This window comes from Castor canadensis, chromosome 14 (genome assembly GCF_047511655.1).
Source record: "Castor canadensis chromosome 14, mCasCan1.hap1v2, whole genome shotgun sequence".
NCBI classification, from domain to species: Eukaryota; Metazoa; Chordata; class Mammalia; order Rodentia; family Castoridae; genus Castor; species Castor canadensis.
Window position 1 is genome coordinate 109,329,653 of NC_133399.1, and position 72,089 is coordinate 109,401,741.

Consider the following 72,089-nt stretch of genomic DNA (forward strand, 5'->3'; position numbering starts at 1 on the left):
TTGTGTTGATTGTGTTTTCTTACTTTTTCCATTTAAGTGAAGATGAAGAGATAAGCACATAGGCAGAAATTTAAAATTTAGGGTCAATTTTTTTCTTTTATTTATATGTGCATACAATGTTTGGGTCATTTCTCCCCCCTTTCCCTCACCTCTTTCCTTACATCCCCCTGTCCCCTCCCTCTCCCTCCTTACCCCCTCGCTACCAGGCAGAAACTATTTTGCCCTTATCTCAAATTTTGTTGAAGAGAGAGTATAAGCAATAATAAGAAGGAACAAGGGTTTTTGCTGGTTGAGATAAGGATAGCTATACAGGGAGTTGACTTGCATTGCTTTCCTGTGCATGTGTGTTACCTTCTAGGTTAATTCTTTTTGATCTAACCTTTTCTCTAGTTCCTGGTTCCCTTCTCCTATTGGCCTCTGTTAGGGTCAGTTTTATAAGAACAAAGTGATTCCAGAATGGAGAAAGAAGGAGAATTCAACCATGGTCTACTGGACTTCATCATTGACACTGTCATGTTTTAAAGATCCATGGTTTCTACTTCAGAAAGACAATTTAAAAATTGACACATAATAAGTTTACATGTTTATGGGGTGCAGTGTGATATTTCAACACACGCACACAATGTGTAGAGATAAAATCAGGGTGATTGGCATATCCATCACCTCCAGCTTTTACTATGTTTGTACTGGCAAGATACAAAATCCTCTCTTCTAACTTTCTGAATATACATTAAATTATGGTAAACTGTAGTGACCTCACATTGCAATGGGACAGGACCCAATCCTCCTCTCTGTTTTTTTGTACCTGCACATTTTTCTATTCCCATCACTGCCTTCTCTGTTCATCACTAATATTCTCTGTACATAAGATGTTCTTAATGGAATCTATTTATGATAACATGTCAGCAGGATCTGTAATGACTGTGACCTGAAGAGGGAGTTTCTGATGTTGGAACATGAAATGCGAGGGCTGGATTAGGATGCTGTGGAAATTTCTAAATGAATTCCCATTCTGGATTTGAGTTATAGTCAGCAGAACTTCATATTCCTGGTAGGACTTTATTTCCCTGTGTGGTAAGCAGGCTTGTATTAAGAAGGGAGCATATGGAAAAAATGAATCAGACAAAAAGGCTACCTATCCTCAGCTTAGATCAATGTGCATTTTTCATTAATATTTGCTATTTTATCTCGGTTTGAACAATAAGAGGAAAATGTGTTAGATAGACTTCTATTACTGTGACAAAATACCTGAAAGAATAAACTTTGAAGGAGGAAAGGATTATTTTTGCTCATATTACCAGAGGCCTTTGTCCTTGTCATATGTTTGTAATTATTATAAGAGTAATACCTGGTTATTTAAAAATTCACCCACACAAGTGTGTGAATTTTGTATAGCTATCCTTATCTCAACCAGCAAAAACCCTTGTTCCTTCCTATTATTGCTTATACTCTCTCTACAACAAAATTAGAAATAAGGGAAAAATAGTTTCTGCTGGGTATTGAGGGGGGTGGGGGGGAGAGGGAGGGGGAGGAGTGGGTGGTAAGGGAGGGGGTGGGGGCAGGGGGGAGAAATGAACCAAGCCTTGTATGCACATATGAATAATAAAAGAAAAAAAAAGAGAGAATTTTTTTTCTCGTACTTTCTTTCTTGCCTCGGTCTCAGTGTATTGGTAGAAACCCTGTCAGAAAAGGAGGCAAGATTGACCTGAAATATGAAAACCGCTGTGAAATGTTTCATCATGTGCTCTTGGGGAAAAATGCCTGAAAGATTTGTTGACCCCAAAGTCCTTAGGGACCGTGACTGAGCGTTCCCATCAGGAATTCCTGTGACTAAAGCTGCTGCTTCTGTCTTGGTGTCATCAAAGGTGACTCCTTTATGGCTGTAGTCATCCTGGTCACAAAGCTCATTTGATTGAGACATGTCCCCACCACATTGGGACAGTATTGTCCCTCAAAGGCAGAGTTAATATCTTGCCTTGTATGGAAGCCTACATCCCAGCACACCTGGTCTGTTTAACCAACACCCAGAAATTGTGTCCTTATAGGATTTGAGGAAGTGTTGAGGTGAATTCCAAAAGAACTGGTTTTCATAAACTCTAAGCCATGCAAGGGTGTGTGTCAAATGGCAACCATTAAGACTGGGGAAGGGATTCAGGTACTGCTCCTAAAAGGAAACATGGAACCTGCATCCCCAAACTTCTCACTTGAACCTGGAAAAGAGTGGAGGCTGTGTGCCTGTGACAGGACACTCAGCTTCCCAGGCAAGAGTGTAAGACATTGTTTTCCCATTAATAGACTTTCAAAGAGCAAAGTCCTTCATAACTATGATTTGGAAAACATGGATTTTCAGCAGGATGTGCTCAATGTTAATTTGAAAAAGGCAGTTTTTTGAATTTTCCATTTCTTTTGGCCAGGGCAAGCTTCAGTGCTGGACAGCAGTGGAGTCACATAGGAACTCGTCCTCAGGAGGGAACTGGCACTGGATGTCATGCTCTGATGTCACCATTTTGACTTTCTTAAAAATATTTTCTCATTACTTGTATTTTGTATGTGAAGTACACTGGGACAATGGAGCACGCACGTAGAGAAAGTGGACATGCTGGGAGACAGACTCAAGCCCAAAGACCCAGAAAGCCAGTGCTGGCTTGGCTGCCCAGAGCATCTCCAGAGCAGCCAGGACACCTCAGCTTTGGCTTGGTGGTAGTGACAGAAGAAGCCACAACAGTGGCAATGACTCAATCCTGGGGAGAAAGGAAAGTCTTCACGTAGGGCAGCCCAGAACCTCTGTGTCTGTTCATCCCAATTCCCTTTAATAGGTACATAAATGTAACTCTGGCCTTAGCTACAGGACCAAAATCTCAGATGTTCAGACAGCAAAAGGTCAGGAGATGATTGCAAAACAGTCAACCACATGGCCCTGGCAATAAAGCACCCAGGAAGTTACAAAAAATTTTCAGAGAGTTGAAAGTTCAAGCAGCTGTCTCAGGCTCAGAATTTATAAATTTTTTAAACTTATGAAGAGAGCCACATTCAATAGAAGATGCTGTTTTCATATGAAGTTGTTGATTACTTTTTTCCTTATTGTTGAATGTACAGCAGTTGAATACACCAACAGAAGTTAGGGATTTACTACAAATCATGAAGTAGCATTTTCTGTCTTGTTTGCTTCCACAGCTTTCAGGAAAGGTTAGCAGAAATGTCAAAATCTCACTGTGTAAATGTATATTTAAAATTATTGAAGAATCAAATCTTTTTATAGTTTTTTTTATAAAAATCACCAGCTCTAGACATATGAAGATTTGTGTTTCAAGACAATTTATCCTAGTGTTTTTACAGTTTTAAAAATTCTCTTCTCTTGCACAGTTGTATCTACTGGTTCTTCTCAAAGTAAAGTAGGACCTAAGATTTGAAACTGAGGTGATTCCCACAGGACCAAGACTGAGATTGAGAGGTGGTGGGCAGTCACCACAGTGGTCCTACCTGGTAGGACAGGAGTATGAGAAGTGGAGCATTCTCACTGTTAACTGATAGCTTACAAGTCTGTGTACCTGGATATGCTCCAGGTGTTCCCAGAAAACAGCAGGTGAATCCACGCAGTGGTGGATGAAGGGAGTCTCTCACCTGGCCAAGGCTTTTGTGGTGCACAGTAGAAGTAGGGAGAAACCTGGATGAAGTGACAAATTCACCAAAATTTGAAAGCTGCTGTTTGGTGGAAATCCAGCAGTAGAGGATGGTCTCTGGTGGAGCCATCAGAGAAACCAAAGAAAGGAAAGGGTGGGAGAGTGGTGTAAAAGGAGAGAGATAGTGGGAACGAGGGACGAAGACTCCAGCCTGCGTTAAGGGCCTGAGAGTGAACCTGGGAAGAGCTGCTGCTGCCAACCACTTTTCAGGTTGTTACAGTGGAGAACTGGGTTTTTTTGATGACTCAAAACTCATATTTTGAGGTCATTATTTTCTTTTCCTTGTCTACAATCAGAAAAGCCAAAATTACCACAAATGATTGAAACAATTTACTTGTTTTTTTAAATGAATTCCAGCCTAGACACCACACATTAAACAATGCTTTAATGTTTTATCATCTTAACAAGAAAGTTCTTTCTTAAATTAAATTTCTGAAATTTAATTTAAGATTTAACTTAAATCTACTGAAGTCTCTGCTTATGATCAAATGATGACTTTATATACACATGTATATGTATCCTTAACTCCATTGCTTTGATTATAATGTATATTTTGAAAGTATAATGTATTAATATGTATTTAGAGAATAATGAATTGACAGTGTGAATTTAAGCAAAAAAAAAAAAAACCCATCAATAATCTTAACATTAGAATGCTTATTGATACTGGACACATTTTTCCCAATTAATTTTGCATTGAACAAATGAATATTTGTATCCTATAGTTTCTAGGACAGAGAACTACCTTAAAATTTTAATTCAACCATTTCTATGGTTTTTCATTTCTTTCATATTTACTGTATCTAAGGCATACATGATACCTCCCTAATTAGAAGGATTATAGATTGTTAAGGTGGTGCTTCATTTGAATACTTAGAAAAAATTTTAAATAGCTTTTCAAAAATATTTTCATATGCAAATTTCTCAGAAGCAGAATAACAGAGACAATGAGGACAGTATTTCATATATTACATGTTAACAAATTGCTTACAAAGATGATATGTAAATTACCCATGCTTCTGGATTTGTACAAAATATTAGTTTCATCATACATTCAGTATGCCCAAGTATCAGCCTACTATAAGTGTACCTGTGTGTGAGTTAATTGCATTATATCTTTATTGACAAAGGCAAATGGAAAGGAAGCATTCTGTAAAGGGAGCTATGTTCCTTGCTTTGTTCCTTCTAAGCTTTGGAGTCTGGATCGCATCCCATGTGTATATCCAGAGCAATATCTGAAACTATTCTATACTCATGAAAATAATTTTCAAAGATTTAAAAATAATGACAGGCTCAAAATTTTGCAACATGAGTTGAGGTATTAATAATTGACTTTAACTTAAAATAATCACCACTTACTAGATATACACTAGAGAAAGATTCGTTCTTGGAATGCCTACATTATTTAACATTCCTCATTCCTACACACCTGGCTCACCAATAAGAAATCTAGAACAAGCCTGATTTGGAAAGTAGAATTTTCAATTTGCATAAAACTCCTAATGCTCAAGTGAAATAAGCACTTTGAAAAGTGGAAGAGACTGAAGTGATCTGGATTGGCAGAGAATTTGTTAAAAATGTTGTTCATTCCCTTTTAATGAGAACATGTGCAGGTTTTGCCAATACAATGGGAGCTAGACTCCATCATAAAGGAACATTTTGAGAGAGGAAAAAAAGACTATTTGCAGAACTGAGAATGTATAAAAATGAATAAAAATCTAGTTTATGAACTTGGAAATTCAAAAATAGGAAAAGTTTGAAGAATAATAAAGAATGTGAAAATGGTGATCTAAAAAGAAATAGCTGAGAAGTAGGGAACAAAATAGATAGGTTTGGAAATTATAGTAAAAAGACAAAAGATAAAGAAGGGTAGTTCCAGGATAGCAAATGTTTAACTGTGGACATTCCAGAAAAAGAGAAGGAAATGATGGAAGAAGGAAAATGTAAAGATAGCTATATATATTTATATGAGAGCAAACTAATAACCAAGTTATTAAAAGTTACAGAAGAGAAAATATGGTTATTAAACATGTTAAAAACAACTCGACAAAGCACTAGTCAAGTATGTATGGGGTTGACATCAGCAAGATAGCAGAATCAGAGGCTCCTGACTTCCATGCTCCTATAAACTTATAAAACAAACATCTACACACAGATCCATTCCTCTGAGAGAAATCCAGAAACTAGTTGAGAGACTCCTATAGACTGAGCAGCTGAAACAATAATCACCTCAAAATAAATAGGAAAAATTGAGATACATTCTTGCCACAGGCACAACTGAAGTACAGTGTCTTACAATTGAGAAGGGAGTCCTTGCACCTCTTTGAAGAATGAGGCATCGAACTACACACAGATCCCACCCGAATCACATAGCTGTGGGAGTAGATAGACTTAGCATTCACTGGTGTCCCTAGAGCACAAAGGCAGGAGAAGAGATCTTAAACATATGTGCGAGATCTTTCAGCAGCTATCCTACCCTGGGCTCAGGACAGATCGAACAGGCAAAACACACAGTTCCCAATTTCTGCCTAGGGGATGTTTTCCTACACATTTGGCTTCTAACTAGCCTGAACATGGGGACCCAAAGGTGCAAGGAAACAGTACACCTCTGGGAGACTGAGCAGGTTTTGTAGGCAGCTCACATGCTCTCTCCCCTCTGGCTTGGTCCTGAGATAAAATCTGTTCTCCAACTCCTCCCAGGAAGAAGTTTGTTCATGAATCAAAAACCCAACTTGTACAGCCCCGGCTGATTGATTGATTCTTAAGACATTGATCTTGGGAGTGCATTCTCAGGTCTCCTGACACCATAAGACAGGTGATTTTAAAGGAGTCACATCCCACTTCCAGAGGGTACTCCTCTGGGCTCAGTCCAGAGAGAACAGGCAGTTACTCCTATCTCTCAGTTTCTCCCAGGAAAGAATTTGTCTCTTCCCTCTCCCACTTACTGCTTAAGGACTGGGCCTCTAATTATTCTGCATCTAGGAGTGAATGGGGAAGGTGACAAACAGCCTCTGGGCCTGAAAGGGAGAGAACAATTCTTCTGTCTTCTACCTGCTTTGCTTCCCCAACAAAACCATGTCTCCAGCTTTTCCCTGGAAAGAATCTTTCCAAACATTGAGCATTCCAAGCTTTGCAGCTTTCACTTGAGAGACTAACTCCTTTATGATCTATTTGTGGGATGAGATGGGGCTTTGCATTTACAAGTGTTCAGGATAGTGGTTGGGGGATAGCTATAAACAAACATACGAGTACTTCTGTGCCCCACCCTAGAGTAAGTGATGAGTGTTCAGGCAGAAATTCCCAATGCTCAGTTTTCCCTAGAAGAGTTTTAACTGTACACCTAGAACCCCTACTTTCCCAGCCACTGTCAGTAGACCAGGGCTCTAATTGTCTGGCATTTGGAAACTGACAAAGCATGCAATCACATGTTCTTTTGAGAGCCTTCTCACAACTCCTCCTGCTTTCTCACTTCAGAGATAACTAATTAGCTGTCTGTGAGAGCAAATGAAGTTGGGATCTAAGGATGACAAGGAACAAAGTAACAGGATAAAAGGATGCGCAGTGCAAAAGAGAATCTAGACTCACCAGAAACACATTATAACCAAGTGGTCAGAAGTTAAATGCAAAAGAAAGAATTTTGAAGGCATCAGGGTCACAAAAATTCTTATTCACAGAGAAATTTCCATAAGACTATGGGCAGATTTTGTTTAGCACCAATCTTACAAGAGTGAAGGAAGTGAAGCAATATCAAATACTGCCCACCAAGAACCATAATCAGTGGTGAAAATCAGAGGCTTTTTTATTGAGATCCAATGAACAATAAGGATGACCCCTGCTATATATTCATCAATTATTAGCAAGAACAGACAAGGAAAAAATAACACATAAAAAAAGATGAGTGCAACAGGGAACATTATAGAGAACACGGAAAGAATCTCAAGCACATGCAATTATCAGATTTTCAACAAACATTCTAAGAAGGCACATAGGAAAATGATTGCGTTTTTAATAAAACTTTTTCAAAATCTGGATATGCACATGCAAAAGAATTAAATTGAATCAGTATACACAAAATGTCCTCTAAATGAAGCCTTAAGAGGGACAAAAGTTAAAAGTTCCTTGAAATTGATGTTAGCGATGATTTTGGAATATTCAGAAAGCATAAAATAAGATGATGGATCTGGCTGGTGAAAAATGAGACCCTATCTCCACAATAGTCAGGGGAAAAATGGCTGTAGCCATGATTCAAGTGGTAGAGCTATTAGAGCAGGTGAGACAAGGAAGCAAAGGAAGTTGAGTCAACCTAAGGTTATGGTAGTGCTCAGAAAATCTTCAAAGAAGACATATTTTTGAAATACAATCATTTGGCAGGGCTTAATAATTTTTAGATAAAATAAATAAAATGATAATTGTATTTAGACATGCCTAAAAACATTGGAAGTATAAACAACAAGAAGAAAAATGTACAAAAATCAGGTGGCTTAGAAAATAAAAAAAAAAAGCTGATCTGCCTTGTGCTCCTTGTACACTGAATTGAAGGCTAGATGAGAAATCATGTTTGAGTGTTAAAGAAAAAAATTGTATGGCTCGATTTTGGTTTGATGCCTGATTATCTTTCATGGGTGAAAGAGAAAATCACTCTCAAATATGTAAGGTATCGGAACGTATTTCATCTAAAGGATATTTTTGAAAATTTTATAAAATTTACCTTAAAATACTACCTTTCCTTTCTTTCTTTTTTTTTTTAACAAAAATGATAGTAATTTCTTCATTAAAGTTTGCCAGGTGCAATCCCATTTTCTTACATCCCCATCATGAAAGTTATTCATCACCCTGAAGGTAAAAGTACGACTAATGTCCTTTAATGTTCAATCCATGTGGGACTGACATTCTGCTACATCCTGAAGTCACATCTGGTTTGTTACATGAATCTATACCTCCTCAAAATCTATTTTCTACTTATATTTCATCAGGCTGAGTGGCACTTAATGTTTCTTGACATATTTCTTAGCTCTCTATTCTTCTTCTTGAAGTAATAAACAGACTTCAATAGCCTGTGAAATTATCTCAGATCCTCCTGGTACCTACAGAGGGCTACCTGACTGTCTGTAATAAGACCATTTTCTCTTTCCATCAGAGGTTTTTGTTAAATGCTTTATTCTTAGCTGTTTCATGAAATCGGCACAGCCTTTGGGTTTAGACCAACTAATATAAAAAACTGGCTCCCCAACAGCTCTTTTGGCTTAGGGCAGTTTTAGGGTTTTTTTTTTTTTTGTGGTAAGTTTCTTACTGTAATCTACTTCTGAATGATCATTCCACTGACTTCCTTTAATCCCATTATCCATGTGCATTAATTCTCTCTTGTCTTTCTTCTTTCTTCTGTTTTTAATTCTGATATCTTTATGCACACACACACACACACACACACACACACATAGGAAAAAAGCCTAGACCCCATAACCAGTCTCATTTCCTTTAGTCCTGGAAACTCTCTAGGGGCTTTCTTTCTACCACCCAAACTCGATTAATCCATGAATTCTTCCCGTCCTCCACATTATGATCCCTCTGTAGCTAACAATCACTCAGCAGACCCGTGGATAAGACAGGGAGAAGGTTAGGGTACTATTTGACATTTTCCAGTAGTTCAATACAAAATTTCTGTCCTGTTGACTCACAGATTTCCTTCTTTTCCACATACAACGCGACTCATGACAAGAGAATATGCAGAGCTCCCTTGCCATGTTCCCTTTGCCCAGCAGCTGCTTGGGCACCTGGATCTTATGGACACACCTCTATTTGTCTTTCCCACCTGTGACCATGCTGCTTGCTCACCAAGACACATTGCTCATTCTTACAAACACATTCATTGATTGTCACAAACAGCTCAGGGGTAAAAGGACACTTTTATCTATTGTGTTCATAAGGAGTTAAACAAAGCATCAAAATGAGTATTTCTAGAATTCTTAACTCTCTGCCCTTAATTTGTCTTTTACTAAAGTAGAAATAATAACTGGCAGTTTGAATTGGACTGTAGGAAGCAATGGCTAAATTTTGCTAAGGGAGTTCCAGAGCTCAGAAAGCAGGAAGATGGAGACCAAGCAGCAAAGTCCTCAAGAAAGCAGAAAGAGGAGAGAGCAGCTTCCACCCCCCACACATGACTTTCTGGTTTTCCTAAAAGCCTAGAAGCACTGGCCAACATGCCTCATTACAGCACTCACCAAAGCATCTAAACCCAACAGACACATTTATGAGACTGCTTTAAAGAGCTCACTCTCTGCCTCATCATGGAGCTATCCATGGTTTCCCAGTATCTGAGGCCAATTCCCATTCCTCTGTATTTTGTAGGTAACACCAAAGTTATTCATGTTATTCTAGAGAGTTATTTTGTTCACAAAGAAGGAAGTAGACCCCATGTTAGTGAACTCATCTCCCTTCACTGGAATATGCTAAATTTATTCTTAGTACTGAAGGAGATTCCCTGGGAAGATGCCCTTCTTTCCTTCCTTCCTTCCTTCCCGCCTTCACTCCCTCCCTCCCTAGTTACTAGAATTTGAACTCAGGACTTGAACTTGCTAGATTGGCACTTTATCACTTGAACCATGTCTCCAGTCCCTTTTTGCTTTAGCTATTTTTCCAATGGGGTCTGGGTTTTTTATCAGTGCTGGACTCATATCACAAACCTCCTACCTATACTTCCCACACAGCTGAGATTACAACTGAGAACCACCATACTCAGCTTGTTTTCTTGAGTTTGAGTCTCACAAACTTTTTGACTGATCAGGCCTCAGGAAGTTCATTTCTCATGATCCAAGAAATGAAGACAAGCCATGTCTGAGTAGCCCAGGCTACATGACTATAGTGACCACTACCTACAAGAACAAGGAACAAAACATAGATGTGGTCATTATTGAAGTCCTAGGACGCTAAAGGGGTACAGGATTGAATAGACCTGTCTAGAGGACATCAGGAGAAAATGGATTTCCTGTTGTAGATCAAGTTCTGAACATCTGATGAGGTAGAGGGATCAAAGCCAAGGGAGAGCAGGAAGGGCACAGTCAGTGGAGGACATCATGAGGTAACATGGGTGTGGACATCAGAACATAAGGCTCCAAGCTGTGTTACCACTGCCCCTGTAATGGCCTAAGGTGACTTGCTTACTAGAGGATCTTCCCGCCAGGTTACAACAGATGTTCATAAACCCTCTTCATTGCCAGGGTTCTGTGGTAAACAGCTTCTGTGAAAAGATCAAAAACCCTATGACTAATAGAGTTGATGATTCAAAACTCATCTTGAGAGGTCAGTACGTTCTTTTCTTTGTCTCTAAGCACCAAAACAAAAATTACTACAAATGATTGAAAGCAATCAGCTTTTGCCTGTCATTTAAATGAATTCCATCATAGACTCCAAAGCATTAAATCATGTGTTAATGTTTTATCATCTTAATGACAAGAAAGTTCTTTCTTAAGTTAAATTTATGACTTGATGGCACTTAAGTCTACAAGAGATTTTATCTATAATCAAATTATGAGTTTATATACACATATGTATATATATATAACATATATATAAAACATATACATAACGTATATATATAAAACATATATATATATATATATACTTAGCTCTGTTGCTTTGGTTGTTTATAATGTTTATTTTGAAAGAATAATGTGTAAAGCTATATTTAGAGAGTAAAATGTATATTTGAGAGTAATGAATTAATTTGACAATGTGTTTTAAAGAAAACATTAAAACCACCAATAATCTTAACATTAGGACACTTACCGATTCTTGCCATTGCCATCAAAAACATGATCTTTTGTATCCTATATTTTCTAGGATGGAAAACTACCCTGAAATTTTTATTTAAGGATCTATGGCTTTTTATTGCCTTTATATTTATTATACCGGAGGCATATATGACATCTAATTAGAGGTACTACAGTTTTGTAAGTCATTGCTCTATTTTGAATACTAAAGATTTTTTCCAAACAGGTTTTCAAAAATATTTTCAAGATTTCCTTATGATAATTTCTGAAGAGCCAAATAACAGAGACAATGAGAACAAGTATTTTATCTTACATATTAACAGATTGCTTTACAAAGAGATTGTGTGAATTATGTCTGCTTCAGTTTTTGGTTTTATCATGCCTTCACTATCCTCAAAAATCAGCCTCCTGTAAGTGTGCCTGTGTGTGAATGAAGTGTGGAATATCCTTATTGATGAAGACACTTGGAAAGGCAGCATTCTGCAAAGGGGTCTACGTACCATGTTTTGTTATTTCAGAAACCTGGGGTATTGATCACACCCCAGAGAGCTATCCATATCAAAGTCTGAAAGAATCCTACAGTCATGAGAATAATTTTTAAAGATTTAAAAATAATGACAGTCTCAGAATTTTACAACCAATATTGTCATTTATTAACAGTTGAATTAAGCCAGTATAATCAGCACTTACTGCAAACAACAGACAAATTGGTTTAAGGATTTCCTTTATTATTTCCCACTTCTCATTCCTCTGTACCTGGTTCACCAATAAGACCTCTAGAACTGTCCTGATTGGGAAAGTAAGGTTTGCAGTCTATATAAATGTACTAATGCTTAAATGGAGTAAGCACTTTGAAAAGTGTAAGGGACTAAAGTGATCTGGAATAGGCATAGAGTTTTGTGCATTCACTCCTAATTAGAACATTGGTGGTGATTGTCAATACAATGAGAGTTAGACCCCCACAATAAAGGAGCAGTTTGAGAAAGGAAAAAAACTATTTGCAGAACTGACAATACTTAAAAAATAAAAATTTGAAAATTCAAAACTAGCAAAAGTTTGAAGAATACCACAGAATGTGAAATTGTTAATTTAAAAAGAAAAATATCTGAGAAGTAGGGAACAAAATATACGGTTTCAAAATTATGGTAGAAAGACAATAGATAAGAAAGGGTAGTTCCAGGATAATATGGGTTTAACAGTGGATAGATAATTCAGAAAGAAAGAAGGAATGGATGGAAGAAAAAAATGTAAAGGTAGCTACATATGCTTAGATGAAAACAAACTGGCAAGCCAGTAAATGTATCACAACTTACAGAAGAGAAAATATGGTCAATAAACAAGTGGTAAATAAATTTTATGGTAAATAAAATTGCTCAACTATGCAGTAGTCAAAGATGTATGGGGTGATATCAGCAAGATGTCCAAATCAGAGGCTTGTGACTTCCATAATCCCATGGACTTGCAAAACAAACATCTACGCAGAAACCCATCCCTCTGAGAGAAAGCCAGAAACTATTTGAGTGACTGTTATAGAATGAGCAACTTAGAAAATAGCCACATTAAAACAAATAGGAAAAGCTGAGACACAATCTTGCCACAATCACACCTCAGGTACTATATCTTATAATTGAGAATGGAGTTCCACCATCTCTGTGAAGAGTGATGCATTGAACTACACAGAGATTCCACTCAAGAGTTTGGTTTTTGAATCACATAGCTCTGGGAATGGATGGACTGAGAATTCACTGGTGTACATACAGCACAGAGACAAGAGAAGAGATTTTAATCAGATGTATGAGTTCTTTCAGCTGCTATCCTCCTCTGAGGTCAGCACAGAGAGAACAGGCAAAATACCCAGCTCTCAGTTTCTACCTGGCAGAAGTTTTTCTCCACAGTTTGCTTCTAACTTGCTTGAACATGAGACCCAATGGGGCAAGGAAACAGTACACCTCTGGGAAGCTGGGCAGGAGTGTTGGCCCTTCACAGCCTGCTTCCCCCTGCCTTGCTTCAGAGGTAAAGCCAGGTCTTCAACTCCTCCTGGTAATAAGTTTGTCCATGCATCAAAAACCCAGTTTCTACAGCTGTGGCTGAGTGATTGGCTCATATGTCACTTAGCTGTGTGAGTGGATGGGCTCTGCCTTCTCAGATCTCATGACACCACAGAATAGGTGGTTTTAAAGGGGATAACATGACAGTTTCAAGGGTGTTCCTCTGTGTTCAGTACAACAAGAACAGGTAATAACTTCCAGCTCTTTCTTTTCCAGGAAACAATTTGTGTCTGCCATCTTCCACCTGCTGCTTTAGGGCTGGACCTCTAACTAGTTTTCATCTAGGAGCCGATGGGGCAGGTGACATGTAGTCTTTAGGCCCGAATGGGAGGGGACACATCCCCTGTCTTCTGTCTCATTCCAGCAATGAAACCAGGTCTCCAGTTGTTCCCAGGAAGGAATTTGCATAAAAGTTGAGCATCCCAACTTTTGCAGCTTCCACTTGAGGGATTGGCTCCTATGTTACCTAGCACTGAGACTGAATTGGGCTTTGCATTTACAAAGTATCAGGGTGGGAGGCATGACTCTGAACAAACATACGAGAACCAGATTCAGTGCAGAGTGACCACGCAAAAATTCCCAACTCCCAGAATTTCACTGGAAGAAGTTTAACTGCACGTCTAGAACCTCTACTTTGCCAGCCCCTGCCAGTAGGCAAAAGCTTTAATCATCTAGCATACGGAAATTGACAAAGCAGGCAATCACACTTCCTTGGGAGCCTTCTCACAACTCCTTCTACTGTATCACACTTTAAAGATAAATGACTGGCTGTCTGTGAAAGCAAATGAAGTAGGCTGATATAATGGGACCATATAGGTGAAAAGAACAAAGCAACAGAATGAATGGATGTGTAGTCCACAAGAGAATCTAGTGTCTCAGGGGTCTGAAGTTAAATGCAAAAGAAAGAATTTTGAATGCAGCAGGGACACAAAAGTGACTTATTATACACTGAGAAATTTCCATAAGACTATCAGGAGGTTTTGGTTAGCACCAGTCTTACAGGATAGAAGGGAGTGGGGCAATGCAAACAAACTGTTGAAGGAAAAACAACTCCCCACCAAGAATCACAATCAATAGTGAAAACAGAAGGCTTTTTAAAATAATTAAGATACAGTGAACAATAGGGGTTCCCCATGTTACCTATTCACCCATTACTAGCAAGAACACACAATGAAAAGAATTAACACTTAAAAAGAAGACTCATTCACCAAGGGAACAGAATAGAGAACCCAGAAATAAGCTCAAGCACATGTAATTATCAGGTTTTCAACAAGGACACTAAGAAGGCACATGAGAAAAATGATTGTCTTTTCAACAAGTGTTTTTAAAAACTGAAGATGCACATGGAAAAATATCTATTGAATTCTTTACACAAAAATCTCTAAATGTAATACGTGAAGACTTAAGACCGACAAAAATCAAAACTTCCTTGAAATTGGCATTAGGAATGATTTAGGGATATGCAGGAAGCATAAAATAGAATCATGGTTCAGGCTGGGTGAAAATAAGAGCCTATCCCAGCTCAATACCCAAGGGTATCGCTGAGTCAGTATCTAAGAATGAGTGGTCGGAAAATTGGAGTACCACGTACCAAACAATTTTTTGGATGGAGTTCATCCAAAAAGAGGTCTGGGGTCTGCATCATTCCAGGGTGAGATAATAGTGTGGTATCCCTAAAGCCCACAGGGAGAAAAATAGGCTATAATTCTCCTATTGAGTGAGCAGGTTTTACTACACACTTTGAGAAGAGATGAAGGTAAAGATGGAAGGCAGCACTAAGGCATGGTGATCTCTGCTTGGGAGAGAGTTTAGTCAAAAATGGAACTGGATGCAAAAAAATCTCAAGCATCTCTTGACCACCAGGTCTCTCACAGATTCAGTGTAGCAGTTGGGGTTTTGATAACCCTGGAGATACCTCACTCTGCTCTTCATGTGTGGACAGAGTTGTGGGAAGTGCAAAATTTGAGTTTGAACTATACATACAAAAACTCACACAATGAGCAATATTTGCTACCATATCAGCAAGAAACTGCAGTCTGGTGAGAGGTGGAGCACCAAGAAAGGCAGATCCCTTGGGCTGGGACTAAGCCTTTTGAGACTTGTGATTAGGGTACTAAGGATCCTATGATATTTCTGCCCAGTGGACATGACTCTCCATCTTTGTTTCCTTAGTACCAAGTTGTCCGGCAAGTCTTCACCTCCTGATAATCATGTCACACACTTTGAAGTAAAATGTTATGGAAATTAGACCACTAATTTTGAATCAGAAACATTTCTTGGGGTTGGAGTGATGCAAGTGGTACAGTGCCTGCCTAGTAAGCATGAGGCACTGAGTTCAAACCCCAGCACCAACTAGACAGAGAGACAGAGTAAGAGAAATTTCCTTATGATCAAATATAGTGCAGTTCTGTCAAAAATCCATTGTGAAAAAAAAGACATTGTGAGAGTGTTAACAGTAGTAAAGCCCATTCCACTGCTGCCTTGGACAGACATCTGTGGGTATGGCTTGGATTAGATACCTCTGCAAGTCCAGCATTAAAACCCACATTTATGTTGGGAAATAGAAGGTTGATCTTTCACCTGTATGTATGAAATGTGGGCTCCAATGCCAAACACCAAGGAAGTTGGTTTCCAGTTCTACTATCCACTTGTGTGTTCATACTCCAAGAATGCTATTTTGGAAGTCAAGGAGACCAGAATCTACAAGTTCAAAAATGAGGGAGAACTAACCAAAGCACAGTAGTTTGGAGCAGAGACACACTTCAGAGTTCTAGTCTCTCCACCATGGCACGTCTAAATATTTCCACGGCACATTACCCTGCACAAGGTAATAGGATGGTGTATAAATGGCAGGTTGCTGTGGTCTACAACACCACTTCACCGTCCAGGAGTATCTTACAAGGGATAAGCGTGTGTAGGTATTCCTGAGCAGAGGCATTCTCAGTATTTGAAGTTGGACCCTTCCAAAATGGTCAGGAATTCCTATTTTGTGACAGAACATTTTCTCAAGGTTTCGCAAAACAAAGTGTATTGCTTTAGAGAAACCCAATTATACATACATGATTTTCTGTATTCAAAATATTATGTTCAATTGTATACAAACTGATGTGCATGCTGCATTCTCCACTCTTGTGAGTAGAAGGCTCTACTTCCTTATGATCTTACGTCAGGCCACCACTCATTCTAATAACTTCATGTATATTCTCGGGGGAAAGGTACTATTGACCGGGGACAGTAGCTAGGATGTGAAAGTATAAGAAATGGTTGTAAAAGTAGCATTGATACCTGAGAATGCAGCAACCATCATCTACAGCAGATATTGAAGACTACCTTCTCATGCACACCACACAAGGACCAATCTCACGCACCAGATACTATGGCAATGTCTATCTCCCTTCTGCACCTGCTCGAAAGAAGGCACAGATCAAATCCTGCACAGTGGAAATTCTCAAGCACACCCAAGCCACTCTGTTTAAGGAACTGCATAAGCAGCCTGGCTTTCTTCACTCTGTCTGTGCCTTTGACCACTAAAACCGTGAGGCAACACAATTGCTTACTAATACAAAGAGCAGCATTTGTAACAGGTACTTCTCTTTTCTCTCCATATAAAAAGAAAAATATTAAACTAATTAGGATTATTTGAAATTTTAAATCACGCAGGTGTACTCATCAGATGCTTTACCATGACTGGGGGAAGTCTTCTGTCCTCACAGACATCTTTTTACCCTGATAAGCATCAGGGTAAAGTTTTGCAACCAGCTGTGATACAAAAAAACCAGAGACTCATGAAAAAGTCTGACAAATACACATTTCTGATGATTTTAAGACCATCTATGAGACCGGTAAGAATTTTCAGAACTCTAATGGAAACCTGATAGATTCTTAAAGCTGTTAACCCAGTATCAAGAAAACTTAATTACATGGGAATGAACTGATGGGAACTATTATTTTTATGACTTTTCATTTGAAAAATTGGTCATTCTTTAAGTCTTATTTTCAGATTTAAGGATTCTTGTATTTCTTGTAGCTCTCTACTACTTACAGCAATTTATAAAATATGCTTTACAAGTAAAAATAAAGCATTTTTCTTTTTATCACTTCCTAACTGTTCCAGAATTTGGAAACTCTTATTGAATATTCTTATTGTCATGGCAATGTGGATGTTTGTGTAAGTTCAGTAAGAATCTATTCTCCAGATAACAGGACAGAATTGGGAAATTCCTAGGCTTGGTTTCTTAGTCTTGAAATCTTGTTAAATGTCTAATATGATATTTATAATATCATATAGTTTTTTAAAACAATGTTGATTTTTAAATAAGATTAACTTACCCAAACCTCTTGGGTATTGCCAAAGCTTTGACTAAAATGTGGCATTTTAAACTAAGCACAGACACTATTCTTGTTATGTTACAGGAATAATCTGCTCACATTTAGTGACACAAGCTTTATTTTTACAAAAAAAAATGTCTTACTGCGATTATTTTTCATAAAACTGGGGCTTATTATTAAAGAGTGATTTTCTATAGAAAATTAGAGTGTATCCATTTTTAAATTCTATTGTTCATGTTTTTTGCGGTTTCATTATCTAACTGTAAACTGGATTGAACCCTCAAATTTTCTAGTTTCACTAAAAACATAAATCCTCAAGCCCTGCAAACTTGAATTGAGCAATCTGACAAAGGCTTCAGATAAATCACAACAGATCATGTATGCACAACCTTCATCCTGATGCTGTGTGACTCACTCAGAGTTTATCAGAGCCCCAGTGACAGAATAGGAGACAGTCAACTGCAAACCAGGAGAATCTATTAGATTACACCTGCCATTCTCATCCCAGCATCTAAAGAAGCTTCAAATTCAAATCTAGAAACCTCAAGCAGCTGCCCTGCACTATCAATACTAGAATCACAATCTTTGACCAGGTTTAACCTTTATTTTTCTTTTGTTTCTATAGAACGCGACCTTGAATTCTCTTTAAGATACACGCTCTGAAGTGAACAGCTGGCTTCGGTTAGTATTCCAAAATGCAAGAGTTCTTAAATGCCTAACAAGGAGGAACTTGTACTCCTTCCTTTGATTAAAGAAATTTCTTGGTTAGTGAATTGGGAATTATTGCTCCAAGTTTAAGAGATCTTAAGAAAGGAATAGTCTTTCATCAGATATGTGCTACCGCCTCCATTATTCATTTACTTGGTTAAATTTGACTCCAGAGAATTTCTGCTCCAGAGAAACCCATATCTAAGACACTCTCACACCTTTTGTGATAAACTCTGATCCATCTAGCAGATGGTACAGACCATGGTTACAGGAGCAAAGTATGAACAACCACTAGAAAGTATAGTGGCATAGACCTTCATGTTTCCCAAAGACCACTGATACAGCTGCCTTGATGGTCAATTTGCACATTGCAGTTTTCAGGTTTGTACCATGAAAATGATACTTTGAACCAACACCTCACTTCAATGTGGTGTGCAAAGGAAAAGGCAAACAGATGTCAGCTCTGAGAGATCTCAGATGTTGGAATTATTGATATGAATGTTAAAGCAACTATCATAAAAATGCTTTAGTGAGAAATTATGAACAAACAGGAACAAATGAAAAACAGAAAAACCTCAGAAAAGAATAAAATAGTCAAAAGACATTGTAGGGCTGAGTACTAGCTGTAATAATTAATAATAATCCTCATGGATAATGCAGGCATTGATTGCTATAAAATCCTGAGTTGATTTTGCTGTATCCCATAACTGCATATATTTTATGTTCATGTTTGCTTGTCTCAAAGATGTTGTCTAGTTTCTCTTTATTTCATTTTTCCTTCTGTTATTGATCTCTACTTCAGTGACACTGGCTGTGATTTCAGTCTTCTTAACCTGTTAAGATTTGTTTTGTGCCCCCAAATATCACCTGCCCTATAAAAGGTCCTATGTATGTTCAAAAGAATGTGTACTATGTCACCATTGCTGGAATGTTCTGGATATGTCTGTTAGATCCAGTTGAATCCTGTGTTTTCTAAGTCCAATGTTTCTTATTTTGTCTGATCTGTTATTGGAAGTGGGGCATTGGACTCTCCTATTACCGTATGGCCACGTATTTCTCCTTTCAGTTGTCAGTGTTTGCTTCTGTACTGAGATGTTAGATATGCAAATGTTTATAATGATATCTTGAAGAATTAACTTTCTTTTTTTTTAAATTTTTAAATTTTTTAAATTTTTATTGTTTTATTATTCATATGTGCATACAAGGCTTGGTTCATTTCTCCCCCCTGCCCCCACCCCCTCCCTTACCACCCACCCCAACCCCTTCCACTCCCCCTCATCCCCTCAATACCCAGCAGGAACTATTCTGCCTTTATTTCTAATTTTGTTGTAGAGAGAGTATAAGCAATAATAGGAAGGAACAAGGGGTTTTGCTGGTTGAGATAAGGATAGCTATACAGGGCATTGACTCACATTGATTTCCTGTGCGTGTGTGTTACCTTCTAGGTTAATTCTTTTTGATCTCACCTTTTCTCTAGTTCCTGGTCCCCTTCTCCTATTGGCCTCAGTTGCTTTTAAGGTATCTGCTTTAGTTTCTCTTCATTAAGGGCAACAAATGCTAGCTAATTTTTTAGGTGTCTTACCTATCCTCACCCCTCCCTTGTGTGCTCTCGCTTTTATCATGTGCTCCTAGTCCAATCCCCTTGTTGTGTTTGCCCTTGATCTAATGTCCACATATGAGGGAAAACATACGATTTTTGGTCTTTTGGGCCAGGCTAACCTCACTCAGAATGATGTTCTCCAATTCCATCCATTTACCAGCGAATGATAACATTTCGTTCTTCTTCATGGCTGCATAAAATTCCATTGTGTATAGATACCACATTTTCTTGATCCATTCGTCAGTGGTGGGGCATCTTGGCTGTTTCCATAACTTGGCTATTGTGAATAGTGCCGCAATAAACATGGGTGTGCAGGTGCCTCTGGAGTAACCTGTGTCACAGTCTTTTGGGTATATCCCCAAGAGTGGTATTGCTGGATCAAATGGTAGCTCAATGTTTAGCTTTTTAAGTAGCCTCCAAATTTTTTTCCAGAGTGGTTGTACTAGTTTACATTCCCACCAACAGTGTAAGAGGGTTCCTTTTTCCCCGCATCCTCGCCAACACCTGTTGTTGGTGGTGTTGCTAATGATGGCTGTTCTAACAGGGGTGAGGTGGAATCTCAGCGTGGTTTTAATTTGCATTTCCTTTATTGCTAGAGATGGTGAGCATTTTTTCATGTGTTTTTTGGCCATTTGAATTTCAGCCAAAGTGTGTTCTACATCTAAATTGAGGCTCTTGTAGACATCAGGTAGTTGAATGCTGTGTTTTTATCTATTCAGCTTCTCTGAGCTGTCATTGAGAACTTCACCCCTTTCTTGTACAGTGATTGGCGAGGGGGAAGCACTTACAATTGCCATTTAGTTCATTGTTTTCTGACTTGCACTTCTTTTGTCTGTGTTTTCCCAGCTCACCTTTGCAGTTCATCGTTTCAGTGCAGGTACTTTGATGGAATTTTTCTTTTTCTTTTGTGTATTTTCTGCTCATCATGAGAATGACACAAAACTTATACAGTCTTCTAAGCTGACGACTAGTTAACTTAAAATGTGTATTAAAATCTTTACTGTTACTTCATCTATCATGTGACACCTGATGTTTCAGCATCACAATTTATATATTTTTGTCTATATATCAGTATTTTAGTAGTTATAGTTATCTTTAAAATTTTTGCCTTTTAACTTTTACATTGGAAAGAAAATTGATGTGCGCATTACTATTTCAGTATTGCACTGCTGTGTATTTCTCTCTATGTTCACTTTTTCCACTGAGTTTGTCTCCCATGGGCCTTTAGGTTATCGTTTTTATTTTAACTTGAAAAATCTTTTTAGCAGCTCTTGTAAGGGAGGTCTGGTGGTGATGAATCCTCTCAATTTTTGTTGGGAAAATATTTCTTCTTCTTTTGGTTCTTTTTCTTTTTTCTTTTTCTTTTTTTGGGGGGGCGGTACTGGGGTTGAACTCAGGGCATCAGGCTTGCTAGGCAGGCACTCTACCAACTAAACCTTTTCTTCATCGTTGAAGCGCAATTTCTTCAGGCACAGTATTCTTGGTTGGCAGTGAACAACTGAGACTTTACCTTGAGCAGAACATGAAACTAAATATTTAAGTATATGCATTGAAATTGTGGTTCTTCAACTTTTTAGTCTCAGGGAATTAATTCCTTTAAAAACTATCAAGGACCCTAGGTAGCTTTAATTTATGAGGATAGTTTCTATTGACACTTTTTACAATTGAATAAAAACAGAAATATTTCAAATATTTACTTATGTTCTTTTTTAAAATAAAATATTTTACAGTTCTATGTAAACATTTTTAGGAAAAAATAGTTACATTTTCAAAAGAATAATAATTTTTGAGAAAAAAGATCTATTTTTCATTTTTGTAAGCCCCTTCATTTTCTGGATTATTTGTAGACAGCTGGATTCTTATATCTGGTTTTGCATTTAATCTGGTACAACACCATAAAGTCTCTTCCCTCTGGAAGACTCAAATATACATTTATGAGATAATGAAAGCATAAAAGTTACATTTTAGTGCTATTATTAAAGTAGTTTTGACTTTATCAACCCATTCAAAAGATACTGAGGATTCTCCATGAGTCTCAGACCAGATTTGTGAATCATTGCTTTGGATAAAAGAAGATTTTCTCAGAATAAGATGTAAACATTTTACTGAACAAAGAAAATGGTAAAAACAAACTAAGAACAAGACAGAGCAAACCCACAGATAAGTCTAGATAAACTGTATTTGTATAAAACTGTTTTAATATTATTCATATTATGTTGACGATATTTAGTTTTTGATGCTTAAAAAGATTGCTAAAATATTAAGCAGCAGTAATATGTTGGTTGAGAACTGGTGATTTTAAGTTAGTGTTTTAAGTTACCTGTTTACTCTAGAGACTAAAGTGTTAACTGTTCACATTAACTTGTTAAGTTTTCATGAGAGAAATTCAATCATAGCCCATGAAACAATGCAACTTTCAAATCAGCAGAGGGGAAGCATAGGATAAGGAAACAAAGAGAAAAATAAGATCTCAATTTACAGAGGAAATACCTTTTAAAAAGGTATTTTTAAAAAAAAGCATAGAAATAAGGAGGACAAAAAGAAAGATATAACATATTGGAAACCTGTCCCTATATACAAACAATTCGACACATAAAAATGGACAAAACTTAGCAATAACAAGATAGCAATTGTCAGATTGCGTAAAAGAACTCACTCCGTATAAAGGAGGGGGTGAACTTGTTCAATAAGCACTGTGCACATCTATGGAATTACCACACTGAAATCCCTCATACTATCAATGTACGTTAATTAAAAAGTAAAATTTAAAATATGGGAGAAAAAGAACCCACTCCCATTTTGTACTGTTTAAAAGAGAAACAAAGTTTAAGAATTTGGAAAAGTTAAAAGTAAAGGATTAGATTTAGATTTTAGGGGCATCATAGCCAGAAGAAAGTTAGTACAGTTTTAGTTTTTACCAGGCAGTAAAGTTAAAAGTTAAAAAATATTAGGTAAAAAAGAGGGTTTGTACATTATGAAAAGCATTTCAGTTAACCAGAAAGATATAACAAGTTTAAATTTGTGAGCACTTAAGAAAGTGCTTTCAACATATTTAATCAAATATTAACGTAAGCAACAGAAACAGTGTTACAAATTCACCATCCCAGGGAGGATTTCAAACATCTCCATTAATTATATATATATTACATAGTTTGTGTTTTGGTGTATATCACATATCACATTAAAAACTTATATTTAACCCTTCTGACATTTATTTTCAGTAATAACTGTCAGATGCTTCAGTTTTTCAGTTAAATAAGTAATATAAAATTACCCTTTATAAATACTCAAAAGCTAAAATTTACAAAGAGCTTGGGGGGACTGTCCCATCCCTGATGCACTTACATGCGAGACCTGAGGAGAAACCACTACAGGCCACACAGTGGGATCCTTGAGGCAAGGGTCAGCTACATCCACACTGCAGACCCTGAAATCACTGAAATCTCCAAATGGATGCTTGAGTTTACTGCATGCACACAATGAACAGCAGTTTTCCCAGTGGAAGAAGTGTGAGAGGGGCACAAAGAGATCTTGCAGAAAAGAACTAAGGTAAATGGGCTGAGTGGACTCAGGGCAGCTGTGTGGCTTAAGCAGTGACTTTGACAGAATCATAATGAGTACCTGTGATTTTGCTTGTTGCTCTGATATAGCAGATATGTCAATTTAATACATATTTACATACTGGGAACACAGAGAGGATGAAGTTTCTTTCTGTGCAGAGTATTGACAAATGAGCAAAGGTTATTACTGTTGAACCAACAGTGTCATTGACAAGTCCTGTGTACTGAATATGTTCATTCATGAATAAACAGCTGAACACATGAGCAAAACTTACACAGAATGAAAAGTCATAATCCTTTTCCATGTCCCACTTAGAGTATAAGATCATATTTTCTCCAATAAGCCCTACCTGATTTTTTTGAGAAACAGTCCATGTCCTCCTTCCCCAATAATGCAAAGTGTATCTTCAACATCAACTAAATGTCAATGTGTACATGAGCCTGTTCTTGGTTTCTCTTTCCATATTCAAGGATTTACCCCCTTTTCCTGCATCTATGTTCATATTTTGAGTCTCTAAAATCATGGTAAATTTTTATTACACATAGAGGTAGTTGTATTATTTCTCTTTATACAACTATTCTTGTTCGTTTTTACACATTGTTCTTACACTGTGGTTTTAAAAATCAGTTTATTAACATCATAAAAATCTCCCTTTTAAAACCTAAATTTCTAAGCTATCACTAGATTATGGAAAGTTATATCAGCCAACTTATCACTGTTTTTAGTTGTATAATAATTTTCACTTGATTCTAAGATAGTAATTTTTACTTGTTTTTCTTTCTGTAAAAAAGCTAGTAAAATTTCTAGTAGTAAAGAACCTAGGGTCCAAGTTCAGATTTCTGTTTGTAGTTTTGACTCCAGCATGTATAATGAACTTTACCACATATTTCGTAGCTCTACACTCATTTTCCTCTAAATTCATTAGGAAGAATATTAATGTACTTCTTGCTGTAAGAGAGTCACATTATGTAAATGAAAGATGACGAGTAATTTATCATTATCTTGAGGGAAAGACACAAAAGTCTTTGAGTCAGCCAGTTCCCAAGACATTTTTTACTGACAACGACTCATTGAGGAAAGCCCCCAGCTTTCACCTAACCAGGGACTGTGCTATGGTTATTGATACAAGAGTAAAAAACATGAGGTGTGTCAGTCATGGGACTCTATGGTTGTCTGGACAGTACCCTGAATCAGCAAGGTCATCCCAGCAACACTTCACAACTTTCATTGGCTGGTGTGGGCAAGACCAGTCCTCATCAAGTACAAAAGAAAGGAGAACCAACACACGCTGAGTGTGGAGTTAATTTCAGGTATTTCTGGAGACTTGAACAACTGCAGCCTTAAGGAGAAGAGATCCTGTAAGGAGGGTCAGAGAAGGTAAGCAACGGTTTTCCTTCTACTAAGGGGTGTGGATGCTAGTGTGATACCTGGAAAAATAAAAGATTTTTGCTTTAAAGTAGCAAATTATACTTGTCATACAAGAGTAAATAAATCAAAAGAGTAATACAAACTGATTTTTCACAGAACAAATACTATGAAACCTTAGTCATTTTATTTTTACTAGCATCATTACTGCTTTTCCCAGTGCCTTGATCCATCAGGTTCTAACAAAAGAAATCCTTCAAGCTGTGCACGGAACATTAACATGCATTGACATTATTTATTTCACAGGTATCCATTGTTCATTTTATATTTTAATTAATACTCCTATTAATACTCTGACCAAAATCAGGAATTCTCTTCCACCTTTAGTCACCTATAAAACAGGAAGCTATATTCTATTCAACATTATTGTGCCATTTGTTTTCTCTTTTCCAGGAACTAGAAGGAGCTTCTACTGAATTGGCACCATGAGATTATTTTACCCTTTCATTTTACTTGTCATCATCATTTCTCAAGTCAAGCCAGGTAAGCCCTTTTCATCATCTTCCTTTCAAATCTGCGTCTTGTTCCTTTCTCTAACCTGTTCCTCTCTCACAAGTTAGCTCCGGTCCACCAAAAAACCCAGCAAAGGATGGAAAGATACTAATGGAGAGTTCCGTAAAGGCTATTTGCATCTTCCAGCTCTCTCTACTGGAGGAAGTGTGAAGCAACTCTGAATCCCATGAGGAAGAGTGGGGGGAAAACAGACCTTTTAAAATCAATCTGTTGACTCCCTTACAAACCCTCTCTCTGTGCCTAAAGTTTCCACCTACTGATGAGTGCTTGAGCTATCAGCAGTCTCTAAAGTTTACTGGTGTACCTTGTCCTAGAAATATTCTGATGACTGACTCCAAAAACAGGCAAAGAGGAAGCCTAGGCTTTTTAGAAGGAATCAGTCATACCCACAGCCATGGCATTCCTGAGGAAACATGGAATCATATCATGGGCAAAAGGTACCAGGGACGGCATGAGGGAGCAAGACTTAATGCTTGACCTCTCCATGGTATGCATCCCTTGCATCCTGGAGTTGGTCTGCAGGTCACCACAGAGCTCTGACTACATTGTTGGGTAGTGGCTGAGAGGTGAACCTTGCCATGCTGCAGAAAGTAAGGGATCTTTCACCTTCCTTATTCCTTCTGCTCCCTCCTCTATTCTTTTCCACCAATATTGTATCATTATGTAAACTCATAGAGTCAAACATTTTCTTTATATGTCTCACTGCTTAGGGTTCCTTGTCCTTTCAGGCTGATGGATAATGAGATCAGGAACTCAGTGCTGGGTAGAACAGTCTGTTCCCCTAGCCACAGTTCCTCTGCCCTCTGTTGGTTAACATGAACCCATTGCAGTGATCCACTGGACATAAGGAATGACTTTGCTGCATCTTTCAGAAGAGTGGCCCCAAATTATTTTCTTCAGGGAGCTACATTTCAATCAAGTATACAAGTCCATTTTGGTAGACTTCTTGGGAATTGATAGGGCGAAAGCTTCCAGGAGTCTTTATAACGAAACACTGGAGTAAAGATGAAGATACAAGATCCCATGACAGGAAAGTTTGTGAAATGCCTCTACTAAGAGCACCACCAAAGCATTGCCCCTGCAGCATGAGGGTAAAATGGGGCAGGATGAATAAGTAGAAACAGGGCTGAGGTCCATGGGTGGAATGAAGTAAGCTGGGTGAGATCTTGATTTCCACACATAGTGGGCATGGATCTGATAGGCACTCTGAGGCAGATAGATCCAGGCTCTGGTGACTTCTGCAGCCTGAGCTCTGAGGTTGGTAAGCTCTCCTGATGATCCATAGTGGACAGGCTGGAGCTGCTCTTCCAGCTCATGGCGAACTTGGGCTTTCCCTCTCTACCTAATACAAGGAAGGAAAGGGGCTGTGTAAGGTGGGGCTTGCTTTTTCATGCTTTAGAAACTTCTTACCACATCTGGTGCCTGTCATTACCCTGGGTCCTTTACTTGAGAGTACAAATTTAGACCCATAATATCATTTTTAAGTGCATCTAACAGATCCCAAAAGCAGAGGATTGTAAGCTTGGGAATTATGTGTGACTTTGGAGGGTTGTTGACACCTCACCTGGCTAGGGGCATATCAAGGGAGTATGTATGTGTTTGATTAAGTGCATCTGGATCCTCCTCTTAGACAAAGGGCTACATCATCATCTTATTACCAGTGGGAAACTGTTTGAGAGAGAAAAAACACAAAGTCTTAGTGTATTTCATTCAAACATCACTGGCTATTCCATGTTAGCAGGGCTCTGAAGGTACATGTACAGGCCCCCTGATATGTTGTCCCTGGAAGAACACTGGAGGATCCTTATCCCATCCTTAAAAGTATGACACCAAAATTTCCCTCCATAGCAAGTTCTTAAAGACTAATTCTCCTATAACAGGAAGGAGGGAAAAGGTAGAGGAGGTGGTGTGAAAGCAGGGCATGATCACAAGCAAAAATTCTGTGGGATTTCTGGACAAGTGTTTCCCTGCATAGGGAGTTTGAGCATTTCTTTCTAAAACAAATAGTTTTTATTCTTTCTACAGGTTGTGGACATTACAAAATGCACCACTACTGTGACTCATATACGAGCGTGTGTCTGAAGAGGAAAAAAAATTGTATTATTTGCAAGCCAGGGCTATGCCCTGACAGGAGCTTCTGCTGTGTGAGATCCCTGTGACCTGAGGAATTTCCCATTTGTGTTATGAATTATACTGGAGAGCTAAGCCCTCATTCTGTCATTTTCCTTCATTTGTTGATTTATTCTTTTTTTAGTGTCCTTTGAGCTGTTACTGTGTATCAGGAACTGTGCAGGCATCTGGGACATGACTCAAGGTGACTATGCTGGGAAAATACACACATTGAAATTTTATTCAAGCTGGGTAGATCAAAGATATTTTCCCAAGAAGGCCTTACCCAAACAGTCTTAAAAATGTGTAAGAATTATCCAGGAAATGGTGTAAAATTTGCTAATGTAAGGTGAAAATATGCCAGAGTACCATGTTCGGAATAACCTTACCATCATGTTGGGGTGACCATGAAGCCAGAACGTGATAAGAGATGAAACTCCAGAAAGAATGGCCAACATTTTGGGGAAGTTAGACTATAAACTAAATAAGTCTTATTTCATTCTGTAAACTATTGAGAGTTTTAGTGGATGTGTGGAGGAGGATTGTAAGGTGGAGAGACAAGTTAACACAACACGTAACAACTGAGATGCAAGTGTTTGGGGTTCTAGGGTGTGAACTAAGACAGCACCACGGCATGTAGTCATGGCTATTTGAAAGATACTCGTAAGACGAAGCATGAGGGTTTGGTCATAGGAAGTGAGGAATTAGGAGGCAGATTTCCAGTTTTGACATGGGGGATGATAGACTGTTCCAGGAAATTTAGGCTATAGTCCAGCGTTTTAAAGGGAGATCGAGGCTGGAGACAGTGATTTGTGGGACTCTTCCTACTGGCAGATCAAACCTCACTTGAGAGTTACACAGGGACACTGGAGCAGTGTTGGGGAGCATTAGGTGGGAACAAAGCCCTCTGGAGCACCACATACAAGGATGGGAATAGGCCAGGCATAGAAAAGACACTGCAGAGCCATAGCTGGAGATGGGGAGAGCACAAGAAGCGAGAGACGCCAAGTGAGGAGGGAGCTGAAAATCAGCCAGCAGGTTGAGATGTGGCCTGGTGTGGCTTATATGCAGACATTCTGGTAAATGGCCCTTCTATTTCCACTATAGCAACACCAAAAGTAATTCAGAATTGCTATAGGTCTATGGGGCTTTTCCATTCTAAAAGAACTCCAACCCTGATGTGTACTCCAGTAACAATGTTCAACTTGAGTCTAGATTCTCAAGGATTACATTTGGCATCTGATAGTCCATAATCACCGCGACAGTGATGATTTCCAGTGATGAGTTGCTTCCATGTGGTTCCCAGATTGTGAGGACTAGGCAGTGTAGAAGTGTTCACACAGTTGATCCCCTTGCTAATGTACTTCTTGATGCACACACAAGGGAAAGCTAACATTAGACAACAGTGGGGCATGCTTCCATTAGCAAGGCATGCTAACATTTGGGAGTTCCGTTCATTTATAATAATAAAAACTTAAACAAATGACCTCATTCTAATTCCAGGTCCTGCTCTTTCTTTGTAAGTTCCATATTGGTAACATAAGAACTGGTGATGTCTAGTTATAATAAGCAATCTCCCATATTATTGTGGATCTGTTTTCCAGGAACAAAATGCCGCAGCTATAAGACTTAATAGGATTGTGTGAGGGAAGTTGCAGAAGCTTCAAGTTTCTCACACTCAAGTTCTGCTAGGGAGTAAAGGACCACACACCAGTTTCCCGACGGTTGAGGTTAGGGGGGACAATGGTGATTTCACCTGTTTTCTTCTCAGAACCTCATTGACATGTTTGCTCTGCCCAGTGTTACAAATCCACAGTCTTTCTGGCTTAACCTTTCCTAAAAGTAAACCAACTGTCCACCTTCCCTGAGATGGGAGAAGGGCCACGCAGCAGGACAAGGGAATTTCAGAATCAAACTGCTTATTTGTGCCAGCATCTTCTTCCTGTCTTCAGCCCCACCTGTCTCCAGGCTTGTAGGTACACAGTGCTTAAATTCCCCAATCTTCCTGAGGCTCTGCACATACACAGAGCTGGCTTCATTAGATCTGCTTTCATTTTTGTAGACACTAGTGTTGGTTTTCTTTCTTGTTCCTGGTCAGATCCACTAAACATCTACTTTTTGCAATATTTAAATAAAATTAAAATTTAGTTTAAACGGTTGTTTATTTGCAGAAAAATTATAAAGGTAGTACAAAGTTCCCATATATCTTGAACCTTATAAAAATCTTGCATTATAATTATACATTATTGTTGTTAATATTATATAATACAGACTTTATTTTTATTTGGATTTCATTAGTTTTTTTATCTCTAGGGTGCTTTTCCCATAAAAGATGACATCCAAGATACAATACTACATTTAGTCATCATGTTTTCTCAGGCTCCAAACTGTAAGAAATTTTTCAGGGGCTGGAGGAGTGGCTCAAATGGTAGGGTGCCTGCCTAGCCAGCATGAGGCACTGAGTTCAAACCCCAGTACTGCCAAAAAAAGAATAAAGACATTCCTCAGACTTTCTTTGATTTGATTACTTGAGAGTTTCAAGTAGTATTGTTCAAGTACTTTGTAGAATATCCCTCAGTTTGCATCTTTCTGTTTCTTTTCTCATGATTAGACTGAGGTTGTTGTGTTTGGGTAGGAAAACCACAGTGATGAAGAGACATTCTCAAGACATCAAATCAAGAGTAAATGTTGGAACATCAATATTGTAATTGGAACCATTGATCCTCTAGTTAAGGTAGTATTATCTCTGAAAAGTTATCTTCTACTTGCTCTGTTTTTCATAACAATTTATTGCTTAACTGTTGGGACAGGTGGAATGGCTCAAGTGGTAGAGTGCCTGCCTAGCAAGCATGAAACCCTGAGTTCAAGCCTCAATATTACCAGAAAAAAAACATAATTATTTTAAAGCTTAGCTAGGCTGAAAAAGATTCCTTGGGAAGGGGTGAGGATAGGTAAGACACCTAAAAAACTAGCTAGCATTTGTTGCCCTTAACGCAGAGAAACTAAAGCAGATACCTTAAAGCAACTGAGGCCAATAGGAAAAGGGGAACAGGTACTAGAGAAAAGGTTAGATCAAAAAGAATTAACCTAGAAGGTAACACCCACGCACAGGAAATCAATGTGAGTCAATGCCCTGTATAGCTATCCTTATCTCAACCAGCAAAAACCCTTGTTCCTTCCTATTATTGCTTATACTCTCTCTACAACAAAATTAGAAATAAGGGCAAAATAGTTTCTGCTGGGTATTGGGGGGGGAGAGGGAGGGGGCGGAGTGTGTGGTAAGGGAGGGGGTGGGGGCAGGGGGGAGAAATGAACCAAGCCTTGTATGCACATATGAATAATAAAAGAAAAATGAAAAAAAAAAGATTCCTTGGGTTCTAAGAAAATAAGAAATCTCATTTTTTTAGCTTATTTATTTATTTATTTATTGGTACTAGGGATTGAGACCAGAGCCTTGAGCCACTAGTCAAGCCCTAACATTTGTGCCATTACCTCTCCTTCAGAGTCATTTTTTGTATTTTGTTATGAGTTAGGGTCTCACTAACTGTGCTTAGGCTGGCCTCAATCTTGTGATTCTTATGCCTCCTCCTAAGGAATAGCTGAGAAGTATAAACATGTGTTACAATACCCAGCTAGAAAGGCATCTTTGGAGTGTTGAAAATTGATCTCTTAGCCTTGACTGTGTAAAAATCAATGGGTTGGTTTTGGTAATCTTTGAGTTCTGCTTCTGTAGCTTTATAGCTAGGGCCATTGGTTCATACCCTCATCATTAAGGGAACAGCCCATTTCTGCACACTTAAGGAATTTCCTCCTTTTCTTTATGCCCTGTAAGGAAAGGTTGTGTGTGTGAAGAAACAAAGAAGGAAAATCTCAATTAACCATAGGTACTAGAATTTGTTGTATTTCATAGCGGTGGGAATAATAGTCCGTAGATCCAAAGCTGACTCTGCAAGTTTGGATATGACCTGGAAGCTTAGTACGGTTTTTACAATGGTAAATTGTTGAAACTTTTCAGAAAAAAGTATTTAATATTGGAAAAAATTCAAATTTCAGTGTCCTTAAATAAAGTTCCACAGGAAGACAGCCATGCTCACTCGTATAATGTCTGTGTCTGCTTTCATGTAAAGGCAGAGATGAACTATGATGACAAAAACTACATGAACATCAGAGCCTTAAGTTTCTATTACCTGGTCCTTTATAAAGAAACCTTGTGGGTGGCTGTAGCTTAATCTCTCTTTTTCAGATGAAAAAACTTTGGGTGAGTGAAAGCACCTAAGCTGACTATGACACAAGATATGACTGAGTTTTGCTTCCCTTCACGTGCTATTTGTTAAAGCTTCCTTCTTCACAGAGCAAAACTTAAGTGTGCAGCAAATGTTAAGCAATAAGCATTGATGGAATGAATAACTAATGTACTGACTGGAATACTGTGTCTTCTGTGCTCTGTGCACTGTGTATCATTTCATAAACTGTGGTGCTATGAATGTCAAAGCCATGGCACAGAATAAGCTCCAGACTTCTTATGCTGTAGTGAATTCAATTGGGAAGAAAATTATATGTGATCAAGAGGTGATACATGACAATAGCAGCTCAGAGATCAGCATGGGAATGAAGAGAGCTAAAATAATCATGAAAGTCCAAACAGCCTGGGAGAAAATGTCAGACCACACCTGGAGACCCTGAATAAGAAGGGATTCCATTAGAGCCTCTGGCTTTAAAAGGCACTGCATTGTGGTAGAAAACATAAACAACTAGGAATTAGGGAACATGGCTTCTAATGCCTGTCCTTCCATAACTATAGTTATGGGGAAGCAGGTTTTAACAAGGAAAGGCAAGGATAAATATACAGATGTAGGTATAAGCTCATATGTATATTTATATGCATATTCATATCTGTAGATATCTGCCTATTTATATCTTTCCAGCTATCATCTGTCTGTTTATCCATCTATCTATCTACCTATGTACCTCTCTGTCACCTCCTGACTGTTGAACAAATAGCTCTGGCTCTGTTTTCTTGAGACAGAGGAGGATTGTCTTTTCACATTTTGTTAATTAGGTATAGCCATGAGACTTGCTTGGCTAATGAATTTTTATCAGTATTGATATATCATCTCAGATCTGGAGGCCACAATTGCCAATATGAGTCTCCTTGGGGCTCTTTTTGGCAGTGACCATCAACACCCATGTTGATGACTCCTCCATCAGCTGGGTCTGTTCAACTACAGTGAGCAGAGAACATCTGTGGTCTTGGTGGTTCTATACCATGAATTTGCTCTTTTAAGCAATTTTCTCTTTTAAGATGCCAACATTTGGATGGTGTTTTCATTATAACACAATGTAAAACTTGAGACACCCAATTAAATCTGAATTTCAGTTAAACAATAAATAAATAAGTAAACAAATAAACATGACCAAAATATTGCATGGGTCATTGTCACACTGTTAGTTGTTTATATGGAACATAATAAGTATATTTATTTTCAGAGATTGTTGGGTATTTAATAAAAAGCATTACATTTGGAACTAACTCAAATGACGCTTAAGTCTTTGCTTCACTCTATGAAATCTTCTGGCTTAGAACACATTTTTATGTGACTTCTAAGTCTCATCCTTAAGGCAGTGCAAAACTACCTACCCTATAACTGTTGCTGTAGAGATATATCTCGGATAGTATGTGTGAAGTCTGTGTTGTGATATTTGGTGATAAGAAAGTGGTCCATATCATTTGGCATTATTTCTAGTATTGTGAATGTTTTTATTCACAGGCAAATAGTTTATAAGATGCAAACTCTGTACATGTAATGTATCACAATTATTAATTATGTGTGTTATCAATCACAACAACTAGCTAAAGATAACCTTGGAGAAGCCTTTAAAATATCTTCAAGCTTCTCTTTCCTTATTTGTGAAATGGAGCATGTTTTACATTCTGTGCTTTTTCAGCCATGGCATTGTTCTGAGGTTACATAGTTCAGTGCACGACTGGATTCTGAACCAGTTTAACCTACTCTAGGCTTCAATGTAATTCACCATCCATCCTACCAGGTGGATTTTCAGCTTACCTGGTGCAGTCTGGCTAAGATGTACAAGGAGAAGGAGATTGAACAGCAGTTTCAGGATGGGAAAGGAGTTCTTTGGGTTGTGGGAGGGGCTGGTAGTGTCTGTGGGTGGCTCCTTCTTCAGTGCATAGCAGATAATCTGGGAGAATGTACACATTTCAGCTAGAGAGGAAAAGCTAGTCCTAACACAGACATTCAAATAAGGGTCTGGGTGTAATTTGAGAATGATTATCTATAGTCACAGGATTACAGATTCAACTTTCCTCCTGTCAAAACAAGAACAGCTTTATAGAAAGTCAACATTTTCTAATGGGTTTTTGTTTTTGAAGAAATCCTAACAAAACAGTGATTTGGGGAATCTCCCATTTGGTCATTCACCCTTCTTGCATCATCTTTTCTTTAGTAATACAAGAAAAAAGTCCTCCTTTTAAGAAACTAAAAAGAAGGTGGAATTTTAAAAAATGACTACTACCTCCTCTCCTTATTCAATTTCAATACTGCTTTTGCAAGGTCTTACTATGTCATGCATATACCACAACAGGTGAGAGAAGGAGACAGAATTTCCTAGGACAAGTGTATCAATACATTCTTTGGACAAAAGAGTTAAGTAACAGAAGTCATACAGGTAAAATATTGACATTCCTCTTTATCTCTTTTCCTCCTGTCTTCCATTTCACTTTTTTTCTTTTGAATTAAGTCTCTCTCCTTCAGTATCCTGGGTTTCTAAATTAATGAGTACTGTTTTTCTGTCTCACACTAGTACCCAAGGTAGAGAAGGTACTAAAATATTTGTTCTAAAAAATAAGTTACTTCTATGAAGGAATCGATACACAGCTGAATAAATGCATGAGTCAATGGAGGAAGCATGAAAGGAGTTAAGGGAGTTTTGTGGCCTGAAAGTTTGTGTCCCCTCAAAATTCCTATGCTGAAATGCTAATCCCAAGGCGATGACATTAAAGTGGGCTTAGTGACAAGTGATTAGGTAATGCAGTCGGGGCCCTCCTGTGAAAAGGCCAAAGGTGTTCATTTGTTCCTTCTGCTCCTGTGAAAGAGGCCAAAGGAGTTCATTTATTCCTTCTGCCTCTAGAAGGTACAGTGAGAAGGCAATATCTATGAACATCTATAAACTAGAAAGTTGACTTTCTAGTCATATATGCCCATTCCTTGATCTTGGATGTATCAATCTCCAGGACTATAAGAAATAAATTTCTTATAGGAACATATCTTATGATATGTTCAGTTTGTTACAGGAAGTCAAAGGGACTAAGACATGAGGGAAGGACTTGGAGGGAGGGAGGAAAGGAGCCTCAGGAACTTGGACCTCCCTATTTAACTACCAATGGGCACCTTACTTTAATAATCTATACTGCTGTTGAGGAGTTAAAAGTAGCTTATGCTTGGGATGTAGACATCAAAGGAACCATCCAAACTCTGAAATAGGATGTGGTCTTTAGGAGAATAGAGACAAAAGGAATTTTATCTAATAGTTTAAAAAGCTATGGAATCAGATAAACCTGGATTTAAATAATTGCTTTGCCACTCATTAGTTGAGTGATCTTGTGCAAATAACTTGACCTTTTAAAGTTTCACTTCTTCCTCTGTTGATTGCCACTTACTGCTTGAGTGATTTTATGCAATAAGCTGACGACTGTTCCTTCTTTGTTCATTGGTGATGATTATATTGCCAACTTCCTACGCTACATCTCAGGAAAAGGGACTTAAAGGGCATTAATATCTGCCCAGTACCTCTTTGTGAAGAATGTCTTGCTTTGTCAAGGATCATTCAAATCTGAGAGAAGAGTTTTTTAGGCAAGTTCTTGGTTCCTGAAATCACATAAGATGGTAGTTTCTTTTGTCAAAGTCTGGAATGTCTCAGGAAAATGCTGAAATTTATTGCTAAATGAAGACAGATTGTGACTTTTTAAACTCATGGATTTATGGGCTAGAGAAGACTTTGAAATTTTTTGGTTTCAGATAAACAGTCTTAGAAAGAAATAGAATTGTAGACATGCACAATCCACCACTGAAGTTCTCTTATTAAATATTACTATAACTTAATAGGTTTGCACAATTTAATAAAACAGTATTGAATCTCCCCTATCACTTCAGTAGAGAGACTTTTCTTAAACACTATTATATACTGTAATCTTAAAGGAGTTATTTTAGTTCACACAACTTTCATGTGAAATAGGTACTTTCTTTAAGCAAGGCAAAGTAGGCAACACATCCAGTGATCGATTATAAGTTTGAATGTTGTCTATTCACAAGAAAAATTTTCTTGCTGGAAAAAGAATAATATTTGCAGAATTAAAGAACGCAACTACAGTAAAATAAACTATAAGGTGTGCATGCATGAATGTGTGTACATGGTCTCATATGTCTGAGGACTACAGAGTATGAGATTTACAGAATGAGTAGGGATCGTGTATTAAAGATTGTCTAAGTTACCCTTTCCTAATGAAGAGGGACAGGATGTGGTAGGTTGCATCATAGTGGACCCAATGGGCTAAATGCTGTTACTCACTAAGCAAGGTCACGAAATGATGTAGCATCCAATGAGAACATATTCTAGAATGCAAAGGTATAGTCTTGATAGCTACAATGGTGCAAGAGACAGACTATTCTAGGCAGCGTAGGATGTATTGCTACCTTTTCCCTAAGAAAGCTCTCCATTAGTGTGCACACTTCTGCACTGTAAGCAGTGCAGAAGTTGGATGAAATATTCTGTAGACATCAGCTAGGTCAATTTGATCTGTGGTGTTATTTAGATCTATGATTTCTTTTTTTTTTCATTTTTCTTTTATTATTCATATGTGCATACAAGGCTTGGTTCATTTCTCCCCCCTGCCCCTACCCCCTCCCTTACCACCCACTCCACCCCCTCCCGCTTCCCCCCTCAATACCCCGCAGAAACTATTTTGCCCTTATCTCTAATTTTGTTGTAGAGAGAGTATAAGCAATAATAGGAAGGAACAAGGGGTTTTGCTGGTTGAGATAAGGATAGCTATACAGGGCATTGACTCACATTGATTTCCTGTGCGTGGGTGTTACCTTCTAGGTTAATTCTTTTTGATCTAACCTTTTCTCTAGTTCCTGGTCCCCTTTTCCTATTGGCCTCAGTTGCTTTAAGGTATCTGCTTTAGTTTCTCTGCATTAAGGGCAACAAATGCTAGCTAGTTTTTTAGGTGTCTTACCTATCCTCACCCCTCCCTTGTGTGCTCTCGCTTTTATCCTGTGCTCATAGTCCAATCCCCTTGTTGTGTTTGCCCTTGTAGATCTATGATTTCTTTATTGATTTCTTGTTTGGATGACCTATCTACTGGTGATAGGGGGGTATTAAAGTCTCCCACTACCAATGTGTTGGAATTTATGTATGTTTTTAGGTCCTTCAGAGTATGTTTGATGAAATTGGGTGCATTAATGTTGGGTCCATATAATTTGATAATTGTTACTTCTTTTTGGTGCATTTCCCCTTTTATTAGTTTGGACTATCCTTCTTTATCTCATTTGATCAATGTAGGTTTGAAGAGATAAGTATTGCTATCCCTGCCTGTTTTGGGGGGCCATTGGCTTGGTCAGTCTTCTTCCAGCCTTTCACCCTAAGCCAGTTCTTGTTTCTGTCGATGAGATGGGTCTCCTGTAAGCAACAGATTGTTGGATCTTCCTTTTAAATCCAGTTAGCCAAACAATGTCTTTTGATGGGTGAATTAAGTCTGTTAACATTCAGTATTAGTATTGATAGGTATGTAGTGATTCCTGTCATTTAATTGTTTTTATTGTTTAAGGGTTTGATTGTGTGCAGCAGCTAAATCAATGTTACTCTCTACTTCTTGTTTTTTCTTCTCCTTTGATTTGGTACTGCCTGTCCTTTCATGGTTTTGTTGGTTTTCACTTTCTGTGTGCAGGAGTCTTTGAAGAATCTTTTGTAGTGGTGGTTTGGTCGTCATATATTGTTTTAGTGTCTGCTTATCATGGAAGATTTTATTGCTCCATTTTGAATGATAGTTTTGCTGGGTAGAGTATGCTAGGGTTGAAGTTATTTTCATTCAGTGCCCAGAAGATCTCATTCCATGCCCTTCTTGCTTTTAAGGTTTCCGTTGAGAAGTCTGCTGTGATTTTGATGGGTTTACCTTTGTATGTTATTTGTTTATTCTCTCTTACAGCCTTCAATATTCTTTCTCTGTTCTCTGTGCTTGTTGTTTTAATGATATGTCATGGGATAGTTCTATTTTGGTCAAGTCTGTTTGGTTTCCTGGAGGCTTCCTGTACCTGAATGGGCATAGTTTTCTCTAGATTTGGGAAATTTTCTGTTAATATTTTGTTGAATATATTGTGAATTCCTTTTGCTTGCACCTCTTCTCCTTCTTCAATACCCATGATTATCAGGTTTGGTCTTTTGATGGAATCAGTGAATCCTTGCATATTCCTTTCACGGGTTTTGAGTTGTTTGAGTAACAGGTCTTCAGTTTTTCCTTTAATTACAATTTCATCTTCAAGTTCTGAGATTCTGTCTTCTGCTTGTTGTATTCTGATGGAGTGGCCTTCCATTGGTTTTTGTATTTCTATTTCATTTTTTTTTGAGGTTTTCCATATCATGGGTCACTTCCTGTTTGATATTGTCAATTTTTCTCCTTAATTCATTTATCTCTCTATTTGTGGTGTTCTCTGTTTCACTTTGGTATTTATTAAGGACTCCTATGAATTCACTTATTTGTTTTTGTGTCTTCTCATGTTCTTTACTTTTATTGCCTTGGAATTTCTTGAGTACCTCCTGTACATTTTGATTGACCTTGTCTAGTAACATCTCCATGAAACTCTCAGTGATTTCTTGCAGGATTTCTTCTTTCAGGGTGTTCTTGTGGGCTTCCTTGGTTTTCTTGGGATAGTCTATCTTTGTTTTGTTGGGGATCTAGAACTGGGTATCCATTTTCTTCATTTCCTTCTGAATGCTGTACTAACTTATTTTTGGTGGCAGAATGGTTTCCACCCCTTTTTCTTTTTCCTATAATTCCACTTGGTACTGTTTCTGCCTCTGTATTGTGTGTGTAATTTAGTATTAGCTAACTTACAATAGTAAAAGTAATGAAATCAAGAAAGAAAGGAAAAAAAGAAAGAAAAGAAAGAAAAAAATAGAGAACCAAAGAAATCAACAGGGAGAGATGGTGTACTAACCAATAGTGAACAAGTCAAGCACTTAGAGAGAAAGAAAAAAAAGAAAAAAGAAAAAAAAATTCAGGTTAAGGAACAATGAAGTTTCAGTCTTAGTAGTTTTTGCTACTTGAGATAAGGATAGCTATACAGGGAGTTTAGTCACATTGGTTTCCTGTACATATGTGGGCAGGCATCAGTCTGTCCAGGAGGCTTTTCTGGTTTATCCCAGAGGTGACTGTGGGAGTACTGAGTGCCATTTATTTACTTACCTGTGGTCTGTGTCTCCAGAGCAGGTTTGGAGCTGGCCTCTGGTGGCACAGAAGTCCTCCTGGTTTCTCAGTGTAACATGGTGTGGAGAAGCTTTGTGCAGGCTGAGGGTTCAGGGTGTTGGAGTTTTGCTTATTCTTGGTGTTTTTATTTCTGCCAAGTGTGGCTCCAGTGTCTCAGCAAGATTTTTGATTTATGGAGCTCATGCTGTCTGCTTCCTCTCTCCATCTTGGATCCTCTCTGCAACATTTTCATATGGGTAGGAGAAACCTGCCCATCTCTTTGTTTCTGATTGGAAACAAAGTCCTTTGTTATCAAGGCAGGACAAAGGGAACAATGGTCCCATGGAGAAACCTGAACAAAGAACTGTGTAGAAAGAAACTCAAGAAATCCACTATTTTGTACAATTAGCATGCTAATAAAAAAGAGAGAGAACCAGTGTCTTACACCTTTAGTCCCTGATACTTGGGAGGCTGAGACTGTGGTCATAGCCAGCCTGGGCAAATAACTCACAAGACCCCCAACTCCAAAATAACCGGAGCCAAATGGGCTGGAGGTGTGGCTCTAGTTGCACAGTGCCTGTTTTGCAAGTGTGAAACCCTGAGTTCAAAGCCTCAGTCTGTGACTTTAGACATCTCCATAGGCTGGTTGAAAAGTCTGCTTAATCTGACAGTTTTTTCTGTTTTTGGATGGTAGACTCTGCTGCAGACATGCTTGCTGAATACTTGCTGGGCCTAAAAACATCCAAGTTTTATTTTCCTCTTTGTATGTACTGGAGCCAGAGGTACTGGGGTAGCACTACAATGTACCTGGCATTATTCAGTCAGGATGTCAGTTAGTACAGGAAGAATAATCCAGAACTCTGGCACAAACTGTGTCCCAAAGATCAATACAAGGTCTACTCAGTGAATGTGGATTACAGTAAACTGAAGAAAGAAGGCCAAGACTTCTTAAGTGAAATGCCTCACTATAAAGCTGCTTAGAATGAAGGCCTTTCAGAATGCCTAAAACTTCAGAGAGCGAACCATTCTAGGAAGATTCAAACATGAGTGTAACATGGGTATTTATCCCACCTTGTAAGTCCTGGGAGAAATACTTCTTTTTAAGGATAGGGCATATGATCATGATGATTTGACAAGAAATTGTAATTAATTTTCCAACAAAGGGACTAGCATTGTTGGGTTTCTAGTGATACTTGTTCTTGAAGAAAAAAGCATTGCTAAATATTCTGACTAGTGGCAGTGATATGTGCTACTAGATGGGTTCAGGTGGCAGGCTGTCTAGGGTTTATGCAAATTGGTCCCCAGGACAAGAAAAGAAGCTAGAGTCTCCAGAGTCAGTAGTTGACAAACACAGTTAGTAAGTACTGATTCTGAAAAATGAAAACAAAAACACAACAAAAAGGATCTAGTTGTAGCCAGGTGCTGTAGTTCATGCTTATAATCTTAGATGCTCAGGAGGAAGAGATCAGGAGAATCAAGGTTTGAAGCCAGCCCAGGCAAACAGTTAATGAGACCCTATCTTGAAAATACCCAACACAAAAGAAGGCTGGCAAAGTGGCTGTAGTGGTGGAGTACTAGATCTGGAGTTCAATCCCTAGTACTGCCAAAAAAAAAAAAAAAAAAAAAAAAAAACAAGAAAAAGAAAGGAAACACAGGGGTTTACTTATATGTGTTGCTTCCAAAATCTAGGAAATTGAGTATTTGACTTAGGTGGGGTGAAGAAATGTCTCAAAATGTAGCAATTGCTTTATAAACATTTAATAATTCAAGTGCTATCAAGTAAACACAAAAAGTTATAAAACAAATTTCACAATAATTCTTATTTCTTCCCTTCTCATCCTTCCTTCCTTCCTTCCTCTTTATTCTTTTTCTTAATCTGCTTTTTATTCCCTGCTCCACATCTTCTATTACAATAATGACAAGTTACGAAAAAGGAAGGGCTAGATAGCAACCAAGCAAATGACAGTAAAATCATCTGCAAGCCGAAGGGTTCGGTGCTAACCAGTGTGCTGGTTGATTTCCAGTATGAAGAGACCAAATGGGGCACTTAAGGTGAAGGTTATAAAATTGAGTATGAAGTATACTAGTTATATTAAGAGTCTCTCCAGGTGCTCCAAAACTCCACTGCTCAATTATAAAAAGAGAGCCTAAATTTCTATCCTTGAAATAAAACCAATTGTTCCTCCATTTGAAGAGGCACTTAGCCTAGGTTTTTTTCTTTTTTCTTTTTTTTTTTTTTTGCTTATTTCTGTTAATCATGACACTCTTATACTTCTGATTTCCTCTTGTGCTTCCAAGAGATAGGAAATAGAATGAGGCCAAAATGTTATTCAGTTCAGTATAACATGGACATGACTTTGACTGATTAGACCAAGAATTTACATAAATATACTTAAGATTGGGATTGTAGGAAATAGGCTAAGTTTTGGTGTTGAGAGAAGGAAAGAAATATAGGTTACCTTCAATAGGTAAATGACCCCATGCACTTGGACTTTCATGTAATAGTAAGATTCATGTGAGAGGCTTGTTAAATTCACATTAATTACATGCTATCATAAATATAAATTCATGAAATAGATTAGAAATTAGGTTGGTATCTCACATCTTCAGAGAAAGAAGTTTGAGAAAAAGTAACTGAATGGATTGACAACTTTTTAGAGTCTCTGATATTTCCTATGCAAATAAGAGTTCTAAGAATGTAAATAATGACCACAGATTCTTCATGGGCTATGACCAGTCATGTCTAGAACCTAGGTGTCATAGTGTTAAAGGCACTGAAGACAGCTCAATGTTCTGAACTGCAATTTGCTGTGATTCTTAGGTTAGGCCTTTGGAGATATGTGATGGATTAATAAAGAATTAGGCATTGATCCACAAGTATCTGATCAATAGTATGATTTATTCCTTGCCAAGCTTATGGAGGAAATGCTTTCTGGTAGAGTTCTTCAGGAGATGTGAAGTGTCAGAATCAAGATAGCATGCCCTCCTTGCTACACAACTCCAGACTTGGTCATAATATATTCTAAACTACAAATAAAATAAAGGGGTCTTTTATTTAATACTGAGTTCAGGACACCCCTTAAAAGAGGAAAAGTTGGTGTATGAACCGTGGACATTACTATGAAAAACAGAGTTAATTAAAAAGTTGATTTTCTTTCTTATTTTGTCTGCATTAAGCAAATGTGGGTTTATATCTTTTGTGCTCCTAATTTTATGTTCAGATCATGATTTGAAAATAGTGTATGGGCAGCAGAGTGGCTCAAGTGATAGAGTGCCTACATAGCAAGCATGAAGCCCGAAGTTCAAACTCCAGTATACAAAAAATAGTTTATTGTTGCTGAAATAACTAGTTGTCAAAAATTTAACCTTGTTTAATTTTTTTTAAACTTTGTTTAAAACCACACAAATTTATCATGCCTTAGTCTGGATATTTATAGATAAATATTTTTATTCTAACAAAGGTCATCTCAATTTGTTTTTTTCAATTTTGAGACTTTAGGAAATCCAAGTGCCATTTTGGAACAGAACTGCCTTTACCCAGTGAGTGAAGAAGTGACATAAAGAAACAGGGAGATTTGTGCATACAGGATACAAAAAAAAAAAGAGTTCATGATTTAATTATGAAACCCCTCAAAAAAAAGGTCATGTCTAGAGCAATATCTGGCTTCTTCCCCTTACTATCTATGGTCTCCTTCTTTGTGATCCTGGCCCCATTTTCATGCATTACATGCTTTCTTGCCCTTATTTATTCCTGCCTCCAATAAGGACTTGTTTCCTCACATTATTTTCTTGTATCATACATATAAGCAAACATTTTGCTCAACTCAACTTTGTCATTCAATTAATAGCTTATAAAGCAATCTTTCTCCGCAATGACCGCTGAATAAATCAATGAGGAAAGTTCCATTCCCACAGACATGTATAGGCAGAGAGGAAACTGAAATCTTATCCACATGTAAACAAAGCACAATTGAGTCAGAGGCATGAACCAAAGAGCAGTGAGCGCTGTGAAGAGCAGAGATTGAGGGCTGTCTCCCGTGGATTCCTGAAGAGGTATGTGAGCTGAGACTGGATGGATGAGGTAAGGTTTTCAGGGTAGGATGCAGGAAAAGCAAAGCACTGAAGACAGGAAAGCTGCCAGAATAATAGGGGAGGACCAAGGGACCAGAGTAGTGTGATGTCATAAGAGGCACAGGATAGCCCCATTGAGATATCCCTGAATGCCATGCATAGAGCTTAAAAGCAAGTCCTCAAGGATGTCAGGGCTCAGCCTGTGTGCAACCAGCTGCAAGAGTCTTTGTCTTTGAGCAAAGTAGTTTAATTTGGCTTAGGCTTTACACATTTTTGCTCAGGGAGTAGTTTCTGGATCCACAGCTGTGCCAGGGGTTCTTGGCCTCATTACTTTTTTTTGCAGCACCTAACTTTAGGAAGGCCACAGGTGCCGATCTGTTTAAAGTTTCCACGGCATGCACCCCAACATATTCCTCCATTTGCTATGCAGCTCACAGGATTGCGAACGTTTTGAGTAAAAGCTGTAAGGAAAAAAAATGCAACCAAGTGTTAGAATTAAAAGCACCATGTGCAAAAGACACCTGTGTCCTATCTCCTTGAGTTAGCTCCAGCAGGCTTCTTTTCCAAGGCTGGGGTTAGTCCATCAAGATAATGCAACGTGACTCAATGGCTATTTGGATCCAGTTCTTAGCAAAGAGTGACACTGTTGCATGTTGAGGGGACTGGAATGTTGAAGGCTTTGATCCATGGCTCAATGACCAGGACCTCTGAATAGGATCCAGCAGGAGCTCCACAAAGATTATGCATGAATTCAGAATCTTAAAGCAACTTGACCGCTGTTTTCACACAGAGGCTAATTCTTTCAGCAGCAGAAACAGCTGGCTGGACCTATTTTTATCTTTCTGTTTTCCCAGTCATTTAGTTTATTAAGTATTTTATTTCAGGTGAAAGAAAAAGATGCAACTCATAGTACAGGAATTGTTTAATGAGAACTGAGGCCTAAGTACCTTACTATTAAGTGAAAAATAAAAAGTAAAAATTAACTTTTGTAATATTGTTTCCAGTAAGGAAAATCGATCTTAATCTCATCCTTTCTTTTCTTTTGTTCATTTGGCTTTTCCTCTCTTCCTTTCTTACACTGTCTTAAGTATTAGAATTTGGTATTCTCAGAACTCCATTGTTCCTCTATAACCCAGAATCCATAAACAAAATTGATCAAATGAGGCTTTTTCAATATAATTTCTATCTGACCTCTTGTCTCAGATCTTAGCCTCACATTTTCTATCTCCCTTCTTCTCTCCTTCCCTATCACCTTCCTCCTTTCATCCCTTTTCTTCTGTTTCTATAAAGGATAAAAGAAAGCAATCTGGAATGCAACATTCAGTGATTGTGACTGTGCTGAGAACCTTGAATAGCCTTATAGACAGAGTTGTGTTCAAGGGCCTGCCATCTGAAAAGGTTAAGGGAAGGAAGTTCCCAAAGTGTAGGCAGAATTGGTTATTCTCTGGGATTCTCTAGGTATTATGACTCTGTCATTTCAATGTAACTGTTCATAAGATGACGTTTTGAACTTCTTTCTTTGAGTGAAAGCACTCTTCTTATTTTTATTTATTTATTTTTAAAAGACATCTAACAGGAGCTTCATCCTTAGTTTTGTCAGGTTTAGCAAAAGGAGCAAAAAGATGAGAGTCACAGCCACTAATTGGCACACTGATGTTCTTAGATTTCTTTCAAGTTGTAAATAGTACTTAGTTCTTTATGGTAATTTGTAAATCTACTTGATCTAAAAATATGCTTAGAAGACAGAGGAGAGGAGGGAAAGGTGGAAGAAGGGAGAGGAAAAAGGAAAGAGAAGAGGAAAGAAAAAGGAGAGAGCAAAGTTAGAGAGAGAGAGAATAAGAAAGAAGTTAAGAGGGGGTAGAGAAAAGAGGGAGAAAGAGGGAGATGGGGAGAAAGAAGAGACAGTGGGGAAGAAAGAGGGAGGGAGAGAAGGTGGGAGAGACAGAGGGAGAGACAGAGAGAGAGAAGAGAAAGAGAGAGAAAGAGAGAAAGAGAGAGAGAGAAGAGCTTTCTCTCTTCTGAACCATCATAATTCCCCTGCCCATCTTACCTGCAAGAGGCAACAGGAGCCCTAAGAGGAAGGTGAAGAGATAATGGATCCTCATGGCTGATGGCTGGTGAATTCTCAAGTAGAGACTGAAGAAGGAGCTGAGCACTCCACCTTATATAGGTCCAGTTGCCTGGTTTCTGGGCCAAATCTGGTACTGGCTGCAATTCTGGTAATTGCAGTGATTAAAAACTGACTGTGTGTCAGAGGAAAGGCCCTTAGAGAACAAAGCACACCCAGTAGAAACATGCAAATCTGGATGAGGGAAATCCCAGAGCATTCCCTCCTGTGGGACCAGCAACTCCTTCCTGCCTTGCTCCTTTAGGTCTTGAAGTAGATGACAAGTGGGGATTGGGCTGCCTCACAGAACCACGTACATGGAGCATGTGTCCTGGAACTCACTTTCTCACTGGCCTGCTCTATGAATCCACTTTTCTGCCACCTTTCTGCTGTTCCTGAGAGTCTGGGGAGAGTCTCAGGCCCAAGTGGGAGCTAGTTCCACCCAGTTCCATCCATCACTAGGGATAGTCAGTACTGGAATGCAAAAGGACTTGCTCAACCCAGATTTCCTAAAGGTAGCCATGGTGTTTCCAGCTTAAGAACTGGATTTTATGGGAGAAAGGAAGAAAGACAGGGGTTCCTGAAGCTCCCAAAGTCACAGGACGCTAAATTCATGTGAAAATTCTTCAGAACTTCCCCTCTACCTAGTGCAACAGGTGCAGAGTGCAATGGCTGTGATTTTCCTCCCACCATGAAAGAAACTGGTGACCAACTTTGTGTCTGGATCCGTCTCCTTGAGCCTACGTAGAACAAAGGTAGTGAGCCAGGTTTTAGGTCACTCAGGTGATGCCCAGGTCCATGGAAATTCAAAACATCGAGAGGCTTGTTTCTGAGATTTTTATAGATTGCAATGCTGGGGGATCAAGTTGCATTAGGATTTTGTGTCAGGACAATGAGTGGGACTCCCAGAACCTCCCATGGTTTCCCTGTTGCCATGATCCACTTTGCTGATTGATCCATTTTGCTCAGGACTACTCAAGGTCTCCAGGATCAGTTAGGAGCTGATTGTTCCTTTGTAACCCAGAAAAGTCCTTTCTAGTCATGGCAAGATATAGAGTCCATGCCTGGAGCTCAGGAATGAGACTTTCCTGAAGGAAAATAGTTCTGTTCATTGTGGTTTCTTCCTTTTTCCATTGAAATGGTGATGAAGAGACAAGGAAATAGGCAGAAATTTAAAATTTAGGGTAAATTTTGATAAGAACTATGATGGATATCCTAGCAAAGTGATTCCAGAATGGAGAAAGAAGGACCTCTGCATGTATACTGCCATGTTTTAAAGATCCATGGTTTTCTACTAGGCAGAGATATTTTTAAAAATTGACATGTAGTAACTGTACGTGTTTGTGGGGTACCATGTAATATTTCAATACATGCACACATTGTTTCGAGATCAAATCAGGATGATTGGCACATCCATTACCTCAAACTTTTATAATTTTTGTACCTGTACCTCTCACTATTCCTGCCATCCCTGCCCTTCCCTGTTCATCACTGATGTTCTCTGTAATCAGAGGTGTTCTTAAAGGAAGCTGTTTATGTTAGTGTGTCAGCAGGATCGGTCATGACTGAACTGAAGAGGAAGTTCCTGATGATGGAACATGAAATGGCAGGGCTGGGTTAGGATGCTGTGGAAATTTATCAATAATTCCCATCCGGGATTGGAGCTATATTCAGCAGAGCTTCATACCCTGGCAGGACTTCCTTTCCCTGTGTGGTAAGCAGGTTGTATTGAGGAGCCTGCTCATTCATTGCTGACCCTAAAAGTATTTCTTACAGAGTAGCAGGGAGGAGGATCAGAAAAAAACAGTCTAGGCCTGAGTCCTGAGAAAGTAGCAGGGAGGTAGGGATGGCATAGCAGAGAGAGAAAACCTGAGAAATCTAAACATGAGAAAGGTCACATAGCACTGAGGAGGGGAAAAGTCACAGAGCACTAGGGTAAAGTAGCCAATAAAATTAAATAGAACCATATATGGACTAGGCCTTGCTTTTTGCTTCTGTAACCTGCTTGCAAAGGTATATAAGATGAAACCCCTTTGTTCTTAAGGCTCAGATTTTGGACACCAGTCCGCTGAGTCTATGCTGGCAATAAAGCATTGCTTCCTGCTAATCTGCCTCAATGTCCCATATCTCAGCTAGGAACATCCCATAACACCAGGCCAAGGAAGCATATAGAAAAACTGAATGAGAAAAAAACCTTATCTATACACAGCCTAAAGTAATATTTATTTTTCTTTAATATTTGCTATGTATATCTCAGTTTGAACAGTAAGAGGTAAGCATGTGTTAGACAGCTTTCTGTCACTGTGATGAAATACCTGAGAGAATTAACTTAGAAGGAGGAAAAGATTATTTTTATCACAGTTTTAGAGACCTTCATCTTCGGTCTGTTGGCTCCATTGTTTTAGGGCCTTCCATATGTTTCTAATTATTATCAGAGTAATACACTGTTATTTAAAAATTTACATACACAAGAGTGTTAGCTTCCTTTCTGCTCCTGTTTCAAACCCAGAGAACTACATACAGCACTTTTGTCATGTACTTTCTGTCTTGCTTAAGTCTCAATGCATTGGTAGAGGCCTTGCCAGAAAAGGAGGCAAGGTTGATCCGAAACATGGAAAAACACTGTAAAGTGTTTATCCTGTGTACTTGGAGAAGAATACCCAAAAGATTTGGTGACCCCACAATCGTTAGGGACTGTGACCACGTGTTCCTATAAGGAACTCCTGTGACTGAAGCTGCTGCTTCTGTCTTGGTCTCATCTAAGGTGACTCCTTTGTGGCTGTGGTCATCCTGGTGACAAAGCTCATTTGATTGAGACCCCCCTCCTCCCACAGGAACAATGTTGTCCCTCAAAGCAGGGTTACTATATTGCTTTGACCTGGAAGACCACACACAAGCACCTATAGACCATCCCACTAACATTCAGAGATGGGGTCATTGTAGGATTTGGGGAAGCGTTGAGGTGAATTCCAAAAAAACTGGTTTTCATAATCTCTAAACAGAGCAAGGCTGTGTGTCAAGTGGCAACCATCAAGCCTGGGGAGGGAGACTCAGATACTGCTCTTTATAGGAAACATGGAAGCTGCATCCCCAAACCTCTCCCTGGATCCTGGAGGGAGTGGAGGCCAGGTGTCTATGGTAGAGTGGTTTAGTTTCCCAGGCAAGAGTGTGAGACATCCTTTTCCTATTGACAGACTTTCAAAGAGTAAAGTCTTTCCTATCTATGATGGGGGAAGTCATTGAGGTTTCTCAGCATGGCGTCCTCAGTGTTAATTTGAAAAGATAGTCTTTAGAGGTTTTCATTTCTTCTGGCCAAGGCCAGCGTTAGGGGTGGAGAACAGTGGAGTCACACAGTCACACATGGACTCTTTCTCAGGAGGGAGTAATGCTGGATGTCATGCTCTGATGTCACTATTTTGACCTTCTTAGTAGTATTTTCTCATTGCTGGTATTTTGTATGGGAAGTACAATGAGACAATGGAACACACATGTAGAGAAAGTGGACATGTGGGGAGACAGACTCAAGCCGAAGGACACAGGGCCAAGGTTGGCCTGGCTGCCCAGAGCATCCCCAGAGCACCCGGGGTACCTCAGGGCTGGCTTTGTTGTGGTGACAGCAGAAGCCACCACAGCAGCAGTGGCCTCAATCCCTGGAAGGAGAGAGGGTGTCCACATAGACCAGCCCCAGAACCTCTGCATTTGTCCATCCCCCCAGCTCCCCTGAATATGTACATAAATATTAACTCTGGCCTTAGCCACAGGACCAAAATCCCAGGTGTTCAGGCACCAAAGGTCAGGAGATGATTGCAAAACAGACATTCCCACATGGGTGGCAACAAAGCACCCCAGAAAGTTACTAGAAATTTTCAGAGAGTTAAAAGTTCAAGGAGCTATCACTGCTTCAGAATTTATAGATTTATTAAACTTATAGAAAGATTTACATTCAATAGAAGGTGTTATTTTCATATGAAATTTCTGATAAGTCAATTAGTAATAAGAAAGAATTTGAAAATTAATTTTTCCTTATTGTTGAAAACAGTAGTTGAATGCACCAACAGGAGTTACAAGTTAACCACAAATCATGAAGTCACTTTTGCTGTCTTGTTGGCTTCCACAACTTCCAGGACAGATCAGCAGTAACACCAAAATCTCAGTGTATAAACATATACATAAAATTATTGAAGAATTAAATCTTTTTATAGTTTTTCATGAAAGTCACCATCTCTAGACATGTGAACATTTTATGTTTCAAGATTGTAAAGACAGTTTGTAAAACAGTCTGCTCTGTTTGCACAGTTGCACCAGCTGATTCTTCTCAAAATAAAAAAATGGTTGTCACTCAAAGTGTAAATTTTGATGGCCAAATAAATGAAAAAAAGCTGACTAAAAAATTGTTTTATCAAGTTATCTCATTAATAAGTTCTGATTATATACAATATTATTACATTTTATAAACTATTTTTGAGAAGAAAGCTTTATATCCTATTGCCTTCAACATCACTTTTATTTCCTGCTGTTTGCAGTGGTCTCCCTGTTTTCATTTTGCATTGAGCTGGGCTTTGTATGGCCATTTTGTGGATACATTGTGTCATTTGATTCTCATTCACAAATCTGCCAGGTAGGTATGACTCAGTATTACAGAAACCTCCCCCATACTATCCCCGTGCTGTTCTCATAACGTCACCTCTTTTCCTCCTACAAAGGAAGAAGTCAAAGCTAGAAGAACGCTGTGTCAAAGGCCAGCCTCCTCTGCTTCTACTGCCATGTCCTCTTCGATGTTCTGAGACAGAGGGAAACCATGCCTGATCTTGCGGGAGGCAGGGAATTAGGCACCACCTGGTGACCATTCCTTGTCCTCCACACCAGGAGATGCAGAGCTGTTTTCTTTTTCCTGCTTGCATGAAGCATGTGCATATGTGAGGTGTCTTAATTGTTTTTTCCTCTTAACAACCCAGTGAGATTTCAAATGTTTTATTAATCCCCTCAAAGAGCCTACTTCTTTTATTTTAAAGAAATTTCTCTATTTTTAATAAATTTTTTCTTTACTTCTATTTACTTCAAGTTTAATTTCTTCTCCCACTTTCTTATGAGTGTCATCTGTGAGTTTTTCTCCTTTCTTTTACAAAAGCGTTTAATACCTCATCATGAACAGTTTTTCTTTTTAGCCTTTAACATATTTATAATATTTATGCCCTTTTTTGTTAATTCTATCATCATTGTCATCACGGGGCCTGTTTGACTAAGTGACTTTTCTCCTGGTTGTGGGCCATATTTTCCTGTTTCTTTGAATACCTGATAAGTGTCGACAGGATCCAGTACATTGTCAAGTGATGGATTTGGCCATTTGCCTCCTCCCCCCTTTGTTTTGGCAGTACTGGGGTTTGAACTCAGAGAGTCATGCTTGCTAGGCAGGCACTCTACCACTTGAGTCCTGACAGCTGCAGACAGTTTTGGCTAGAGTTAAATAGCACCACTGCTAATATCATTTTTATATGAAGACTCTGAGGTCACTCCTCTTTGCTGGTGGGAATGTATATTTTTTCAGTCCTGTGTGTGCTCCTGGAATATTCATCCATTGTCTTTTTGTGTTTTTGTTTTCCTCCGGCCTGGGAAGTTTTACCCTCAGTGTACATGAGTCCGTGTTCAGTCCAGGGATGAAGTCACCTCACCCCTGCAGCTCTGTTTCCCCTGGGGAATTCTGCCCTGCTTAAAGTTTGATCTCAATTTCTTCTAGGCTTTACCATGGTTAGTCTGGGTTGAGTTCTCCCCGTGTCTTGGCCTGGAACCTAACCCTCTGGGCTGTGGATCTAGTGAGATTTCTGCACTTGTTTCCTTTCTCTCTATAATCATAGTTCTGTACTATACTGTTTGTTCTCCAGTGTCTGAAAATCAGCCATTTTACATCTTTTTCCTTTCTCTCTATAATCATAGTCTTGTACTGTACTGTTTGTTGTCCAGTGTCTGAAAATCAGCCATTTTATATCTTTTGTCTGGTTCTCTATTGTGTACATTGAGGACAATTCAGTGAACCCTGTTTTGATAGAAAGTGAGCTACATGCACTATTTCAGGTCCTCTGGTCTTCCTGACAACCTGGTTGTCTTTCCTCTATTGCTCTTTCATTGGGGCTTTGTGCCAGGGAGGAGAGACCACCCATTCCACTTTCAAGACTCATTCCCTATCAACATTGAGAGAACACCAAATAAAACTGAAGAGCATCCAAATCACTCACAAGCCCTTCAATTCAGCAAGTGCTTGTTAAACAGAAAAGACAAAGTCCTTCCTCATAAGCATCCTGCAGCCAAATGTGAAGAATAGCAGTATGCAAATATACACAACCCAAAAAGCAAGCAAGATATGGAGGTGGGGTCTTAAGTCAGAACCCTATGGCATGTCAGAGAAAAGACTGCTCTACTTGGGAAACCAGCTGTGTTTCCCAAAACCAGCTGTGTTTTCTCAAAGCTGTGGACTTTGAGACTGCCCTGGGGATCAAATTAAAATTGGGAGATGAAAGGGAAAGAGTGAATATATGCCAAGTATGAGGTCAACAGAGCATTAGGAAAGCAAAGGAAATACTGAAGGAGGAGCAAGCTTCCCATTTCTCTTAGCAAGAAAGTTTACAGAAGGATGTGGGATGCTTTAAGATTTTAGAGAGATACAGTTCTGGATAGAAAGACTGGAAACCTAAAAGACCCAGGTGACAAGAAAACAAAGGAAGCATATTTCCAGAGAAAGGACTTCAACTTCACAGGGGTAAAAAATATACAAAATAAAAAATGTTTCATAGATCTAAGAGCCCTTGGAAAATGAGTTCAGGTAACTTGAAGACTCCTGGAGAGATCTGCTTTATTTTAGTAAAGGTGAGTCCTCAGAATTTCTTAGTTGTCTGTTTGGTAGTAAGTACCACAATAAGTAGAATGTTCAAAAAGATTAAGTTTCTAAATTTTTAAAAAATATTTAATTTGATTTTACTTTACAAACATCAGGGGGACTCTCCCCACTTTACAACATATTCACAATGTTTCTGGTTCTTTTATTTTTTCCTACAGCATTTTCGATTCCTTGAACAGTTGCCTATCTGTTCCTCCTTTGCAAGGCAGCTTCTCAAAGCACACCGGCCTTTCCTTATCTTGCAATGTACTTTTTGTAAAGCACTTATGAACCCTCCATGACCTATATGGATAAAAGAGAATATATAGGAATGTTTTAGAAAGGCTTTGGTACAAGAATAAGACTTTTAGAATCCCTCAAATAATTCATCTGTTTACATTTATTTTAGTTTTAAATTTTTTTCTCCTTTTCTATAAAATCAAGAGTAAAGGTAAGACAGGGTTAAGCAACCAACAATGAGCCAGCAAGCTCATGGCTAACAGCCCACAGAGACATTGGGGAAACTGTCTTGTGGAAGTTGCCTGACCTCTGAGTCTTGCTATAGGAACACATGGGGACCGAACACACTGTGGTCCCAAAGAGTATCCAACAAGTTCCTGGCTAGTCTTCTAACCACTGAACTTCATAAAATGGAAGACCGTGCTTCTGCACTTCAGACCAAATCAATCTTTCCTATTAGAATTAAAAATTTATGTCACTTATTTTCATGTCTCATTAATAGACTTCCCATGAAGAAGTGGGTAAGGAGATATCTTTAGTGATGCTATTTTGTCTTTTAAGAGTGGAACAGGAAAGACTCAGAAGCCTATCTTAAGGTTCTTGATTGTTATTGTCAGAAAAAAAATGGTAATGTTTAGTTCTCATTCGACAAATCTACTTTGTCTAAAGCTTCCTGAGGAATGGAAAAGGACTGGCTGAGTTGCATATTCCTATCTCAACCCCATGTTTCCCAACCCACCTTACCTGAAATAGGCATCAAGAACAAGAGGAGCAATGCAATTAGCAGATAATGGATCCTCATAGCTCACAGCTCTGCAAGCAGCTAAGACTGGACTGAAGGGTGTGCCCATTCACCTTTATAAAGAGGTAAGCCATGGCTGAAATTCTTGTGATATCACAGTGATGACAATATAACATATTTCCTGATGTGTTATTGTAGTTTCTCTCACTGCAAAGTACACACCCATTTCTGATGGCTGCAGCCAAGCTTGACAGATGTGTGGGTCTTGGTTTTCTCCAAGTTCCAGAGGCTTGTCTGTGTCTGGCTCACATCTGACTGGAGTATTGAGGGGGTTGGTGTGGGCAAGACCTGTCTTCTTTTGAGGGTAGTCCCAGAGCTTGCAGCAGGCAACTGCCTTGTCTTCACTGTGGTACTTTGAGACTTTCTGTCTCTTCCTAAAATGCTGGGACAGTTTGGGAGTCTCCTGGGAACCAAATCAGTCCAGTCTGGATATGTTCAGAATTGAGGGCAGGACTGGTTTTGAGATAGAGAAGAAAAAAGGAAAATTGGCTATGTTGAAGAGCCCCTGCCTCAAGGGTCATGGGCTATGGTGGGGTGCTAGAGTTTGAGTGAAACATGTCTTACACATCATCATTGTCTGAAAACTGTCCAAATTTATGAGTGAAGAAGTTTTATTTTACTTCATTAGAGAAAGAGAATGCTGTGATGATATACTTGATGAACTGGCATCTTCTTGGGGAGGACACTCCACTTCTTATACCAGAGGGGCTTCTGAAGATAGTACTACAGACCTTAAGATTTCTCTTGGCTTATAAGCTTTTGATGAACTCGGGGATCAGGTAACTTCCACTGGGTGTAAATTCAGTGTTTAAAGGGCAAACTAATTTTTTTTTTGTTTTCTTAACTATTAAACTTAAATGTTATGTAAGTCAATAAGTGGGTTATATTTGTTGACACGGGAACTAAAATGACCATGATTTTGCCAGGCTGTTGAACTGTGTCGATGCAGTTATAACGGATCTGCCAAGGTTCTGGGTGTGTCAGTTCTAGGAGTGTGCATTCAGGATACCGGTGCCTCTGGAGGCTCAAGAAGCAAACTCTGAGCCTTCCTACAGATGGGGACAAACACATGTGCTCAGTATGGTTGGTGAGCCTGGTGCGGTGAGATACGAAGAATAAATCTTGGTTCCTTTTCTCAAGAAGCTCCAAGTAGGTGTAGGCAGATGGGTAGACAGTGGAATAGCAAAGTAGGGTGGGTATTGAAGAGTGTCATGGTGAAGGTTCAAGCACAAGTCTGCAGAAGTGCAGACTTATCTTTTTAAAAATTTCACTTTTGACTTAAGTTGAGGATTGAAGACAAACAACTGGAGATGATTTGAAATGGAGGAAGGAAGTGAGTGTGGGTGGGCTGGGCATTGACTTTATCACCGTACATAGTGTGAAAGAGTCAAGGGTGGCTCTGGGGGTTACAGAAGGTTATGACCAGCGCCCAGTCCAGAGAGCAGGGCCATATTCACCAGACCATCCCATCACTGCAGACGACGTACTTTCCCACATGAGAGAAGACTTCCATAGGTGAATCCTTGGTCAAAACACAAATTTATTGTAGATCTCTTCATAATAGCAAGCTGTGGAAGCAGCCAAGATGCCCAGGAACCACAAGAGCTGATGAATGGATAAAGAAAATGTTATAACATATATGTATATATATATATACACACACACACACACATATAATATCATGGAATATTACTCAGCCATAAAGAAAACTGAAATTTTGTGGGAAAATGGGTGGAACTGGAGGTCATAATGCTGAGCAAGATAAACCAAGTTCAAAAGGCCATATATCCCGTGTTCTTGCTCATTCATGGAACCTAGACTTACAATGATGATGATGATAATAATATTAATTAGACATGAATGTATATAGTGGACTGTCTTGGAGAACAGTAAAAGGGGGAGGGGAAAGAAAAAGACCCTGAGGGGTGAAGAGAAGAGATGTAGACCACATATGTACATAGGAAGACGGCATAATGAACACCATTAATACTGTTTGGAAAAGGGGAGAGGAAAAAAGGGGGAGGATAGAAATGTAATGGAGGAGGTGAACTTGTTTAAGGTACACTGCACACATGTATGAATTCATGCTAATTCAAAAATAAAGTTTAAATTAAAAAGCTCCCCCAAAGACTGAGAGGCATTTCTAAGTCAACACCACTGTTTCATAATAAGTCGTTTGGGACCAAAAGTCATTTTTCATTGCTGGCTGTCTTGAAAGCTGTTGATAGCACTCAGCTCTGTTTGCTCTGCTTTGTGCACTCCTACAGTTGCTTAGCTCCCCATGGTATCTGAGTTACGATTCCAGTTTTAGAAGGAATTTCCCTTTAAGCCCAAATCAGAGAGCCATTCACAATACTGGTAAGTGAAGCAGGGAAAGAATAGGCTTTAGGCTTTATTTAACATTGGGTAACTGAGTTGTCTGTCACCAAGCCATCTGGGTGTGGGCTAAGTTTCTATGTCATCTTTACACAAACTTTCTTGGCGTTTTTCCATGTTACAGGCAGGAACACACATTGAGGGCTCTTTGGCTTCCTGCAAATTTTGGGCATTCTACTGGAAATTGTGCTCCGTCTATTGCACTACAGAGAGAGAGAGAGAGAGAGAGAGAGAGAGAGAGAATCAACAGAATGGTGAAGGAGGGGAGGGTGTGCAAAGAAGGGACAAGAGTTCAGCACAAGAGATCCTTGGTTCATCATGAGTCACAGGATTCGAGTGGTAGATCTGGTAGAGCAGGCATTCTGAGAGATGTGTCATCCTCAGGAGTAAGAGCACAAAGGTGAGAAGTTATGCCCATGTTGAGAATAGTGAATAGTCTGGTCTGGCCCAAGTCTAGAGGACAAAGTTTCAGATAAGTTTGCATTTGATTTGGTAGACAATGAATTTATGAAAAACTAGACCTAAGATTTAGATGACTTAAATTATCTAAAATTCTGACCCAATTAACAATTCCTTAAATAAAGACTGAGAAGAGCTGAGAAAGTTGTGCATACAAGTCAGTCAATGAGGCTTGTGGATTCTCTTTCAAGAATATTTATGCTTTAAAGACATTCACATAATCTATCTGCAAATAATGCCAGCTGATGACTTTGGCAGCTTGATCACTGTGGGATTTGCTACTGATGCTCAGGAACATTCACTTGGTACAAGCCATTTTGCCTGCCTGTGAGCAACTCCACACAGTGCAGAAGGCATAAATTCTCAGCTAGGAACTGCCAAGTCCTTGATTCAAGCACTGATGGGAGAACAATGGAGTGCATCTTCTCAGTGGTCTCACACTGAGAATCACTGAGGTTCAATATTGGTCAAATACTGTAGTCATCCCACACCACCATTTCTAGTTCTCTTTTTACAATAGGAAATAAAAATAGTTAACTCTTAGCTAAGTCAGGAAGTCTTCTTTCCAAGGTTCTGCTGACCTGCCATGTCCTACTTTGATACGGTCATTCCACATTGCTCTTGGTTGGACTACACCAATCCAGCCAGATCCACTGTCTCCTTACCATTGGCTGTGGCAATGGGCTCCTCCTCAGGATCTTGTTCATAGACTGTCAGGCACAGGACACTGCTTTGCTTTTGGGAAGGGGGATAAATTGGCAAAGTGACTCTGTGTCCAGATTCTGTACCAACTCTGTCCCATCAGCATCAAATGCTCGCAAATTACTTTCCTTCAACAGAGTGTCATGCTTTCCTGATGTTGCTCAGGAGAGTACGACATGAAGGACAAGGGAAATTGAGAGAAATTTCACTGTAGAATGGAAGCTCTTGGGACTGCAGAAGAGGAGAGTCAGAAGACTGTGGCCTCAAAGGGTGAGCTCTGGCGGTACAGACTGTCTGCAGCTAGAAGGGAGGGAAGACATTGGTCAACTGAGGAGTCCTCACATTACAATCAAGCTGTTCTAGGAAGGGTGGACCATCACACATAGACAAACTCAAGTTGATTTCTGCGGGGAAAAGGGAGGCAGTGTCTTCTGCATCAATGCAGCTTTTTTGGGTACATAGATAACTTGACGATTCACCTTTCAAGTAAGAAAAAGTTCATTTAGAGAGTATAATTTCAAGAAGAGATGAAAGAGACACTTACAGGGCTCTAAAAATCAGTTCTTTCTACCTGCCAATTTACCTGGTGGCCAGGCTGTGTGCTCAAGGTTAAAAGACTAGTAAGTGCCACATAGGAAAGAGAAGTGCACCAAGCTCTAGTGGTGCCGCATTAACTTACAGCAGGAGAAAAGTGAGTGTGCATGAAAGCCAGTTGCTTGTAAATCCACATCACAGACAGCTGGCCATGTATGACACTTTGTGCGGCAGTGGAAGAAGCCGGGCACTGCATGTGAGGGTCTGAAATACGGAAGGCTGAGTGCGAGCCTGAGACCATTTACACATGCACAAAGAGTACTGCCAAGTCTAGAACAGGGAAAGGAGATGACCCCGTGCAGGCTGTGTGGGTTTGCTATCACGTGATAAGGACATGGTAGAGGCCCATTTGTGTGTGATTGCCTTTCCTAGCACTTTCACTCACCAATGTTTGAACTTAATGGAAGTAGAAGGGACTAGGAACAAACTCTCTCCCAATTAAGTCTTTGTATTCCAGATTCTTCCTCAAATTTTGGGTATTTTCACTACTCTAACTTCTCTCCTTTTCATCTTAGAGGTCTCTGTCCTTTTCGAGATGCATCTCTGTACCTTTGGGACCCACCTCTTTAAACTGTGCACCAGTGCTTATCTCCTTTTTCTCTTATACTCCTCTAACTTTCGTTTCTTTCATTGTCTTCTTAATAGATTCGAAAATTACAGTTAATTCTTCATTCAAAAATATCTTTTCTTGTCCTTTTTTTTCTTCTCAAATCATTACCACACTTCTTGTTTTCATTATCAAGTTTCTTAAAAGAATGGCCTATTCTCATGTGTAGTGGCCCATACTCTTGATTATGCCTCTTTTCCTTCAACTCATTGTCCTCAAACCTTATTACTTCCTGGCATTACTCTCCCTTACCCCTCTAGCTCCCACACTGCATTTTTCAACAGCTTTCAATACACATCCTTATACCCTCTACCTTCACAGATGTTATGTTTTACAATATTACTGATGCTCTATTATTCTCCTTTCCTGAGTTCCATAGAGTATTTCCACTATTACAAACATGTTCTACATGTGAGTTTATATGATCATGCTTGTTTTTATGTATATGTTCTTCTTTTAGATCCACCTTCCACATATGAGAGAAAACACGTTGTGTTTGTCTTTCTGAGTCTGGCTTCCTTCACTTAACATGATGTCCTCCAAATGCTTCCATTCACCTTCAAACTACATGCTGTCATTATTCCTTATGGCAGAGTAATTCTCCATTGTGTATATTAACCGCATTTTCTTGATCCATTCATTAGTTGTAGGGTACGGGTTGTTTCCAAAGCTTGGCAATTGTGAATAGTGTTGTGATGAACATCTGTGTAGAGATGTCTCTGTTGTATCCTAAGTTATGTTCCTTTGGGTAGATGCCCAGGAGCAGTGTCACCAGATCCGATGGCAGTTCTATCTTTAACTTTTTAAGTAATCTCCATACTGCTTTCTTTTAAAAAATTTTTAAAAATTTAAAAATTTTGTCATTTTTACATTTTCCATACTGCTCTTTAAAGTGGATCAAAACCTTAATAAAAGGTGTGAAACTTTGAAACAACTTCAGGAAGTAGTAGGAAATGCACTGGAACAGATAGGTGTAGGGAACAACTTCCTAACTAGAACTCAAAAGGCACAGCATCTAAGAGAAAAAAATGAACAAATGAGACTGCATCAAACTAAAGAACTTCTGCACAGCAAAAGAAAGAGTCATTAGACTCTAGACAGCACACAGAAAATCTTTGCTAGCTATTCATCTAATTAGGGATTATTATCCAGAATCTACAGGGAACTCAAAAAACTCAGGCCCCAAAGAATCAACATCCCAATGAAGAAATGGGCACATGAGTTAAACAGTGAATTCTCAAAAGAAGAGGTATAATGGCCTGTAAATACATGAAGAAGTGTTCAACCTTCCTGATTATAAAAGAAATGCAAATCAAAATTGCACTCAGCTTTCATCTCACCTCAGTTAGAATAGCCATGTTCAAGGGAAAGTTTTCTTTTTTTAAATATCACCTTCACTTCTCGAATTGTTTGGTGATAGAGGCTGGAAATTTGATTCTTTCTGACTCCTTTGTTTTCCTAATTGCTCAAATGCAATCACTCATTGCATCCAACCAATTATTTCTGCACAATGGCTTGCACAATCTACAAATATCCAGCCCAAATACCAATTCCTCATCCAAGTCCTCATGATCTCCATCACTCTGGTCTTGAGTGCTGACTCCTGACTATGCATTTATTCACAGCATATTTTTCATCACAGTAGGAGCTTTTGCCAGTTTCCATAATGAAGGCAAAATGCTATGTGTCAACATTTCGCATCATCCTCATAGAAGGTGTCTTTGCACTTGTTTTCCTGTATTTCTAAGAAAGCAAATATGTTAGTCCATTGTTACCTTCATGCTTTGAATTATAGAAATTATTTTCAAACTAAGATACTAAGAAAAAATTGCACAAAGAACTAATTCCAGAAGAGTAATATTTAGAGGGAAACTCATCAGGTAATGCAAATTCAGCAAAGGATTAGAGCAGGAAAAAATCCGAAGCAATTTGTGTTTAGAAAGAAGATCATGGGGAATGTGATATGGAGGATGAGTCAGAGGGTGATGACACTAGAGACTAAGAAGATTACGAAGACCAGAAACTAAGAACTGTACAAAAACTGTCATATTTCCAGCAGAGTAAACAGGCTTATTCCAGTGGAATGCTTATTTCCAGTGGAATAAACAGGTGGTCTTGAGAGCTAGAGCCATTTAGGAGAGGGAATTAAGAGTTAATATAACAGGTGAGGATGAGAGAAGGAATTAAGAGTGACAGGAAAACTGTCTGGGCTCTGTTTAGGGGACAGCATAGGTGTTGGTACAGTTAATGAGGAGAATTAAAGTGGTGCTACCAGGCAGGCAGTGATCTGGAGAGAGCCAAGCTGAAACATGCCACCTTTTAACAGGCTCAGACAAGTTTAGGAATTTGAAGGCTTAGTAATGATGTTGTACTGCAGGCCTTTCCCACAATCTCCAAAATTATACCAACCAGGCGGAGACTGACTCTCCTCACTCCTAAGGGTGAAATCAGGAAGGAGATAAGTATATTCAAATTCACACAAGGCCACCCTGAAAACATTCTCCTACCCACTTGGTAGGAATATCATCATCCCAAATGGAATGATGTGCACACACACCTGCTTGTACTCATGCACTCTAGCTATGTCCTTTCACCCCCAACTCCAGCGATGACTCACCTTAAGGGCAACTCTTGTTACAAGCCTTGGTGGCCTTGGTTGCTTCCGAGGCAGGAATTTTAAGATATAGGTAGCTCTTACAAAGCAATCATGAGATCAGCTCTTCAATGAGATGAAAACTGGGATAGGGGAGCTGATGTATCCAAGGACAAGAGGTTGGGCCCCAGGGGAAAAATTAAATAGAACTACTGGCACTATCGCTTAATGAGAACTGGTCATTGAACTGAATCTATTGGCTGATATTGCAGCAGAAAATGGGAAGCCATTAAATGTTTTATATATGAAGTCCACTACTCATGGAGTTGCTGTCATATACGTAGCCCTATAGTTGGAATTTAATGCATATTTCTAACAAAAGGTGTGAAGTTAGTACTATAATATGTATTTTAAGAATAAGGAAACGAAGTCTAAGAAAGGTAAAATAACTTTCTAGAATTCAAATTTAAAAATCTGGGTCACTGATTATTATGCTAACTACTCCTTGAAGTCATTATAGCTGCTTTATGTCAAACTTTTCATCAATAAGTGTGCGAGTGCAGTTTCTCAATGGAAAAGTAAGTGACCAAATGTGGTAGAGAATGAATGAGAGAGGATTTGAGGAATTGAAGACATATCTCACCCACTCAATGCAGACTACAGAGCTACTTTTGTTAGAAAATATTCAGTCTAGCATCTTATGAAGTAACACATCATGACATTTATGATACTGGAGCACCAAGAGAAATTGAATCAGATAGGGAATTTGGCATCTTAATCTCAATTCCCTCTTCTGTATTTTGCAAAGAGTTTTATGATTGCATCTATCAGGAACCATCAAACCTCTTCTAAACAGGGCTAGACAGAAAATACTTTTAGGTTTTGCTGGCCATGTGGTTTCTGATGCAACTACTCAACTTTGTAGGTATTGTGTAAAAGCAGTCATAAATGATATGTAAACAAATGCCATGTTTTTTCCAACAAAATTTTATTTACAAGAACAGGTGGCAGCTGTATTTGGCAGGTGGGCCATAGCTTGCTGATCCTTGATATGCATTGAGACGAAATTGAGTGTGGTGGGCAGCCTTGACAATAACCTTGGTGACTCTGCCTCCTGGTGTTCATGCTCTTGTGTGATCCTCTTCTTTCGATATTGGGGTGGCCTCATTGACTCATTTCTAATACTTAGAATATGGTAGAAGTGATGGATGCAGCTTCTGAGGTTAGGCTATAAAAGACTATGGGTTCAATTTCTCTCCCGTTTGCCGGAGAGAAGCCAGCTGCCATGTTTTGAGCTTCCCTGTGGAGAGGTCCACTTGGCAAAGAGTGGAGGCAAGCCTCTGACCAATATCCACTGATTAGCTGAGATCCTTAATCCAACATCCCCCAAGGAACTAGCTAAGAGAAGTGTGTCCATCCCTGTGGAGCTTACAAGTGGATTTGCACCCCTGTCTGATGGCTTGACTATAACTTTATGGCTGACCTTGATCTGAAAGCAGCTAACTAGACCATGCCTGGTACCCATAAGCCCCATAATGCATGTGATCACTAGTGTTTGTTTTTCAGCCACTAAGCTTTGAAATAATTTGTTGCGCAGCAATGGATAACTTTTGTAGTGAGATATAGTGCAAGTAATACTCCACAACAGATTTGGAGAATTCATCTAGCCCCAGTTGTTAACACATTTTCTGTGTGAACTTAAACTGCCTTTTGAGCAGTGAGGGACCCCTCTGCCTTCAGTTTCCTACAAAAGGGATGCGAATGACAGAACTCTTATGTTATTTCAAGTCTGAGTCTTCATACTACCTTAAGTGTAGTCAAACTCACTCCCACATCTAAGCTGGCATCTTTAATTAGAAACTCGTGGTTAAAGTAGAGCTATCAACATATTTTGATCTTAACTGACATTTAAAGGAATATAGATTTTGCATAAAAATCTTGATTTCTGGCTTCTTCAGAAAAATATAATTATTAGTCACAAGGAGTCACAGTTCTATCTGGTAACACTAATATTTACCAAAAATCTCTTTGCCCTTTACACAAACTGTGAGCCCTGGAATGAACTGCAGTGCCATGACTTTTCACTGTCTCTCACTGGCCACTTAAGTGATGCCCAGTCTTTGAGATTTCTCTACAACAGAGAAAAGTTACTTTTTTACCATCCGGTTGTGTCTTGGTTCCAGGACTTTGGTCAATTTGGACTTCATATGCCCTGTGTGAAATATGGGCATATGATTTACACCCACCAGTTGTGTTGCATGGACTCTGGAGTCAAGGTAGGATGCACATTTGGCTTACCTGCTACATATCCTGTGTGATTCCCTGTCTTGGCTCACATCCAAAAGACCCCTCTCCCTCCTACCACCTTATAACACACACACACACACACACACATGCACCACCAACACACCCCCACAAACACCCTCAAAATTATAGAATTCACTCTAGCTAAGACTGAAACTACCTCTATCTCATCTCTGTTCAGAGCTTCAGAAAAAACCTACCTTCTTTCCTGCCCTTATTCCCTGATTTAATTTTCTAATAAATTATTATCATTGATTTCTTTTTCTCTTCTTTCTTCTCTTTAACACTCCTTCCTTCACACATATTTTACAGTCATGTATACTTTTTTTTTCTGTCTATTCATGTTTTTTGCATTAGGAATCTCATTCTTTTGAGTGCTGAGAAGTATCAGTTTATAAAAGATATGGTCTGTATAATATATGTGTGGGCACATGTACATGTGTACATGTTTGTATGTGAACATACATATTTAAATTAGCATGATTTAAAATTTGCTTTGAGGGTATACTTCTGTTTTGTTATAAGCGTTTGACAAGGCACTTACGTGGTAGGAGCCTGTGGCCTACTGTTAAGTCTGTGCTTTCACACTCTAGTTATGCACACAAATGATAGCTCACAACACCTGCTCACATCTGCATTCCAAGTTAAGAACTTGTTTACTTGGTGACAACTTGTAAACACTAGGGAAAATCAGTGAAATATTTACATGTCTTCAACCATAGTACATAATTTAGAAAAACAACTGATAAAAGCTTGGATTTCAACTCTCTTGGAGCTCACTGGTGCTCATATCATTATGAACTGCACATGTTCACTGAACAAGACAAAGCCCTGGGGTAGCCAGGGTTCCCTTTAGCTTCTTCTAACTGGATCTTCTTTAAGATGATGATTCTCATTGTCACAGGGTAACTTGCTCAGGTCCCTGAAATTTCTGTTGAAAGTCTCACTGTCCTTTGGGCCTCTTCCCTGGGATCACAGGGTGGGCTCTTCTGATCTCAGCCTACTGACCACCACAAACCCATAGAGGTTTGGTTAACAAAGATGTAGGTGTACAAACAACAACATATACCCAGATATTTTACTTTTTCCACATTTTTATCTATTCTCAGATTTATCTCTTTGTCTTTTTTACTATTTTCAACCCTACTATATTTTTTCCCCAGTTTCTGTTGAGCAGGTTCATTCTTTTCTTTCTCTTGCTCCCACTTTCTCTCTGCCTCTACTTTCTCTGTCTCTGTGCTTTGAGAGACAGGGGAAGGGGCAGGGGGTAGGGGTGGGAGAGGGAGAGGGAGAGGGAGAAGAAGAGGGAGAAAGATGCTATTTTTTTATGCTGGTCTTTTTTTCCATAGCTTTTTCAAAATGTACCTTGAAATCAGACAGCTTAATGTTTCCAGCTTGTTCTTTCTCACAATACCTTTGGTTATTTGGGAACTTTAAAATGTATTTTCTTATTTCTGTGAAAAATTCCATTGAAATTTTGATAGGGGTTGCATTGAATCTATATATCACTTTGTGTAATACGGACATTTTAACAATATTAATTCTTCTAATCTACAAACACAGGGCTATTCCTTTATTTGTGTCTTAACTTTTTTAAAAATCAACGTTTAATAGGTTTACATCTTTCACTTCCTTGTTTATTCCTAAGTATTTCATTCTTTCAATGTTATAAAATAAGATTATTTTCTTTATGTATTTTTTAAAATCATGTCATCTGTAAACAGATACTGTTACACCTATGATACACATGATATTTTTCTTTCACTTATCAAATTAATTCAGCTAGGACTTCCAGTACTATGTTGAATACAAGTGGCAAGAGGGGCTTCCTTGTCCTGTTCTTGATCTTAGAGTGAAAACTTCCAGCTTTTCACCATTGAGTGTGAGGTTAGCTATGGGGCCTTTATGATGTTGAGGTACATTCCTTCTATATCTAATTCATATAGGCTTTTTTTTGAAATCTTGAAATTATGTTGAGTTCTATTAAATTCTTTTCTTCCATCTATTGAAAGGCTCTTAGGACTTTTTATGCTTCATTCTGTTGGTGTGGTATATTGCATTTATTTATTTATGTATGTTCAACCACTCTTAACATCCCAGAAATAAATCCCTCATGATCCTGTTGTGTGACTGATTTGTTCTGTTGTTAAATTTAGAGTGCTACTATTTTTGATGAGTTTTGCATTCATGTTCATAAGACACTTTGGTGTATACTTTTCTTTATTGTAGGGCCCTTGTCTGCCTTTGGTCTCAGGGTAATGCTTGTCTTAAAGAAAGTGAGTTTGGAAGAGTTCCCATTCCTCAATTTTTGGATGAATTTGAGAAGGATTGGCTATAGTTATTCTGTAAATCTTTGGTAGAATTCACCTTATGAAGTCATCTGTTCCTAGGCTTTTCTTTGCTAGAGATATTTTTATTATTCATTATTTTCCTTATTCATTGTTGGTTTGTTCATATTTTCTATTTCTCCACTATCCAGTCTTGGTACACTGCAAGTCTCTAGAAATGTATTTATTTCTTCTAGGTTATCCGTTTGTTTGTTATATAATTATTTCTACTAGTCTGTTATGGTCCTTTGTGTTTCTGACACATCAGTTTTAATGTCTCCTTTTCATTTCCGATGTTTGATTTTTGTCTTTTTTCTCCTTGGTTAAATTAGCTAAAGTTTTCTTTTTTTATTTTAATTAATTTATTTTTAATTTTTTTTATTTTACTGGGGGCACATTGTGACATTTACTAATGTTCTTACATATTTCATAGTTGAATTCACTCCCTCCATCATTCTCCTTTATCCCTCTTCTCCATTCTTGGAACGGTTTCAACAGATTAAAGTTTTCCTTATTATTAAAAACACCCTTAAAAAAAACACTCTTAGCTTTGTTGATCTTCTCTATTGCTTCTCTAGAGTATTTTATTTAGTTCTGGTCTAATCTTTATTATTTCTTTCATCTGCCGGCTTTGGGCTTAGTTCAATTTTTTGTTTCTGGTTCTTGAGGGTTAATGTTAGGTTGTTTATTTGAGATAGTTCTTTTGTCTTGATGTAGTGGTTATTGCTATAAACTTATTTCTTAGGACTTTTTTTGTTGCAATGCATATGTTTTGCTATGCTGTATTTCTGTTTTTCATTTATCCCAAGATATAGTTTGATTTCTTCTTTGGCACATTGATTGCTCAGAAATATGCTATTTAATTTCCACATATTTGTGAATTTTTCTGTTATCTTCCTGTCTTGATTTCTAGTTTCATACCATTGTAGTTTGGGAAATGTTTCACAACCTGCATGAGCTCTTGTCCTAGAAACCTAACTGGGGTGACTGGTGATGCTGAAAGGACAAAAAATAGAAGACAAACATGCAAAAAGCTGGGTTGAGGTGTTGCTGGGTGCTTGGATGGAGACACACAGCAGCCTTGTTATTTCTTTTTTTACTTCTCTTTTCTTCTTTTCCTTTGCTTCTTTTCTCTATTCTTTAAAACCTTACTTCTTTTCTACTCTTTAAAGCTTTTCTTCTTTTCTATTCTTTAAAGTCTCGGTCCTTAGACTTGCACTGTCCCAATGTTTCCTCTGATCTCTAGCATAACTCCTAACGTCTCAGTCCCTAGACTTGCAGACACACACCATCAGCCACCCGCAGCATCAGCAGTAGTAGCCAGCAGCGTCATCAGCGGCAACCAACCTTGCAAGGAGCCAACAGAAGCCCCACTTCAGAGAGTCTTTTATATACCGTGGCAAACAAGGAGGTGGAGCAACAGTTCTTGGGGAGGGGTGTGACATGGTATTAAGGAAAACCTGCAATCTCTACTCTCTGAACATAAACATCTTAGGAAAACAGCCATGCTGCATTTTTCCCTGCCCCCCTTCTGCAGCTGGGGCTGTGCCAACTCAGCCCACAGATTATTTCACATAGCTGTGCTTACGTCAATTTCTCATAAGCTTCTCATACATAAATGATTTTAATCTTCAGTTTGTTGAGACTTGTTTTGTGGTTGCACACATGATCTGTCCTGGGGAATATTCTGCGTGTACTTGAGAAGACAATGCATCTGGTGTTGTTGGATGGAATGTTCTGAATTTTTCTGTTACGCTCCCTTAGTCTATGGTGCTGGTCAAGTTTGCTGGGTTTTTTAAATTGAATTTTGGTCTAGGTGATCCATACAATGTTGAAAATGAGGTATTAAAGTTCCTCTGCTATTATAGAAATGCTGTCTAATTCTCCTTCTAGGTCTGCTAATATTTGTTCTTTGTGTTTCCAATTGTTATATCCTTTTGATTAATTGAATCCTTCATCATTTCATAATTACCTTCTATGCCTCTTGTTATAGCTTTTAGCTAATATTGACTTAGTTTAATGAAAGTGTAGTGCACCTCTCTTTTCTGCTTACCATTTATGTGTAATTTTTTTAACCTCTTCATTCTCAGCATAGGCAGCATATAGTCAGATCCTGCTTTTACAATCCATTAAGCCACTCTATATCTTTTGATTAGAAAATTTAATCAATTTACATTCTATATAATTATTGGTAGATAAGTACATTTCAGTGCCATTTTGTTGTTTTTCCTTACTGTCTTCTAGTTCCTTGTGCTATGATTTGAATACATCCCCCAAAGTTCATGTGTTGGAAGCTTGGTCCCCAATGTCATGGAGGACCTGCCTTCATGAATGGATTAATGCCATTATTGTGGGAGTAGGTTCCTTTTAAAAAAATGAGTTCTACTCATTCCTCTTGTTCTTTCTCTCCCCCTTTCATTCTTGCACATCCAGAAGGCCCCTGCCAGGTATTGACTTTTCAATCTAGGCTTGCAGAAACATGTGCCAAATAAATTTCTGATCATTATAAAATAACCAATATATGATGTTTTGTTATAGAAACACAAAATAGACTAAGAAATTTGTTTATAAAATTGAGGTACTGTTTTTTTTCTCTTTCTAAAATTCAGATCTTTGAATCTAATGAAAAATATCATACCATTGAATAGTTGCTCGTTAGTGGTTGGTTAGCCTCAATACTAGACATTTTCAAATTATGAGTTCCTCACACCATCTTGTATATCAACAAGCCAAAATGTGGTTCAGCTTTTCTCCAAAAAATTTTGGATTCTATTTTTGTGAAAGTGGAAGGTAATGGGGTAGAGATCAATTCTCTTCTGTTCCACTTTTCTCTAGCTTTATCCATTTCTCACACAGCATGAGCATGAGGTGTTATGGTCATTCTTCCAGCCTATGGAGACAGCCTCTTCCAAAGAAGAGCACTCTTCTTTAAGAGACCTATTTTTATTTCCAAAAATCTATTTTTTATTTCTATATAGGTTATTTAGTCAAATATGTGAGATAGCTGTTTATTTTCATACTCTGCATTTTATTTAGTTTTCTTTGAAGGTTTGAACATCCTCTGCTCTCTCTCCTCACCTTCCTCAGGAAGACACAGTCATTTAATTGGATCCAAAAACTAGAAGGATCCAGCTCTGACATCTTCTGAGCTACACAGAGACAGTGACAGTGTGCCTTAATTATCACAGCAGACAGAAGGTGGAATGAGACGGGAACCAAATGCTGCTTTGCTGAACAAAGAGTTACTAATTATCACGGAAGAGAGAAATATCTTCGTAATCAGGGAAACATTTCCTTCCTCCCTGAGGACTAGGGTGACATAATCTCAAAACTGAACACTTGCTTATGGGAGTTGTACAAGTGTTCCATCTAATAGGTTTATGAGTTAAGGAAATAAGTTTGTCTGTATTCACCCTGGTGAGCACACATGAAGTAACCCTGAGGGTTTGACTCATCCCATTCTGAACAAAATGTGACAGAAAGCTCAGCCCCCTATGCTTCATTTTCTCTGAGGTTTTGTTATCACTAGATACTCGTGGTTGTCTTGCTGCTGTCTCTGTGGCTGCTCTAGCTGGTTCAAGAAAAAGAAGACCTGGGTTCATAGAGAGGCATTCTTCACTGTAGGTAGAAATGGATTTTTCAAGGTATGGCTAAGGGAGAGCAAGAAGTTTTAGGGAAAGAGACTGAGGCTGGAAAAAATAAGATCCCACTGGGGGGAAAACTGACTTGACCAAAAAGAATTTTCTTTTAAAATTTGGAGAAATACTAGACTTGCTTGATTTTATTTTTTATTATTTTTTTAGTGTCCATTTTTATTAAGGTTGTTTTTTTCCCTAAGGAATATATTACACTTAAAGTTCAATACCATAAATAAAGAATAATTCTTAAATCTTCTACTTCATTAAAAATGTAAACATAAAAGAATTCACCACTCTCTCCTCAACCCTTAAACAAAACAAAACAAAACAGAATTTTCCTTTCACATAAGTTTGTTTTTCAGAATGAGAAGCACAGACTTTATTACAACATATTAGTCCTCCTGGGCTGCCAGGTCAGGGCAGGAATAACTAGTGCTCCTGTGAAGTGGGCTCTGGGCTGTGCCTAAAATCCATCTCCTCCTGCCAGCACTGCTCTGAGTTGGCTCTTCCCCGTCCATTCGGTGTCAAGGCATCGAGCAGGAGAGGCTGTGTGAGCACAGTACACAAGCTGGCACACTCCAGGAGGCGCACCAGGGCCAGCAATGACCCAGAATTCTGGATGAGTATTAGTCGTAGTACATGAAGGCTGGAAGAATTCTGAGAAATCATCTCAGTGTTTCACAACTGCCCTCTTCTAATACTAAAGACAACACTGAGAAAATTTTATGGAATATTTTGATATACGTACCTATTCATGTATCCTCCTAAAAGTATTTAAACTTCATAAAATTATGTTTCAACTTCAAATATTGATAAACTCTAAGCCAACTTAGGCTGAAAACTAATGTTGAGTATAATTTATAACATTTTTAGAATAGCCATTTGGTCTTAACAAAAATAAGAATCCTATAGGAAAAATGTAAGGGCACTGATTTTAAGAAATTAGCAAGGAAAAAGGATGTTTTTCCAGAGACTATGAGAGGAATCTACATCATGACTACCAAACTGCTTGCCAGTATCTTTAAAACTGTCAGCTCAAAGCTACTGACATGGCTTTTGATTCCTTCCTGTAAATTCTGTTCTTGAAAACCTGAGACAAATTCACTTCATATTTTTGACAACTGGGACCTTAAAGCACTCAGAATGACCAAATATGAACTGAAAACCGAGGTAGTCCGTTTCTATAAGCACTTGACCTTTTTTAATCCTGGGAGGGACTCCAGTCTACTGTCTCCAAATCAGCTGGCCCCTTCTTCTTCCCTGTTCCATGGCATTTCTACCACGCTGCAAACCACTTCTTGTACATAGGTAACTGCTAGTTTGTTTGTTTTTGCTAACAGGAAAGGACTAACCTGCCACAGAACACCAGCATTTAGCTATTTCATATTCTTTAGTTCATAGCTAAATTCTACACCAATACTTCTGCAATGAAAGCTCCAATTTTTAAGTCTCTGCTCCATTGTCGAATTGTAAGTGACTAAAATGCATATCTTAAAATTTCTTACATTCCAGTGTCCTGCTAGGTCTAGCTAAGTACACTATGCAGAACCAGTGAAGCCACCTCGTTCAAGCCGTACTGAAGAGACAGGAGACACAGATGCACTTTGTTACCAGGAACTCATGATTTCATGACATCACACTTCACTACTAAGTTTCATGTTTGTGCAGAGAAACCAGATTCCAAGCTTAATAAATATATGTACAAAAATGTCATCTATAATATTTTCTCCAGAAATTCATTAGTGCAAATATAATATATCAATAAAAAATAAAGCAAAAATATATTTCACGTATAAAAAGCACCACACTTGGAAACAGTACCACCTAAGTGGCATTACTGCACAACAGTCAATGGTCAAACCTTCCACCGAATCGCAAATGTACTATACCCATTTAGTTTTGGTGAAATTCTTTGTGCAACTTTTTAGGATGATTTGTAATTATAATATGTATATAAGTTAATTATACATTTCTTTAAAAATATACTCTTCACTTTTGTCTGGCCTCACACAACTTTAGGAATGTGGGACTGGTTGACCATTACTGTTAGCGTCCCTGTAGCTGATGGTGACTGTATGTTTGGGACTCTTGGCTTTTCACAATGACAAATACCTCCAACTTATACTGCATGCAAACACATATTTGAATTTCTGCATTTAAAAAATGATTTTCCTTTATTCTTGGGCTTTATCTTTGGTTCCAGTGCCAAAGAGCTAGAATTTCTCTTTAGCACCTGTGCTGCTTTGCTTACTTAGTACAATTTCTGAACTGGAGTGCTCAATACCTCTATGCTGAACAGAAGCAAGGGAGGGAGGGGAGCCTGTCCAGGTACGGTGTCTATAATGCCACAGGACATGACTGTCTTTAGAGAGAAAAACTGGACATACCCCATCATTAAAGAATTTCAAAGTTGAATTAACAAACGGGGTTGGTAAGTTTTGGTACCAGAGTAGAAATGCTTCACAGAATCTGTGTCAAATGCAGGAGGTAACAATTAAAGCAACAGCAATTTCCCAACTTCTGTGAATTGAGCAATAAATGGAGTCTAGTGGACAGGCTATATCCCAAACCTACATTTTGTTATTAGTAAAAAATTCAGACCACCTTGTTTTGATTTATACTTTTCTTCTAATGCATAAAATAATTTTTAGGCATTAAAAAGTCTTGCACATTACTATTGTGTGCAAAACACATAATTATGTTTTCTTCTGTTTGCATGACTTTAATGGTTTTACAGTGCATTTTACTCTCTCTGCTTCCATATTTTTCAAGTTGTTATTAAATTACTGGAGAATGCAGGTGGAAACTGATCTCTGACAAAAGTGAGGGAGTATGGAGGCCTACCAACATGCTGACAACAGTCTGTAGTGAACTGCCACACAACTGAAAAGGCAAGCATGGTTGAATATGGTATTTAGTGAAACGAACAATAAGAACAATGGCTTGGTGTACCATATACAGCCATTCCATTTAAAACAGGTACTACAGTGATGCACAAATCCTGATTTGATTATGTCCTGAAATCAAAGGATACTTCATACTTTGAGGACAAGATCCATAACTCACAATCTTGCAATAATCAGCTGCTGTATAAGTGACTATAGTGCTGGTGATGGACTTTCCCATCACTTTAGGTTAAGGAAAATGCTGAGGTATATAATCACTCTGAAAATTGCATCA

The 72,089-nt window shown here is 38.6% G+C and overlaps 1 protein-coding gene and 1 long non-coding RNA gene across 4 annotated transcripts; one reads left to right on the plus strand and one right to left on the minus strand.

Annotated features, from left to right (window-relative positions):
• Nucleotides 1-17,160: 17,160 nt before the first annotated feature.
• LOC141416474 (uncharacterized) lies at nucleotides 17,161-25,602 on the plus strand. Its single transcript, XR_012441194.1, has 3 exons — nucleotides 17,161-17,336; nucleotides 18,449-18,504; nucleotides 25,511-25,602. It is a non-coding gene; the product is annotated as an uncharacterized lncRNA (long non-coding RNA).
• A 17,915-nt stretch (nucleotides 25,603-43,517) lies between these two features.
• LOC141416941 (beta-defensin 4-like) lies at nucleotides 43,518-53,391 on the minus strand. 3 transcript variants are annotated; one of them, XM_074055294.1, is made up of 2 exons: nucleotides 53,252-53,324; nucleotides 43,518-43,753 (listed from the first exon to the last, which is right to left on the minus strand). In XM_074055294.1, the coding sequence occupies exons 1-2, from the start codon at nucleotides 53,307-53,309 to the stop codon at nucleotides 43,620-43,622; spliced, it is 192 nt and encodes a 63-aa protein (XP_073911395.1). In that variant the 5' UTR covers nucleotides 53,310-53,324; the 3' UTR covers nucleotides 43,518-43,619. The 3 variants fall into 3 exon arrangements, with proteins under 3 accessions (XP_073911395.1, XP_073911394.1, XP_073911393.1); XM_074055293.1 differs by lacking the exon at nucleotides 53,252-53,324 and adding an exon at nucleotides 45,343-45,500; XM_074055292.1 differs by lacking the exon at nucleotides 43,518-43,753 and adding an exon at nucleotides 52,328-52,570 and having other exon boundaries at nucleotides 53,252-53,391.
• Nucleotides 53,392-72,089: the final 18,698 nt, after the last annotated feature.

Bases quoted from the DNA above. Each gene is read 5' to 3' on its own strand.
- LOC141416941 (XM_074055292.1), bottom strand. From the start codon at position 53,309: ATGAGGATCCATTATCTGCTAATTGCATTGCTCCTCTTGTTCTTGATG. The intron at 52,571-53,251 runs GTAAGGTGGGTT...TTATCCATATAG, and splicing joins GTTCTTGATGCCTATTTCAG to GTCATGGAGGGTTCATAAGT.